The sequence below is a fragment of the Vombatus ursinus genome, unplaced genomic scaffold (assembly GCF_900497805.2).
Source record: "Vombatus ursinus unplaced genomic scaffold, bare-nosed wombat genome assembly UNPS02014179.1, whole genome shotgun sequence".
Taxonomy (NCBI): domain Eukaryota; kingdom Metazoa; phylum Chordata; class Mammalia; order Diprotodontia; family Vombatidae; genus Vombatus; species Vombatus ursinus.
In genome coordinates, this window is record NW_020953957.1 from 727,133 (window position 1) to 788,080 (window position 60,948).

The 60,948-nt window shown below is 42.0% G+C and overlaps 2 protein-coding genes across 3 annotated transcripts; both read right to left on the reverse strand.

The window, feature by feature from the left end:
• Positions 1-1,659: 1,659 nt before the first annotated feature.
• Positions 1,660-4,493, reverse strand: OLFML3 (olfactomedin like 3). Its single transcript, XM_027860389.1, has 3 exons — positions 4,305-4,493; positions 3,333-3,618; positions 1,660-3,028 (listed from the first exon to the last, which is right to left on the reverse strand). The coding sequence occupies exons 1-3, from the start codon at positions 4,416-4,418 to the stop codon at positions 2,208-2,210; spliced, it is 1,221 nt and encodes a 406-aa protein (XP_027716190.1). The 5' UTR covers positions 4,419-4,493; the 3' UTR covers positions 1,660-2,207.
• A 5,293-nt stretch (positions 4,494-9,786) lies between these two features.
• Positions 9,787-60,630, reverse strand: HIPK1 (homeodomain interacting protein kinase 1). 2 transcript variants are annotated; one of them, XM_027860354.1, is made up of 16 exons: positions 60,530-60,630; positions 48,410-49,487; positions 41,503-41,626; positions 31,551-31,670; positions 30,635-30,721; positions 29,842-30,026; positions 29,241-29,403; positions 28,186-28,411; positions 24,173-24,294; positions 23,096-23,230; positions 20,260-20,399; positions 19,552-19,728; positions 18,827-19,039; positions 16,993-17,234; positions 15,650-15,780; positions 9,787-14,723 (listed from the first exon to the last, which is right to left on the reverse strand). In XM_027860354.1, the coding sequence occupies exons 2-16, from the start codon at positions 49,483-49,485 to the stop codon at positions 14,259-14,261; spliced, it is 3,606 nt and encodes a 1,201-aa protein (XP_027716155.1). In that variant the 5' UTR covers positions 49,486-49,487; positions 60,530-60,630; the 3' UTR covers positions 9,787-14,258. The 2 variants fall into 2 exon arrangements, with proteins under 2 accessions (XP_027716155.1, XP_027716154.1); XM_027860353.1 differs by having other exon boundaries at positions 20,260-20,402.
• Between the last annotated feature and the right edge of the window lie 318 nt (positions 60,631-60,948).

Consider the following 60,948-nt stretch of genomic DNA (forward strand, 5'->3'; position numbering starts at 1 on the left):
CCCCACCGCGGTCCCACACCAAAGCCATACTAGGCAAATTTAGTGAGGATGGGGTGGAGGGAGAAGAGCGGTTTGGATCACGGGCCAGGGGACCATTTCCCAATATACCAATTGCCCTAGGGCTGCCCAGGTGCTGTGATACCCCTCTTCCTTATCTGAACATGGTTTGGAGCAAAGTAGCCCCTGTCCCCAAAAGGCTCCCAACTCTAGCCCCTTCTCAGGAGGAACATGCTGAAAGGTCCTGGCATTTGAGGCCCAAAAGTGATCGAGGTCCTTGGAAGAACTCTAGGTGAAGAGCAAGAGCAGAATAGTAAATAGAAAGAGAGCTATACATGTAGTGGGGGGGGGGGGGGAACAACAGAGGACAAGGGGGAAGAAATCTGGGATCTCCTCCTCCACCTGTTTTTCCTATCCAAGCTGCCCAAGAGCTATGCTTCCTCTCCACCCAGGGCTGCCCATGGTCTAGAGAAGTAAGATCTCTCCTATCAACAATGTGCAAACCTGCCCCTTATCCCAGAACTGACCAAGTGAAATGTGGAGTCTCTCCTCCCCGCCCCTTTGGCAAAAGGAAGCACTGGGGGTGGGGGATGAGGTGAGGGAGCATTCGGGTGTTTGACTAGGACCTTGTCCTCTGTGAAAGGGGAGTAGGAACTCTAGAAGACTCCAGACCTGAAAGACAGGGCTTATCTCCCTCCTTTCGCACAGATTGCAATCCACCTCCTCCAGATTCCCTAGTGAGTATCAGAGAGGTGGGTCAGCCAGTTGATATCACTGTCTGACAAATCAGAGCCAGACACCAGACTCCTGAGCGGCAGAGGGTTAAAGCCTCAGGCCCTCCAGACCAGTCTCAGTGCTGGGCACCAAGCTCTAGTAGGGGAGGGGGCGAGAAAAGCAATGGGAAGCAGGGAGGGGTATTGTTGGGGGGCTTTGCAGCTTCACCATCCAGGATGTGGCTGTTGCCCCGCCCCCTCAGCTGAGCCGCAGAGACGCTGCGGCAACAGGGAAACCAGATCAGTTTAGACCAGAAACAATTGTGCAACCAGGAGATTGGGAAGAGCCAGGGCCTGGGCAGGGATGAGGGGTCAAGGGCTTCAGCCACTGGTGTGGGATCCTTGGGGTTCTGCTTTGTTTGAATTTCATCCTTTTTGCTAAGTGCACAAGCATTCAGGTCTCTGGCTTTTTCATGACCCTTCCCGGGCCACTGATAGTTCTATGCAGTGTGCCTTAAGGATGAGAATCGTGGTTCGAAGGCATTTGAGAATTCAAACCAGGTAGCTTTAGTCAATTCTCTCTGTCACCAGGATTCAGACGGTAACTCCGCGATGTTCTGAGAGGGTGGAGGTGGGGACATAGCTGACCGAATGCCTAAGCCACAGTCCTTGAAAAATCAGACCGAAGAGACAAGAAGCTACACCCACCCCAGGAGCCTCAGGGGGCAGAGCTATGGGGAGATGGACCCAAGGGCAGGGAGGGCGGGCCAAGTCAGCCCTTGCCAAACAAATCCAGCTGAGGTTCTAGTAAGAATTCTGGGGCTGAATGGCAAGAATCTAATGGTAGAGAGTGGGGCGTGGGGAGTAGGAATGAAAGATAAGGGAGGAAATCTGGCTCAGGCAGCCCCCTCCCCCATCCTCTCCTGTACAGAGACATAGAAGACCAAGCCATGTTTTGATTTTTTTCCCATTTAATGCAAAATACTGCAATATAAAACAATGTTAAGAGAATTTCGGTTCTCCTAGGGTAGAGGTGAGGTGAGGGTGGCAAGGAGAAAGAAAGGGATGGTGACATAATAGAACTATGGGGTTTTGCACCTCGCACCTCCCCACTCCCAAGAGCATGAAGCCCTGTGCTTGCTTCTCAATACTATGGTCTCAGCCCTGTCCCGCCCTCTCTACCCCTCCCCTACTCCCACCATTCAGGGCCCAGAGTTCTCTGGACCCAGTTCTTTCTGGATTGGTATGAAATTTGAAGATATGGGGCAGGGGACCTAAGTTAGGATGACCACCAGCTTTGGGATTTTTGTCCTGGCTATGATTGGAACATTGAAGGCTTTGGAGCCTGTGTTCCATATTAAACCAAAGGCTGTGAGTGTTTTGGCCCCCAAGCAGTATAAAATATGAGAATTCAACTACAATTTACCCAAATTTGAAGAATCTGGAGATTGAGGAATGGAAAACTGAGTGACGAAGTTTGATGGGAGGCAGGGTCTCTCATACTTCTTCTTCCTTCCTCTTCATGTCTAGTTTGTAGACAATCTGGTAGCCGTCATCCCAAGCATAAAGTTGGCGCTCTCGAGGGTTATATCGGAGGCTGGCATGGGCTCCGTAACGACGGGGGAAGTAAGGGTGTGCTGCTTGCTCCGGAGTTAGCGCACCACTGGCATCAAAGGAACACTGGACACGGGCACGGCTGGCGGGGCGGGTGTTATAGACCACATAAAGCGCCCCACAAATGACAAAGGCAGCCTCTGCATTTTCCCGTGGGCAGGTGGTGTCCCACTGTTGCTCCGTGTCCAGTGTCTGGGGGTCCAGCTTGGCCAGGCACAAGTGCCTGTCATCATCCTGGGTGGCGTAGACAGCCCACAGCCCCTCCTCATCTGCCGCCAAGTCAATGTACGTGTCCTTGGAGAGCCCATAGGGAGGAATCAGCCCTTCAGCGGGGAACACAGAACTGTCCACCACAGTCCGGTTTGCCAAATGGAATTTGATGAGCTGCAACATGTCCCCTCGATCCTCACCTCCACCCGGCCCCCCCGGGGGCCTTCGGGCATAATAGAGAAATCCTCCATATACCAGTTGCCCAGTGCCCACCCAAGGGAAAGGCAGTCGGACACGAGAGGCTTTGCGGGCAGCTGTTGAGAGGGTGAAGTCACGCAGGCGTGGGAAGACATAGGCTGTGTCATTTTGAGTTCCATCAAGCACAAAGATCTTCTCTGATGGACCCAGTGGGTCCTTGGTCCACATCCCTGCTGAGCTCCCAAAACGCTTCAAGATCTTCATGGATTTCACCTGGGAGATCGTGTGACTACATTCTGGGGAAGAAAAAGAAGGGTTATGAGCCTGTACCTCACATCTCTCAAGATGGGCCACTCTGTGACAGCTGTCATCGATCTGGCCAGTGGCCTGTGCAATGAGCTATACTTTTCCAGTATGGGGAAGAGAAGGGACCCACAGTGCCCTGAGTCCCTAGAAGCCCTAGGTATGCATCATGAGCATTTACCCTGCTAGCGTTGAGGAGCTGAGCCACCCTAGACGGAGGGAATGAAGTAAGGAAGCCCTGGAGAGAAGAGGGGATTCTGCAAGGAGTAAGGGTCGGTCTGCTTTTTTATCACTCACCTGTCACCAGATCATACTTCTCATTCCTTCTGCCTTTGGCCTTGGTCCCAGGTCCTCCTGCTGCCTTCTCATCCACCTCTATACAAGGTGGTACAGGGTTCTGGGTTTCTAGATAGTCAACCTCCCGCTCCAGCCGATCTACCCTGCCCGCGATGCTGTCCGCCTCAGACCTGAGGGTCTCCCGTTCCTTTTCTGCTGCCTCCAGGAGGGGTAACATTTTGTTCTTGAAGTCCCGAAGCTCAGCAGCATGTCGGCTGCTCTGGTCCTGACACTGGGCCAGTCGCTCCTGAGATAAGGGGTGAAGGGTAGGAAGGAGCAAAGGGAAGAGGCAGACGAAGGAACAGGTACACAGTCTCAACTGAATCTCACTAAGCCCTTCAGATCCCCATGGCATAGGAACCAGGTGACCCCAAGGTGCCAACCACTGGGAACCTAAAGGGTTGGAAGCTGTGAGCCAGATCATACAGTCATAGGATCCTAATGCTAGAAGGGGCCTTATAACGTGGAGTCCAGTGTTATTTCCACCCTGGTTCCCACACCCGTGGAAGTTCTAGTTTCAGCAGAAGCAGCAGCAGCAGCAGCATCTGGGATCACTTGCATCTCACATTTCTTGGCCCCACCACCTATCTTTTTCCCTTCCTAAGCCCAGGTCAATTAAAACAAAGTGTGATAGAGAAATACCGATCATTAGGGAGGCTTAGGGCTCATCTTAGAATTTCACAATAAAGAAGGGGCCTTAGAAATCATTTGGTTCAACTTTCTTATTTTACAGATGAGAAAACAGAAACCCAGAGCTGGAGTACCCAGAGCATCTTAATGGCAGAGTCCAAAGAAAGCCTCTTAGGAAGGAGATTCCTTCCTTGTCTCTCACCCCTCACAGCTGGACGCCTCTGGAGTGAAGGCTGTATAAAGATCCTGAGCTGGGGAGGGGGGTTGCTAGTAGAAAAGGGGATGGGAATCGGGGACCCTCACCTCTAGGGCAGCCAACCGGCGCTCCATGTACTCCACAAGGTGGTGCTGCTGTCCCTGAAGGGACTTGGGAAGGGACAGGAGAAACAGGACAAGGAGAGGAGTGTGGGGCCCCATGGCAGTCCGACTTCAGTGTGGGGCTGGAAGGGGAAGGAAGGAGTGTACAGCTTGTGTCTTAGGCTCAACCCCTGGGTTAGCCTGGTAGGCGGGGGGAGTCTGGAGCCGGGGGGCGGTGCTGTGTCTTTTCTGGGTCTCTGGGTCTCTCTCACCACTCTGGAATGCTTTCACTGCCTTCCTCCCCCCTAATCCCCCACCTCCTTCTCAAGCTGATCAAATACAGATGGTCTCATTACAGGGTGGCCAGAAGCCTGAACTACCTCCCTCCTAGGCTGAAGGCTCCCCAAGAATGAGGAGGGGAAAGGGCAAGCTAGCCCTTATGTCCAGCAGAGGCCAGGGGGAGTAAGATGGGGAAGGCAGGCTGGAGGTATGTTTAGGTCCCTGGGAAAATCCTGCAAAGCCCTATCCCTGTGGTTTGAACTTGTGGTTCGAAAACTGATTCCTTTAAGAAATTCTGACTCCCCTTCAATCCTGCTCCTTCTCCCTACAATAGGAGGGAGGGTTTCTTGGCCCAGCTCAGAAGAGTAGGCTGGCGGAGCTATGGGTGGGGGAGGAGAAGGGACAAAACTGGTTGGTTGACGGGGAGGAAGATGGGGGGAGGGTGGTAGACAGGTTCGTTCCAGACTTGTCTTCTGCAGCTCATTGGCGCCACCTTGTGCCAAATACCTAGTCTTGCTCCCACACTTGGCTGATTGGGAAATAGAATCATAGAGGGGACCCCAAAGAGCATACAATCATAGAACCATGGAACTAGAAAAGAATACTGAGGCTATCTAATTCCCTCATTTCACTGATATGGAAACTGAGTCCCAGAGAGGTAAAGTAAGGTATGGTGAGCTCCTTGAGAGCAGACACTGCCCTCTTTTTTGTATCCCCAGCACTTAACATAGTGCCTGGCACATAGTAGGCACTTAGTGTTTATTAAATTATTGAACTTGTCCAAGATGACAGGCCATTTAAGTGTCAGAAGAAGGATTTGAATCCTGGTCCTATAACCAAGCCGGTGTTATTTCCATAATACCATGCCAGTGGCTGAAGAGAATACCCTTCTATAACCAGACAGTTCCTTCATCTACACTAGTTTCAATGTAACTTTCAAAGCTCTACGTAGATGGCTATGGAGATAGATATATTGTAAATATATATAAATGGATATTGCATACTTCTAAAAGATATAGACATTTTAGGCAGCTAGCTGGTACAGTGGATAGAGTGCTGGACCCAGAAGCAGGAAAACACGTCCAACCACCTTAGACACTAGTTGTGTGACCCTTGTTCACGGTCCTGGTCCTGTCCTTGGGGACCAAGAAGAATAGCCTAATTTCCCTTTCTACCTAACAATCCCGTAAGTACTTGAAGACAATTATCATATATGCCACCCCTTGCCCAGGTGAAAGGGAAAGGAACCAGGCATTTATTTATTAAGTGCCTCCTATGTGCTAAGTACTTTACAATTATTATCTCATTTGATCCTCTCAACAACCCTGGGAAGTAGAAGCTATTATCCCCATTTTACAGGTGAAGAAACTGAGGCAGATAGAGGTAAGTGACTTGCCCAGTCACACAGCTAATAAGTGTCTGAGATGGGATTTGAACTCATGTTCTTCCTGATTCCAAGGTACTCACCCTCCCTCCACCCAGCACTCTGTGCACCATGGCACCACCCAGCTGTTTTCTGGGATCTTAACAACCTGCTTCCCCTGATTTGGCACATAGTAGGCACTTAATAAATGCTTGGAAAAAATAAAAATGCTTGGTCCCTTCCCCTTTCTTCTGGGCAAAGGGTGGGAGAACATAGCTGACTGTTTTCAAGTATTTGATAGGCTGTTTAATAGGAAGATTACTTGGGAAGCCCAAGGAGGAACCCCATAAATACCTAGAGGTGAAACCAAGTCACTAGAAAGTTAGTACAATTCCACATGAGAGAGAAGGGCAGCCCTAAAGAGGGCTTTCCCAATTACCAGGCTATAGTGCTCTTCTGATTCACAAAGTATGATTCTTCTCTCTCCAAAGTGGGCATTTCTTGATTCCCTGTACCCTTTCCCCAAGGGCTTTAAAAATACCATTTTTCCCTTTCACCAGGGTATGTCTTCAAGGAATTCAAATTAATTTTAATATTTATCTAAGCAAAGCATAATTAGAAAAGAAAGGGGGGAGGTATATATTCATAGGGATAGAGGAGCTTGAAAAAAGGGGCTGGCCTGTGAGGCAGGACCACCTGGTTTCAGTATGTGTCCCCTTGGACACCATATCGGCTTCTCTTTGCTGGACAAGTCTCTTATGGCCATAGGAGAATCTAAGGCTTTAAGCTACAGAAGAACCGTGAATCCGCTTTGGTATAGTTTCTCCCTGGGAGTTCTCTACACCAATGAAATCACAGGTACTGCACCAAAACATAGTGGACTGAATGCTGGACGTGATTTTATCTCCCATTAGACTGTAAGCTTCTTGAGGGCAAGGACTGTCTGTTGTCTTTCTTTATATCCCCAGGGCTTAGCACAGTTCCTGACATATGGTAGGTGATTAAAAAATGTTTATTGATTGGCTGATTAACTTGAAATCAGGAAGGCCTGGGATCACATCCCACTCCTGATTCTCCAATGGCTATGTGGACCTAGTCAAGTTGTCACTTAATCACTTGGCCTCAGGAAACGGCCCAAGACTCAAAGTTCAGATTTGTACCTGTGTGGGCTGAGTTCCCACACTAACAAAATCACACATATTTGATATATTGATGTATATGTAGATATATGTGCAAACATGGTAGATGAACATAAACAGCAGATTCATGATCTCATTGGTTGCGAGTACTGCCGCCAATGGGTCAGATCACAAATCATCTTACAAATTCTTGGCTCTGACACATACTACTTCTCAGTATTCTCACAAATTCCCAAACTGTAAAATTCGGGAATTGGTTCCTTCCAGTTAAGGTCATAGGATCTCCATCCTTTGTGCCTCATTCTTTCAATAAACCTTCCAAAGATATTCTACCCAAAGTGATGGAGGGTTCAAGCTTTTTTTAAAAAAATTATTTAAAAATTCCGGGTAGGCATCAGTGTAGCACTCAGGTTGTCCATCTGTTACCATCCTTTGTTCACAACTTGCCCACCTTCTGTCTGTAGGTACATTGTCTTTGACAATATCTGTTATTTCACATCTTGTACCCACCCAAATCTCCCTGTCCTCACCCCACCCACCCCCTCTCATAGACAGGCACCCCAAATCGGAGTTAGTTATTTTTGGATTTGCCTAGGATTATCTAATTACTTGCCTAAGATAATCAGATAATCAAGGATTTAACATAGTTATAATCTACCTTGGGTACTTTCAGGTCCAGAGGAATCAATTCAATCAATTCAGGAGTTAGAATCATAGAATTTAAAGCTGAAAGGGACCTTAAATCATGAAGTCCTATTCATTCAGTTTATAGATATGGGGAAAAAAAGTGACCTGTCCAAAGTCCTATAAGCAGAGCTGAGATTTGAACCTAGGTCCTGACTCCAAATAGAATGCTTTTCTTCCACACCACTGCACTGCCTCCTTGTGCTGTCAGGCTTCCAACCTCATCATTTGCCTATAACAGCTCTCTCCAAAGGTACCAATGATAACCAAATCTAATGGCCCTTTTCCAATTTTCATCCTTTTTGATCTCTCTGTGGCCTCTGCCATTGTTAAGCTCTCTCTCCTCCTTGATACCCTCTTCTCTCTAGGTTTCTATAACACTCTTCTATCCTGGTTTTCCTACCCATCTGACCTCTCCTTCTGTTTCCTTTGTTGGATCTCCTATCCACATCATGCCCGGCACCAGGCACACAGAGCTCCACCTAAGCCTTCTTTTCTTCTCCCTCTGTAATACTGTGCTTGGAGGTCTCATCAGTTTCCACGGTTTCAATTATCATCTCTATGCTGATGATTCTTAGATCTACTTACCCAGCCCTAACCTCGAACTTCCAACTGCCTATTAGATCTCAAACTGTCTTGAACTCAACATGTCCAAGACTGAATTCCATGTCTTTCCCCCCAAACCCTCTCCGCTTCCAAACTTCCCCATCATTGTCAGGGGCACCACCATCCTCTCAGTTGCCCAAGGTCACAACCTAGGTGTCATCTTCAACTTCCTCAGTCTTTCTCATGCCCCATGCCCAGGTGTTGCCAAGGCCTACTTATTTCAGCCTTCGTAGCTTCTCTCCTTTCTCTTCTGACCTCATCACTACCCTGATGTATCACCTCACCCTGGGTTTCTGGTTGGCTCTCTCCCAAGTCTCTCCTCATTGCACTCAGATCTGACCTGGTCACCCACCCTCCCCATTCAATTAACTCCAGCCACTCCCTATCACCTCCAGGATCAAATAGAAAATCCAGTTTTTCAAAGCCCTTTGCAACCTGGCCTCCTTTCTGGTCTTCTTACTCCCCAGGCCCACCACATAATTTGTGACCCAGTGATGGCTGACCTCCTTGCTCTTCCTAAAAGACATTTTCTCTGACCCTCCTCCATGCCTGCAATGACCCTCCTCATGTCAGCCTCCTGGTTTCTCTTGCCTCCTGCAAATCCCAGCTAAAAATCCCACTTTCTACAAGATGCCTTTCCGAATCCCCCTAAGTTCTAGTGCTTTCCCATCACAGTCTCCAATTTATCCTGTATTTGTATATTGTTGCTTTGTGTTGTCTCATCCATTAGACCATGAGCTCCTTGAGAGGAGAATGTCTTTTGTCTTTCTATCCTCAGCACTTAGCAGAGCCTAAAACATATTAGGTGCCTAATAAACACTCACTGTTTCTATAGCCCAACTCCAGAAGCCCCAGAGTATAAAAATTCCAGTGCACACTTGTGTCCAAGACACATTCATCTGAAAAGGTCAGACAGATGGAGCTTATGTTTAGGAGCAGCAGTAACATGCTCTGGAAACTCTATCTCCTTGGCAAATTCTCCATGGCTCAGACATCCATGCACGTCATTGGAGAAATGGGGTTCAGCTTGGAAACTAGAGAGCGCCAGTGGAGGTGCCACTTCTCCCATGCAAGGCCGAAGCCTCCAGAATGCAGCAACCAGTGCGGGGGAGAAGCATCTTCCTGGGGTAATTCCTCTTTCTTCTGCTGCAGTGGATGTTTATTGACAACAGTGGGAAAATAAAGCTTAATTAGCCTGCTGCTGCCAGGCCTGCTTCTAGGTCCTAGTCCAGATGGGCCCAAGAGGGCTTTGGGAGCCCCATTAGTTGCAAGTGCTCCTCACAGAGATGCACATCTAGAGCTCGTCAGTAGTGCTCTTCTTTGGATCCACAGGGAAGAATGCTGCCATCCCGAAATGGATCATTCCTTGATGCCCCGCCCCATTCACCCTCTTCCCAAGATGAGTCACAGTCATATGGATCAGAAAATTAACCCATTTTATTTGATGCATTGTAATTGCTCTACATTTTACCATATTATGTAGAAAATACTGAAAATACAAGCTACTTTGTAAAACCAAAGACAAACATTGAATCCAAAGATAAACTATGTTTTACACAATGGACCCTTTTCCCATAGTTAGTATTAAATTTTAAATATCTATATTTCTTTTGTTAAAATGATTATTTTACATATCCCCTAAGTACATCTGCAATACAAACATAGATCAGTAATTCTCAGAAACTACCTGTTTCTAGAGGTTTGTAAAAGGAAGAGCACAACCAGAAAAACGGGGAAAGCAAGTTTAAATCGCACACAATAACTAGCATATCAAATACATTTAATAAAGTAGGAATTTCATTGCAATATCAAGGATTCAAAGCAGAAATACTAACATTACATATAATGTACATATAATGTACTGCTACATGTAGTGAGATTATTTTTCAAGCTGAATCTGAAATCACACATTATATAAAGTTTAGCAACAAACAACCATGTAGACATGCTGCACCATCCATCAGTTTAAAAAAAAAAATCAAAAAGGAAGCAGGCTCAGGCCATTCCTGTCACTGAGAGGCAATTTCATTTCATGCCTTGTCCCCAAACAAACCATCCTAACCAATGGATTCTGCATAACAGTGATGAAATGAGATGTGTAAATTAATCACTCTGAGTGGCCGGCTGAGGACAGCCCTGACTGCTCTGACTAGAGATGAGCAGACAGACAGATGCCACTTCAGAATTGGCAGGACTGGCCCAAAATGCAGTTCTCTGTCCAGGATTCCCAGCCCAGGACTGACGGTCACTCTGTTACCCCATGAGGGTTCCTGAAGAGCCTGCAGTAGCCTCTGCCTCTACATAACACACACCACAGACAGAGGACAGCAGTTTCAACAGGACTCCCTGCTTCCTCTTGCCTTGTAGTAAGAGATGGGAGAAATGCACCTTCTGAGGGAGGGCCTGAGGCTTGGCAAGATTTCTTTAAGCTGATTTGATTTCAGGTCATTCTGACCCAGCCCAACTACTCACTAAGCTCAGTAGGTTTCCCTCATCTGGTCAAAGCTACAAGGACAGTCTAAAGCCATTTCTCAAGATAACACCCTACTCAGCAAGCACATGCAATGTAATCTTGGTCAATCTAAAATGCCAATTTGCAGCCTCAGACCGAGAATTGCTAATATGCTTAAAGCCACAACTCTAGAAACGTAATTAATATAACTGCACACGATATTGGTCATTTCTTCCTCAGTGGAGTCAGGCTTATATTTTAAATGAGATCCACTTGTTGGCTTTGAGAGGGTAGATTTTTCTGCATCTCGTCGTTTTTATGGAAAAAAACAAACACACACACACCACACACACACACACACACACACACACACACCACACGCACACACACGAATCCTGTTCCCTGGAGAACAAGGTTACAAGAACAGGAATTTCATTGAAAACAACTTGTGTACTGGGTAAGAAAATCAGCATGTGCTTGGCAATAAATAGACATGAAGTTCACACATGTTGACCAAAAAAAAAAAACAAAAATAAAAACCCCTTTTCAATACCAGGGACTGCTTAGCTATTGTGACACAGACAGTGCCAAAAAGACACCTTAATGAAATGACTAAAAAATACACACAAGCCAGACCAGCTCCTGTCAGGCCACACAAATGACCGCCTACCTGTCCCATCTCGGAAGCCCCGACTTCTCACAACGAAGAGACTCCACACACCTCCACAACTCCTCAGTGTTCACCCCGGCTCAGAGCTCACTGCCCGGGGCCCAGTGAAATCTCCTGTCTCCATCCAGCACCTCCCTGACACCATCTCTACACAGAACCAGTCCTCCCACCTCCAAATACTCTGAGGACCTGACTGTTCCTCTCCTCAATACCCTCAACTCACTTGGGCAAGGAGCTCAGGACACAAGGACAATCCCACAGCTCGAAGGTCCCCAAGAATAAACAGGCTGCTAACTGAAATCACACATTCCCTCATGACCCATGGGGCTTCAGCTCCCTCTTGATACTATTATTACTCCTACTAAGAAACCTCTTGTGAGTTCCCTGTCACCAGTGGGATCACAAAGCTCCTCCTCATGAAACGGGGACACAATGAGCTACACAACAGGCTCTTTGGTATAAACACATCAATTTTTAAGGTTTGATTCCCCCCAAACAAGCAAATATTTTACAAGGAATGTCAACTATTAGCAGGAGAGTGAGTGCCACACTGGAAAAAAAAATTCATCCTAAAAGTGATTGCACATGCTTTTAGAAAAAAATTTTTTTTAAATTTCTAATATTGCTTGGTTCTTAATCACCTGCTTCCTGAACTCTCTCACAGGAGCAAGGCAGCAAATACACAGCATGAGAGCCACATGAAAAGCAAAGTTTCTGAGGAAATTAGCTGAGGCTCAAAATCAAGCAGAGTTGCTTTTAATTCTTTTTTAATGCTGACAGGGAAACTGAGAACAATGCATTTACACAACACGCTAGCTACGGATCCTGCTCACATAAAGCTCAGTGGACTGTGGAGGGTCCACGGGGCTGAAACACTACAGTTATCATATAAGGCACTACAATAAAAGGGGGGGGGGGGTTGGGCGCGCACGGGGGGGGGGGGGGGGGGGAGGGAAGAGACACACACCAAACAGCTTCTCACCACACACACCTGTGCAAAACAATCCAAAGGTCTCCACTCCTTGCGGGTGCCTCCCTCCGCTGCTCTCTCACTCAGTGCTACGGTGATGTGCTCTAAAACTGCAATTTGTTCACAGACATTCTGACACAGATCAGTTCATTTTGGTTTAAATACAATGGAGACATCAATTCCATCCCTGGGGAACATTGGAGGGTCAGACACACACACTAAGTACAGAGTTCAAGTGTAGTCACTACACATTTTGATTACAAAGAACATTTGGGGTTAGCAGGAAAATTGTTATAGTTTTTCTAATCGATATGTACATATTTAATTATGCAAAATATTAAAACACCACCATTACAAAACTTCTAAAATATTTTTAAATTCAGTAATAAATTTTTAAAATCTGTTTTTTCTTTTTTCTTTTTTTTTCTTTCCACAATTCCAACATGCACATATTGTATAAGTCTTAATGAGAGAGCATTCCGTTCACTGCTGACATACCAAGGAAGCTACTCTTTCTGAAGTATAAAAAGCTGTCCACAACATGTCCTTTAACTTCCTCTTCAAGCAAATCACATAAAATAAAAGGCAAGGTGAGGGGGAAAAAAAATAGAGTGGGGAAAAAAACGCCCTGTGCTTCTTAGTAAAGAAATCCTGTCCTGGGAGAGATCCGGTGTCAAATGAAAATTTCAAACAAACCCCTTAAGCGCTGCTCCCCCTCCCTTACAGTCTGTGAGGCCGGGCCCACCTCCGCCAGTATCACATAATACAATTAGATCTTGGAGAGAATTCAGACAGGAAGGGTAAAACCACACAACAGCAAAGACAATAACATTAACAACAACAACAACAATAATAATAATAATAATAATCACCTTAATTTAATGGCTTTTGCAATGATAAAAGTTAAGCTGAATCACAGACTTTTAAAAAATAATTTAAAAATACACGGAACCTTTCACAATGGGTGTGGCTTTTCCCCACACTCAGTTACCAGCCAATGGCGAGCTGCCTGATCACGCGGCTTTATATCAAGCACAGAAGTAACTGAGAGCACCCCAAGAGCAACACTAAGTGATATGGAACGAGTTCTGCAGAAACAGCCACTGCCTAGTGAGGACAATCCAAGTCACCAAGACAAAACTAAAACATCAAGAGTTTAAAAACGTCCATAAAGCTAAAACGTGTACTCTATTTTAAGGGAGAATGCCTGATACAAACATACAAGTAACGTGCAAGCTGCTGCTAAAACCTACAAGGCAGACAAGCCTTTGTTCAAACAAATTTAAAATGAGAGTTTCCTCTTTCCTCACTTGTGATCAAAATTTAGTCTCCTTATATCAGCATCTTCCTCTGATCAGCAGTTACAACAATATGGCGTTAAATAAAGAGGGATCTGTCTTTAAAAGCATTTCTATAAAGCATCTAAGTCAGAGTTAAAGTATTTTCCAGGGGACAACCTTCAAACGGTCCCTCTCCCTTGGTAACAGAAGGGTTTGGCCCCCTATGCAGAAGGTGGAGAGCTGAACTCTTCAATCAGCAGAAACACTGTCAGAAAACAAAGAATTTAAAAAATAAAATAGCACAGCCTTTGGGAGACAACAACAATGCCATCAACACAGAGACAGATTCCCAGGGGATAAAAACCCAACAACCTTCCTTCTGCTTTGGCTGGCTCCCCGGACAGGGCTAGCAGGGGGCTTTAAAGTGGGGTTAAGGGAAGGGCTTGATATTCCCCACTTCCAAGACCTCTATGTCAGAAACAGAGGATAACCATGCCCTTGCCCCCATGCCCACTGACTACAAGTAAGAATACTGGCTGATCTTTGTAGGACTGAGTGGATATCCAGTATAAATTGTTGAGCCTCGAGAGGACCCAATGTAGGACTGGGTGGCAAACTGTTGCTGGTACTGGGCAGGAGCCACACTGGCCGAGGCGAGAAGGCTCGGCCCAACACTGACGGGGACCTGGTGGACCAGGGTGCTAGGATGGGTGGTATAGGCTGCAGTGTGCCTCGAGGATCCCTGGGGGGAGAAGAGATGTGCAATGGAGCTGGTGGAGCCCAGGGCCGCTGCAGAGCTGGGTGCAGCATAAGTGTACAGGTGAGGCTGGGGTGGCAGGTGCGGGTGGCCCGTGGAGTGCAGCGGACTGCCATGCTGAAAGGTGTAGGGGGCCTGGGACAGCGGGGCCACAAGCGCCTGCTGCCGTCGGGGGGCAGGGTTACTGCTTCTCTCCTGCAGGGATGGAGCTGATGACTGCTGGTTCTGGAAGGAGGAAGAAGGGTAATGAGCGATCATGCGGTCACTGTGGCTCGGGACCATCAAGGCGGCGGCAGCAAAGGCTCCTGGGAGAGCCGGCAAAGCCTTTCTGGTTCCCAAACCATCCAGCCTTCTCGGCTGAAGGCAAGCTCTTCTTTCCCCCACAGCAAACAGTCCTCCTCCTGGGATCTAACCATTACCACTGCCCCTCCCCTTCTTCTGCTCACTGCCTGCTCATCCATCATCCTGCACACTGATGAATTCGACCTGAGCACCCCTTTGCTAGCTTTTCCTTCCAGGGTCTTCTTTTCTAAATTTTCCTCTTGCTCTGTTTTCCTCTTAGACTCCTCCAATGCCTCCTCTCTGCCTGACACACACTGCCTGCTCATGCCCTCCTGTGTACTTCCTGGTTTCCTGGAGATGTCATGAACCTCCCAGCCTCCCCACTCCCCTCCACCACATATCAGCCAAGGAAGAGAACAATGAAACTATCAAACAATGAAACTATCATTTCTTGCCAACCAGAGGGTTAGATGGAAGAGGGAAGCACAGTTTTAGCATCCAGCAATAAGCAGGATGGAGGGCAGTTGCTTGGACAGCCAGAGAATTGGGTCCCTTTTTCCTTGGACCCATGTAGAGATGAAGTTAACTGTGAGCTAGAAGGAGAAGGAAAAGATCCTGGGGTGGAGCCTAGAAGCAGAAAAGCATCGGAGAACACAGAACCAGGCATTGGCCTGGACTCTACGCTCTCAAACATTATTCCTCTGGGGCAAGCAGGGGAACCTGGAGTGCAAGGCTGATCGGACGGCTGAACAGAAGAGACATGACATATGCAGATACGGCAAAGGACAAAGCAGGCCAAAGGGGACAGAGTCTGGCGGGACCTGGGATTCTCCAGGAGATAGCCTGAAGAAGAGGCCCTTAATGCTCACCTGGCTAAGATTGAGCGGCTGTGCTACATTTGCTCCCCCACGTTGTGCCCGGTACCCTGTGGGGGTGATGCAGCAGCCGGATGGCTGACCGCTCACTGAGGCAACTGGCTTGGTCTTATTGGTCAGGAGGCCTGGAAAAGGATCATGAAGGAGTTAGTCCTGGGTGGATGGCTGTTGAGGAGAGCTAATCTAATTTCATTATTACTCTCACTCCATATGCCCATAACACCAATGTATGGAGTGGGCACTATATTCAATCGAATGCTGCTTTGTAGGTTTCCTATTTCATCAAATTAACACCTGAAGGTCAAAGCCTATGTATAACTTTAATGTGCTAGGAAAAAAAGCCTTATTCCATCATAAATGCTAGAGCATCAGTTGACTGCCCTCAAAACAAGTTCTCAACACATCAGTTTTTCAATCTTTTTATCATTTTGCTTTCAAAATAAGACAACAGGCTTCTATGATCCACTTCTCATCAGTATAAAAGGATATGTGGGGCATTGGTTCAGTGAACTCTTGGCTTCCCTAAAGCTCTTGTACTTTTCCAGTGAGAATGGAATAGCACTGGCCTATAAGCCTGAAAATTTCGTCCCTTGGCTTGATATGCTGAGGCCTCACCTGCCTGCACTGGAAAGGTTTTCTGTTCCTGGATTCCAGGTCTCAAATGCCAGACAGAAATACCACAACTGATGTACTATGTAAGCTATGCTGGAAAAAGTCATATTCCATGTGGCTCTGAATCCATCACCCACCAACAGGACAGTCTACAGTAATCACTAATCATGTAACTGAGCTGGAGGCCCATACTCTCAGATACAAAGGAAATGACTACACAGAAAAAAAGTGAAATCTGTGACATAATCCTGATCGTGTCCTTTCTACACTGCTACTAAAAGCATTATCTTAAGATCTGAAGGAATCTTGGCCGATTGTAATTGTTTTTTAAAATTTCTCTATCAACTCTCTACTTCACGACTGTCCAGCTTTGGGTTCTCTGGTATAAATTTGTAATTCCAAGCCACTTTCTCCCTGTCATCCATACATCTAAGCCACCTCTCCATTGGAAGTAAGTGGATACTTCAGGGAATGCCACTCATTTTAAATATCAGTTGAAACAAAATGCTGTCAAAAACAATTCTATATATAGTGTGCTGCAAAGCCAAACATAACTGATTTTTTTTGAGGGGCTGATTTTTAGGAAAAGCTATGCTACTGCTCTACAACATTAGCACGGATAAGTGGGAGAGGCCTGTAAGGTTACTTCCAAGTAAACATAACCTAGATGGTCAGAAAGACTTTCATAGCTAGGCATTGTCCCTCTGCATCGGTCAGACACCCACCTGAGGCCTGGGTTGCCACTGTACAATCACCAAGTTGAGCTTTCAGGGGTGGCACAATGATGGTTCGTGCCCCGGGACCATCTGTCACAGCCCGGCCAGGTCCTTCTAGGAGGGGCCCTGGATTGCCCCGGATGGTAGCCAGAGTGTCTGTAGAATACGGACTGCTCAGAGATGAGTCGGAATCGGGAGAATCATTGACAGTGACATAGCTGATGACATTGGACCTTGGCTTCAGGCTGGAGCTGCAGAGGAGAGAGTTCATGAAAACTCAACTGTTCTTTCGGCAAAGCCTCCTAGCTGGTGAGCCTGCTTCAGGTCTCTAGCACTTTACAGACATCCCAAGCAAAACTAGTAATCTTCTCAAATACCACTTTTAAGTCACTCTTGAGAAGTCAAGAGTCTGTGGTGGCTGACACCCCACGGCCTGAAATCTCTACTTCCCATCACATGCAGTAAAGATCATCTCCCCGGCCTCGCTCCTCATTATTTCCCAACAGATTCTGTTCTGTGTTGGTTAAGCAATACTGTTCCACATAGCCTACGTGTTCTGTGCTCCTCTTCTCTGCTGGGCTGCTGCACAATCCACTTCTCCCCACTTGAAATGTTCTTCTCTTTTAGTCTCCCCCAATCCAAGTCAACATCTTCAAAACCCAGTTTTATCAACTGTCCCTAGCCCCACACTTCTTTTTAAGGAAGCTTTCCAGTTAAGCCCACCTGGCCGAGAGCACTCCTGTGATCTGCGTGGGGTTCTCAGTACACTAATTCATCTGAGTTTATTTATATATTAACTAAATATTGTTATTTTGTTATTGTTACCTGTTGTTATTTTCCATACATACACGCTACCTCCCCTCATTAAACTATTGGCTCTCCAAAGGCATCCTTTTCATTCTTCCCTCCACCCCCATCATGTCCAGTTGGGGTTCTAAACAAAGCAGAGGGTCAATAAATATTGGTGCTTCTTAACTTAAATATTTGGAGGTGATCCCATTTCATAGAACCCTGCCAAACTTTCTAACCAAGGTTTCCTTTTGCAAACTGGCCAGTGGAAGAAGAAAATCAGACTGGTGCTTGGTTCAGTCTCAGGTTGTCCTTGTGGAGGCTTCTCAGATTACGTCAGCCCCCGCGGCAATCCATCCATCCTTCCACTGTCTCTGACCTGCCCTACTTGTGTTCATTCTAGGAAGCAGCACAGTGTAGTGACAAGAATACCAAACTACATCTCAGAAACTAGAATCCTAGCACTGCTTCTGCTGCTTATTAGCTGTCCGACCTCAGGCAAGTCATAACACAGGCTAGTTCTTCTAACATGGAGATAAACACGCCCATCTTGCTTACCTCACAGGGCTGCTGTGAGGACTGCATAAGGTAATACATGTGAACGTGCTCATGAGACACATCAAATACTCTACAAAAGTGAAGTATTACATGTTTTGGCTCCTTCACCTCTCCTGTTTAAACTATAAAGTTCCTCATGGTGGGAACAATCCTGGCCCACCCCAGGCACTTAGGACATGGCCAGTGCACCCTGTGAGCTCAAGAAAAACTTGCTGATTTGACTTCTCTGCAAAACTGATTTAGTTGGCTGAAATGTACAATGGGACAGGAGCACTGCACAGCTGAGTCTGTTCCCAGGGCTCAGGGAGGGATCTCAGGAGCAGACTGAGCCTCAAGCGCGGTCACACTCCCCAAATGACTTTCCTCTGAGTCCTTTCTTCCCGTCACAACGCCTGCTTTCCACAGAGGCTCAGCTGAGTCACCAGTGGGGTGGGAGTCCACAGTCCGAAGCCAAGGGCAGGGACCACGTGGCCAGACAGCCTTCCACCTGCTTTACCTGCTGGGCTTATACTTGCTGTCCTCCTCCTCGTCGGTGTCACTGCGGATGGTGATGACACTCACAGGAGGGCTGGGGGTGTCTGGGATAACGATGGGCTGGGGCTGATCCTGCACAGGGACCAGGGGATTATAGGAAGAGTTGGTACGGAGTGGGCTGCTCCCAATCAGTGAATAGACTTGGGTAGGTAAGACATCCAATGTGGAGACAGTTCTGCAAGAAAAGGTCACAGGGAAAGAAAGGCCAATACTTAACCCTACAAATGAGGAATATTTTCACCAGCTTCCCTACTTTATTTTTTTCCCATTTAGAGCTGTCGTTTTTTCTTTTCTTTTATAATTAAAATGACAGATTTAACAATAAGAAAATAATTATAATGAAAACAAATACACTATTATAAACAGTTCCTAAGCAAAGGGCAATAGGTACAAGGGGAAACTCTGTTCTTTTATGAGACCTCCCAGTCAAATGGACAGATGTGAAAATAATCTCACACATTAAGAAAAAGCTGAGCCCAGAAAGAAAGAATGACAGTGACTAGGAAGCAGACACTTAAGTCATCCTGCTCTGACAGAAAGATGAACCATCCAAAATTCCCCTGACAACGTAACTACGAAACCTGACCTGCCATTAGGCAAAATACTTCACTGCAACTCCCTGAGTACTAGGCAACAAAATCCTGCCAAGCAGGCACATGGTTCTAGACATCCATGGAAACAACTTACTTGGCTGGGGCTGGCTGCTTGTTCTTCTTGGAGGGGAGGGAACCAGACTGCTGCTGCCTGACGACATGAGCAACACCAACATTGAGAGGCTGAGCTGTGGCCAGAGTCACGTGGTTCGTCAGCAGGGAGGGCTGCTGCATGAGGGTACTGTACTGGCTGCCATGTGAGTGGGCATTCCTGGGTTAACAGAAGGAAGCAAAAGAGACTGAATTCTTCAGACTTGAGGAAGACAGAATCAAAAGAAGCTAAGAGGCAAAGAAGCAGCCAAACAATGGAGGGACGGAAGGAGGGAAAGGGGTGGCGGGGGGAAGGGGGGGGGGAAGGGGGGAGGAAAAGGGGTTGCAGGGGATGGGGTGGGGACACAGAGATTGGTTTTCTCTTAAAATCTGGCCCATGGATTATTATTAGGCTTACATTCCTACTATGTCATCTTACATTTTCTGAAATTGCTGGCCAAGAAATTATTTAAAACCAACCTAGATGTTTCTTGACCCTAGGGGTCAATCTTTCCCTTATTAGCAGCTTTTTCAATGACCTTATGTCTCTACTTGATTTGAATAATATACTGTCAGGGATTTTAAAAGAAGGCTAAGTCTCTCCCTTCTCCCTTTATTCTCCCACATGCCCTATGCCACCAAAGTCCCCCACACTCTAGCGGCTCTTCTCATCCTTGAACAGTCACTCTCAAAGCAATAGCAAGACACTTGCCTCCAGTCTCCCAGCTGCTGGCTACTCCCCATGGTCTCTGGAATAACTGCTGTGGGCTGGACAGAATTGTGTAGAGCTACCCCAGGCAACTGCTGCCAAGTTGAAGGCAAGAGTATCTGCTGGGTCCCTCCAGGCCAAGCCTGCTGTAAGGAAGCACACATACAGAGATCCAAACTTGACTTATCATTGGCCCCCTCGAGAAAAATTAAATGCAAAGTTTGTTTTAAACAAAAAGTTATTTGTAGATTGTTAACTTGCAAAAATTACAAAGAAGAAAGAAGGGTCAGAGGGGCTCATGGTTTTAATTCTTATCATGAGGAAAAAGTGAAGTACTACTATCTTTTGGCCACCTATCCCAGAAGCTCTCCCCCTGGGAATTGGAGGGAAAAAAATACCTCTATGGTAAGAGTTTTGATTGTACTGCAGAGAAAAACAATCAGAGTTCATAGACACAATTCCATTGAATGCTGGGGGGTGTTATTTCTACAAAGTACCTAGGACTACATTCCTAAAAAAAGAATAGAAAAATGCTGAATCACAATGAAATTAAAAAGAATTATCAAACCTAAGTGTAAGCAGATAACATGCATCAGACCAATTCAATCCACAAAAAAAAAAAAGAGTAGGTCTATCACATCTTTTTGATTAAAAGAAAGACTTAAAAAAATGGAGATATGACATGTGAATGACCAAAGGTCAAACTATTTGGCAGAAATCCAGGCTTATGCTATCAAGCACAACCTAACTAAACACAGATATGTATAGTTGCATGATTATAGAATATGAAAATAAAAAACTGAAAAAAAAAGATATCTGTTCATAATACCAACAAGTATGCTATTTCTGCAAAAATTTTTGTCTTGACTTTTTTTTTAAAGTTCCATAAAAACTTATCACTATAGTATGTATTACTTCTGCTTTGCTAAATGCCATATTATTAATAATACACATAGCAGCAAACATGTTTACTGCATCTGCTGCTCCCAAGATTCTAGTATTTCCCGGAAAAAATGGAAGCAGATTTACACACTTCCTTTTTCAACTGATATTCTGCAGTACAATACACCTACAATGCTTGGGGGGGACAGATGGGTCTGTTTCTTGAATTTAAAACTACAAGACCATCAACACACATAGTGTTTTTAAAATATTTCTGCAAGTAACAGATCCACTTATTACAAATACTGGTTCCAAACAAGAAGCCTTCAAAGCAGAGAAACTGCAAACACGTCTGCTACCATAAGCAGAATAATGAAAAAAAAGAGAAATATGTTAAGTCACACCATGCGTCTTTCCAAAAGCCAACACCTGCACAAGACAAAGCATGTAGTTTAATACAGAGCAAGAAATAACATCCCAACGTGAGGCAGAAATCTGGCGTTCCAAGCGACGAACTGTTTTGACAGAGGAAAGACAAAAATATGCAAAGCTTAGCAAATGGCTAGTGCGAACTGAGTCAAAGCAGCAAAGAAGGAGTGTCAGCTAACACTCCAGACTTCTAAACTCCAGGTAAGCAAGTTAGAACCAGGGGCTTGAGTCAAGAAAGTTTTAAAAATTTCTGACTACCTTGCTATGTGGGCTTTATGTCACTGACGTGATTAATTTAGAGACTAGGGTTATGTTCCTTCACCAATGCTTCGAAATACTATCTAACCAAGTTGTGCACTAGTGAAAGGACAGTCCTCCCAAGAACTAATGAGTGTTTCAGGGAAGAAGAGTAGCTGACATGAGTCACAAAGAACAAATTCAAATTTGCTCTGAGCCCCAAGTGCATCATGAGGAGTTCAAAAGCCTTTCTCATCTAATTTAGGAGCTTTCCAAATAAGAGAAATGCTAGATCTCCATTAGTCAATTCCAATGCAAAAAATAAAAGTCAAGCACAAGCACAATCACTCTTTAAATGGTGATCGATCCTAAAATGTACCTTTAAGGCCCACTTTTTTCTATCATTCCCCTAATGCTACAGTTGCTACTACTCTAGACTTCCCCCCAATTCAATTTTTTTTAATTCAAATACTAGCCTAGCACATAAGTGTAAGATGCATTTTTATCTCTAGATAAAAAAAAATATCTTTACAGCCTAGCATAGATGAGGTACTTACATTTACCGTAAAATAGAGGGCATCTCATACCCTAAAAATTAGCTCACCTTTAATTTCAGCCAAAACTGAAATATGATCTAAAAGCATCTGAAGGGAACAACACCTTGAACTAGATAAGGAAGTTGTCATTGATTGATTATGGATAATTAAAGGCTAGACACTCTTTCCATGTGTTCAAAGAAGGTTAATACCAATGACTAAAGCAATAGACTAAAAAGCACTGCTGGTGTGAGTTGTAACCACAGCTTAAGCATCACCTTCCACATTTCTATGTACAGAGATGATTCAAAGAGCAAAACAAAGAGGAAAGCTAATGACTTGCCAAGAAATTCACATGCTGGCCATCCAGGGGTGCCTTGTAGCCAAGCCAAACTCAAGCCCACTTCCTTTATTCTCAAGGGTCGAAGGGCAAAGCTAGGACAGTAAACACAAGCTAGCAGAAGCTCTTCAGGGGCTTATCCCATTAGGCTGGTAAAGAACAGAAGCCAAGGGTTCTGGAATCTTTACAGAGCCACACTGAACATCAGTCAGACAGTGCTTCAGCAAGTATCAGGGAGGAAAACAATGAGACATTAAAGATGGAGCAAGAACACAGCCACAAGATGGCACATGCTTCCATGCCCTCTGCAAGGTCTAAGTTAAAAAAAAAATGAGAAAACAGAACAAAAAACAAACAGAAAAAAAAAGAAACCAAAGAAACTCCGTTAGTAACACAATCAAGTGAGGGGAATTACCAGTACAGCGGCAGTCTGTTCAACCAGCGCCGGCCGGCCGGCTGCGCAGCTCAGAGTAAAGGGCACCGCATACTGCGGTGTGATGGTGGCTACTTGAGGATGGAGAGTTGCTACCATTAGTGGTGTACAGCTTCCCTGAAACGTAGATCAGGCAGGTGAGTGAAACAAACATATGGAGGCAGGTTAACTGGGTTCAGAAAGTACTTGCCCCACCCCAGAATCATTACTGACACATATCAGCAATCTCAAATCACATAAACACATGTACCAGGCACAATCTTCCCCTTCAGTTCTCCACAGAGGTCACCCATTAGGCCAAATACCAATGGACCAAGGGGAAAAGTCTAGGAATCTTTCCTGGGATGGATTCAGAGGACTAGTTCTTTGAAACTCAGTCAATTAAGAAATCACTTAAAAAATTGTTTATTCCCTCTCTCAAAACAAGGTTTTAAGATTTTAGAATTCATGACATAGCCAAGGACCAAAATTGTATACATTTGAATCATAACAAGTTAGCTATTTATATACACATACCATAGGCCATCCTGAATTCTCAGTTGCATGTTCTATAAAAAGTATCAAGTATTTATTCTTCTTATGACCTAATGAAATCAACACACTAGGATCAGGGGAAACAGAAGGATTCTTTCTTTAAAGGAATATGAGGTTGTGATCCAGCTTCCCAGACTCAGATGACCAGGAGAACCACCTGGATATCATGTATTTTAGAATCAAAATAGCAAGTGTGTGTACTATATGCGTATCAACTATCAATCAAAAGGAAGATTCCAATTCCAGCACCAGGAGCTGGAAAAGTCCCACTCAGGTGAATTCCTACTTTCCTGGTGCCTGGTTTCTACTCTTGCAAATCTAAAAAACACACTAACAGAACCAAGCATCTCAACTACTGTCATTCACCAGAGAGGTTTGGTTTTACGTCCACTGAATTATGACCAAGAAAGACCTGCTAGTCAGAACAAAGACCATTACAAGGGACAGTTGTCAGAGGCCAGTGAAAGCCAACTCGAACTATTATTTCAGAGTTACTGGGTCTCCAGTGTGTCCTGGCTGTTTTACCTGGGTGAGAACTCCTGACTGGATCTGTAGTGGTTGAGCAGCAGGCGCCTGGGGCACAATTGGCACAGCATTATCCATCCTCACAGGGAATCCAGAATGCTTCGCAGGTGCCTGGAGTCCAGCTGCCAGGAACAATAATATGGTGAGATTGCTTTACTGAAGAGCCAGATGCTGTCCCCTCAAGCCCTAGCCCCTGCCACTTGAAGCAAAGGACTTTGAGAAAGGACCAAATTTTTAGGAGTCAAGGAAAAAAAATGGCTCTCTCCAGAACCGATTGCTGGAAGAGGTTTGCTCAAGGATCACCTGGTTTCAGTGAGCTCTAGGTCCTCCTCTAATAAAAAATAGAATGATACTTCTTCATGACATAAGAAGTATCACTGAACTCATTTCTCCATCCTCTCCCTATCAGTACAGACTAAAAATTACTCTGCAAATTATATGACCTAACCATACAATTGTGATCTAAGGATAATTAGTTCTAATAAATGTTTCTTATTCATATCTCTATCTTCTCACATCCATTTTGGTCCATCAAGGTAAAAATTTAAACTTCTTTTTCAAAATGGGACCATTTTGTTTAAACATGATTTCAATGTAAAGCAACAACATAAATATGTTTATGTTCTTTATAAATGTGTTTTACATTTACAGGAATATAAAGATGCTGCAGTTCTCTTGGCTTAGCAGCTAAGATGGCACTATTCAAAACAACAGAAAGCATATTCACCTAAGATTCAACTTCTAGGCTTTGAAGGGGGTCTTCCCTCTTATTCCAACAACAACAACAACAACAAAATCCTAGTTCAGAAATGACTCATTTTCTTTTAAAAATATCAGTACCAAAATTCAAGGGACTAATACTTGAACTTATTAGAAACACAATAAAGTTAGTTCTGTTTAAGATTTTTTTTTTCTATTTATTTTAGAAATTTAACCAGATGCCTTTGAGTCACTGCTGCAAAAGCTTTATCAACAACAGCTTGTCTAACAAGCATGCCCAACCTCTCTTGTAGGTATCACGTTGCTACGAAGAAAAGGCGGCTTTCCTTGCTTCCCAAAGCCATAGCAGCAAAACCATTTTAACCAAGGTTTCTAGGAAAGGCCTGTGGTCACATCAAGACTTCACGGACCTTTCCTACAAATGAAAATATTTCACCTGGGGAGAAGGGAAGATGAGAAAAAGGGAAAAGACTCTAGAGAGTTTTCCTTTTTTATTAGAATTAAGAAGAAGAGCAAAAAATTATCAGGAAAACATCCCTCTAACTTACCAACAACCAACCAAATGATAAAATCAAAACGAAGAGAATGTCAGCTTTGTCTACAGGTAATCATCATTTTCCTCCACTCGAGCCTCCCAGTTTTCTTTGATCAGAACGTGAGCCATTCCAATCAGAGGACTCCTCCAGTGACATTTTCTAAGTTATCAACATCTCCCAAACTCTCCTACTATTGCTACGCTGGTATGAGAGAAGAACAATCCCCAAACTTAACAGTCTTTGCTGTCTGCAGCAAATTGGTCTACCAAAATTTTCCACTTCAGCTACACCCTAATATGTTAAACTAAAGGGAGAGGCCAATCCAAAACTGTCTAAAACAAACTAAAGAAAATAAGATGGGATTAAAATGATCTTCTCAGAAATAACTTTAATACAATCTAAGATTAGAATAAAAAAAGTGCCAACCCTCCTCCCTTCTTGGGTTGCACAACCTCACCAGGCAATTAAACAATCTTCTCGTCCGTATGCCTCAAGCATATGGCTACCTGCAAATCTAGATTAATGTGGCAGCTTCCTCTAAATTGCTGACACTAGGGATATAAAATTTCAGAAAGAAAAATTCATTGAAGAAGCTCTAGCTCAGTTGTCACTTCCAGGGTAATGCTCTAAAATAAAACTGTGAGATTTTGATAGTCACCTTTGAACAAAAGCCACATCTATCTGTCCAATCTCAATAGTGCAGAAAACAGTACCCTAAAAGTCATGGGCTTCTAAATCTGACTGTGGTCACTAGAAAGGACCCTGGTTCTAAGTTAACTTATTCAGAGTTCCCAACTGCATGTAAGTTGCAAGTTGGACACCAATCAAGTACAATGATTAAATATTAGAAATCAATATGAAATTACAAGATAAGAATATTGAGATATAGCAGTACAAAAATAGTCAATCTTAAGCTCAAAAAAGACCATGAGTTACCTTCATGTGAATGAATTACTTTCATTTTTGACACTGTCTCCTACAGGAGACTGCAAGCACCAAACATGCAGGTATGACTGCTTAAGCTGACCTCTCACCAGACAACTCTTCAAACACCTGCTTTTATACTCCCTTATAAGGGGCTATACTGTATACCTATACTTCTCCATTTTCGGTTTTCCACTTCCTTTCTTATCTAGTTCTAGACACCAGAATAATCACAAGGACAGGAGAAGAGTTTGTCCAGGGGTTTATGCTCCATATACACCCCCTGAGCTTAGATGTAAGAAGCCTCTGATACAGAACAATTGTTTCTCAAGCTCCATCCACCACAGCTCAGACATTTAATAAGACCAAAACAAGACTTTTTCCTGAGTCTTCAGAAGTTATTTTTCCCTCAAGCTCCCCTATACCCTCAAAAGCTCCAACTGAGAAGCAACAGCCAATTCATGGGGCCACAGGTGTGAAAACTGTCTGAGAAGCAAAGTTTAAGATGTGGAGATAGAGAGGTGGGATGGTCGGGTAGGAAGGAAAGGAAGCAGTCCAGCAAGGCCAGTACAGGTATTATTCAATACCCAATTACTTTCATTAGGCATTACAACCCAATACATAGGGTATTTTTCTGGTATAAACCTTATACATCTGGGAAATTAGAATAGATTAGGTTAGATTTGCATTTATGGAAATTCAAATCTGCTCCTCAGCTCTTCCTCAGGCTTCTCAGTGGTATACATGGCTATTGCTCTCCTGCCATTCCAGTAATCTGTCCCACCTAGCCCTTCCTTCCTTCCTTCCCACTTCCTCTGACTGTCAGAAACCAGACAAACAAAAGAGTGACGGTCAATCAGCAACCAATATAAGGCAACAGTCAACCTTGCTTTTAAAGGGCTAGGAAGCATCTGAAAGTACTCTAAATTCTGGTCTGCTGCCTTGGAGATCTAGCCCCAGCATCCCTCTACTGAGGAACCAGGGATCGTGTTCAGAAGGTTTGTTTAAAAAAGACTTGTCAGACCACTAAACATTTGTTTTCCCTCCTTATAGAAAGAAGAGCCAGACAGGGAAGAGTTAAGGGGCTTTTCCTCAAGATTATAATACAATCACGGAAGAGGAGGAATAGAGGAGAAACAAAAATGCTTTTTTGAGACACCCTCAGACAAAGCTTCCCCCTTGCCAGCTGCCTTACTCTTCTGTTAATAATGCAGCCAGAAGCAGAAAAACGATTCACAAAGTAAGAAAATCCTAACGCCTTCTCTTGTTCCACCTCTGCATGTGGCAAGGCTTTGGGTATTTTCCTTACAGAATGCTTTTATTTTGTAATTTAAATACTGTGATTAACATTTTATCAGATAATTCTAATTTTTTTTATCTAAACATGTTTTTTCTCAACCCTGCCTCAGTTTCCTCATCTTTAAAATGAGGAGGCTAGACAAAATGTGTCTAAGGTAACTTCCAGCTCTAAACATCTATTTTAAGTTGGATTTTATTATGTTTCAGTACTTTTTACAATTTTGTAATAAAAATGAAATTTAATATATAATTCCATTTACAGTCAACTTCTTGAGGATGTGTTCTAGATCCAAAGCACCATCAGACCTTGAATGTAAGAGGAGGAGCATCTGACCAGTAGGAAGGGAGGAGGAAACAGCAGGGAACAAGACTGACTGGTGCCATGACCTGATCTCTAATCACTCTGACTGTAAGAATCGAGAATAACTAAGCTTCTAGAGGGAAGGACTAACACAAATACAAAGTGCAATAAGTTGCCTGAAGTAGGCACGGCAGAGTCCCAATCGAGTGAGACAGGGTTTTTTCCCCACATACTTTGAAAAGCAGGTGGACACACGATGAATGTCTGCTGGAATGGATCTGTCTGAGTGCAAATCTGAGTAGTTCCAGGCTGCAAGGAAACACTCTGCTGGGCAACTCCTGCAACAGGTGCTGCCGACGATGGGTACAGAGCAGACTGGTAGTTTAGCAGGGAGACATCCGAATTAGCCAGAGAGAGAGTGGCAGCTGCTGCAGTGGAACTGGATGCTAAAACACTGGCCTAAAAACACAAAGAGAAGAACTGTACAATGGAGGATGGGCCAGAGGGCACTACATCCACACACAACATTTATCCAACAGCTAAAATTTTGAAACTACAGAACTAGGATAATGATTGTCTTTGAATAACCTTTTGCCTTAAGACAAATTCTCAGTCTCAAAAATGTAGTTAAATGGTCATTCCCCCTTAAAATATATACCTCTTCTTTGGTTCCCAAACCAATCAAAAGTGGCTGTCCCAGCATCATTCCATGTAAAAAGGGGCAGGATTTGAAATGCCACAATGCTCCGTTTCATCTAAACCCCACTATCACACACAAAAATCTTCAATCAACCTTTTACTTTTAAAAATGAGTCCAATTTAAACATTAAACCTAGGCTTTCAAAAGCCCAGACTTAAACACGATTGTTTTCTTTGAATAACAAATTAAAATTATAAACTGTTAAAGTTAACTAGTAGAAACTCAATATGATCAGCTCAAAGTGAGGTTATCCTAACAAGTCATACTAACAGCCATGAGCCTAAGGCCCAGGACTACAACTAACAGTCAGCAAAAAGTTCAAGAGTTTGGTTCCATTTTCTTGATCTTTTTGTAAACTGAAAGCTCTCACAGGGCAGGGATCAGATCTGTGTAATTCTCTTTTTGAGTAGGTGCTTTACTTTTGATACAATCATGGTACCACCACAATGGAGAATTAATTCCTGATGCCATAACAAAGCTTCATCAACAAGACTACTCTACCTACCCCTGCTGCTACATCCGACCACCTTCATTTCGTCCCACTTTGCTTTACGTTTCCAAAATGATTTTGTCCAGCTCCTGGCATACCTGATTGTGCCCGGTATTGAGCTGGTTGCTAAAGGTCATAGTTAGATTTGTGCTTGTGTTGGGGGCAACATGAGTGGTGAATGGGCTCTTGATCTGTTTCACCGTATCATACATATGACCCCTCCTTTTGCAGATCTCCATATTCTGAAAGCATGACTTAACACTGCAACACAAAGATTGAAGATTCAGGACTCATCCGGAAAAACAACATATCATGCAAACACACAATGCTCACTCCTCGGTATTAATACAAAGAATGTGTTTTTTATTTATTTTTTTTTTATCATTGTGTGGGTATAAAGGGGCTTAATATACCTTTAAAAAGACATTTCTTGATTAAAAACAAAGAAAAATCAGCACCTGAACTGTAACCTCATAATTTGTAAATTAAAAGAAAAAATACACCAAAGATCCAAACCTCATGATTTGGAAATTAAAAGAAAAAATACACCAAAGATACAAATATATAAGAACTAAAGTGGTACTCAAGTCAAGAGTTTTCTTTAACTATTAGAAGGGAATGAAGTAGGCAGTACAAATTTTAACACAAACTGAAAACTATGGCTAAAATTCCCCAATGCCAAGATTACCCCAAACTCACTGATTGCTGTGTGGGAAATCCAAAAGATGAGTCATTGTCACAAATGGGTGGTTGAGGGTTTTCAGTGGAGTAATTCTCTTATCTGCATCAATTGTCAACATCTTTTTTAACAAATCAATGTACTCTCTTCGATCCGCCTTTTCTGCCAACATATCAGTTCCCTCTAAGTCTGTAGACATATTCACCTTTCCAAGAAAAATTTGGAAATGTCATTTTCAATTACATAAAACACTAATTACAGACATCAGTCACTTGCTTTTTCCCCAAAATATGGATTCCCCAATGGAGGAATATTGGAAAAATTTCTTTTACTAATGGATTCCCTAAGTATCCAAACTAAAAGAAGGTCTCCTTACTTTGTGTGAACAAAAACCTACCCCAAATTTGTCAAACAGCCAAGAAATTCTAAATGTTTAAAAACATAAAGTGTTTTTTCACTCTATTTTTCACAAAATTTAAAGACACACAAATAAGCATTCCAGATCTCCAAAACTTACTTTATTGTTTAGAAGAATCAGAATGCAGAAGAAACCTGCTCCTAAACACATTTCACAAAATATCTGAGCCCAACTAGAACAGATAATTGGAAATGATTGAGAAACAAGTATTTCTAAATATTTCTAATCTTTTGGCAAGATTTAAATGCCCTTTAATCACATATTTGAATTCATATGCAAATTTCTTTCTGCAAGCAATGAGTATATATCATGCTGCTTAAATAATACAGTCATTTCTTCTTTAGGTCTATTTATTTAGAAAGGCAACATTTAATGAGACCTGCACAATAACTCACCTGGGCCATGTCATCTAAACAGTTGAATATGTACTTCCGGGCTTCTTTTGATTTTATTCCTGTTTCTAATTCATGTTCCTCTGGTGTCTGTAAAACATGATTTGTAGAGGGGGATAAAATCCATCTGGTTGCAATGTTCACATTTTGTTTTAAATAAAGGTCAGAAAGCAAAGAAATAAGTGTGGCCACCCTGCCAATTACAGACAACAAACAAAAATGTGCAATACACAAACAGAGAAGTGAACTCAGTATCTAGCTATCCTTATAGAGATGGTTTTAAAAAAAAACAAAAACCACAAGCACACAACCCGGTGGCATAACACAGTTCCTGGCAGATGACAACATCCAGTCTTTTCTGCAGGCTGCTTGAATATAATTTATGAGACAACACCAATGGTAGAAACTAAAGGTGTTTGGTATCTAGTAAGCCAAGAAGGCAAAGCACCAGGGGTTAATCAAATCACTTCAAGGAGAGATCAAGAGAAAGAGAGAGAAAGAGAGAGAGAGAGAGAGAGAGAGAGAGAGAGAGAGAGAGAGGTAGGCCCAAGAAAAAAAAGGCGGAGATTTACTTTGAGGAAACACATAAGGCCTCAATGCTTAGTACTACCAGAAAAATACGTTGAGTTTTTGACAAGCAGAATAAACATTCCCTGATAGATGGTCATTACATAAATTATTTTAGTTCTTCATATCACCTAAGTCTTTCACAACTACTGATCCTAAACAAGCAAAATAACTTCAAATATCTGACATTTTAAAATAAATCTTTACCAATGGGCTATGGCCAAATGGACATAATATAAAATCACTTTTAAAAAGCAGTTATCAAACACTTATGTTCATTTTAACTTGCACAAGGATTTTATGCTAAAATAATGAATTCTTAGGATTTAGTGAAAGAAAATAAAAAACAGACCTTTAGTCTCCACAGGGGGTAACCCAAATTAGGATCTCTGTTGAAAAACCTGCTTGTTTTTGTTCCTGCACTCAAAAGATATTCTGCTGGCAGACCTTGTGTTTGTGAAATGTAACGAATCTGAAAACATTAAAAAAAAAAAAACCATCAAAACACTGAGGAGAATGTTTCAGGCAAAAAAAAAATTATATATATATATATATATATGTAGATTGAGAGAGAGAGAGAGAGAGAGAGAGAGAAAGTTCACATTAAAACCCTAAATTGCTAACAAATTGATGAGAAAAGGGAAAGGTATTGTAAACAAATCCTGTTCAATTTTTAAATACACAAAAACTGAGATTTACATATACATATCAACTCACACACAAGCATCATCATCCTTGTAATTCCTAAATGTTTATTTAGCATTTCCTTGTTACTGCACCTGTTAATTATCTGAAAAGACATGGGACCTAGCAATCTTGAACATAGTCTATTTATGAAGTTTTATGAACTCCCTTTTTTTCACTTACAGTCAATATTCATTTTTGTATGATTTTGAGTTCCAAATTTTTCTCCCTTCCTCCCTTCCCTCACCAAGACAGCAATCAGATATAGATTATACATGTACAATCATGTTAAACATATTTCCATATTAATAGTATGAAATAAGAATCAGAACAAAAGGGAAAAACCATGAGAAAGAAAAAAACAAAAAGCAAAAAAAGAGTGAAAATAGTATGCTTCAATCTGCATTCAGACTCCATGTTCTTTCTCTGGATGTGGATAGCATTTTCCACCATGAGTCTTTTGGATCATTATATTGCCGAGAAGAGCTAAGTCTATTATAGCTGATCATCACATAATGTGGTTGTTACTGCATATAATGGTCTCTTGGCTCTGCTCACTTCACTCAGCATCAGTCCATACCAGTCTTTCCAGGTTTTTCTGAAGTCTACCTGCTCATCATTTCTTATGGAACAATAGTATTCCATTACATTCATATACCACAACTTGTTCAGTCATTCCCCAATTGATGGGCATCCTCTCAATTTCCAATTCTTTGCCACCACCAAAAGAGCTGCTATAAATATTTTTGTACATGTGGGTTCTTTTCCTTTGTCTATGCTCTCTTTGGGAGACAGACCTAGTAGTGGTATTGCTAGATCAAAGGGTATGCACAGTTTTAGAGCCCTTTGGGCATAGTTCCCCCGGGCTCTCCAGTTGTGGACTCTCTTTGGGCATAGTTCCCCCGGGCTCTCCAGTCCACAACTCCACCAACAATGCACAAGTGTTCCAATTTTCCCACATCTCCAACATTTATCATTTTCCTTTTCTGTCATATTAGCCAATCATCTGATAGATGTGAGGTGGTACCTCAGAGTTGCTTTGATTTGCATTTCTCTAATCAATAGTGATTTAGAGCATTTTTTCATATGATTATAGATAGTTTCAATTTCTTCATCTAAAAATTGCGTGTTCATATCCTCTGACCATTTATCAATTGAGGAATGACTTGTATTCCTATAAATGACTCAGTTCTCTATATATTTGAGAAATGAGGCCTTTATCAGATATTGGCTGTAAAAATTGTTTCTCAGCTTTCTGCTTTCCTTTTAATCTTGGTTGCATTGGTTTTGTTGTGCAAAACCTTTTTATTTAATGCAATCAAAATTATCCATTTTGCATTTCATAATGTTCTCTATCTCCTGTTCGGTCATAAACTCTTCTCTATAGCTCTGACAGGTAAACTATTCCTTGCTCTCCTAAGTTGCTTATAGTATCACCCTTTATGTGTAAATTATGTACCCATTTCAATCTTATCTTGGTATAGGGTGTGAAATGTTGGTCTATGCCTAGTTTCTACCATACTATTTTCCAGTTTTCCCAGCAGTTTTTGTGAAATAGTGAGTTCTTATCCCAGAAGCTGAAGTCTTTGAGTTCATCAAACTATTAGATTACTATATTCACTGATTACTGTGTCCTGTGTACCTAACCTATTCCACTGATCCACCACTCTATTTCTTAGCCAGTACCAAATAGTTTCAATGATTGCCACTTTCTAGTTTTAGATCTGGCATGGCTAGGCCACCTTCCTTTGCATTTTATTTTTCATTAATTCCCTTGATATTCTGACCTTTGTTCTTCTAGATAAATTTTGATATTTCTTCTAGCTCCACAAAATAAGTTTTTGGTAGTTTGGTAAGGTACTCAGCCTACCCATGAGCAATTGATATTTTTCAATTGTTTAGATCTTACTTTATTTGTGTGAAAAGTGTTTTGTAATTGTGTTCATATAGTTCCTGGGTTTGTTTTGGCAGGTAGATTCCCAAGTATTTTATGTTGTCTACAGGTATTTTAGATAGAATTTCTCTATCTCTTACTGCTGGGCTTTGTTGGTAATATAGAAATGCTGATGATTTGTGTTTATTTTATATCGTGCAACTCTGCTAAAGTTGCTGATTGTTTCAAGAAGCTTTTCAGTTGATTCTCTAGAATTCTCTAAATATATCATTATATCATCTGCAAAAAGTGAATAGTTTTGTTTCCTTGTGGCCTATTCTAATTTCTTCAATTTCTTTTTCTTCTATTATTGCTAAAGCTAACATTTCTAATACAATACTGAATAATAGTGGTGATAATTAGACATCCTTGTTTCACCCCCGATCTTAACAGATAAGCTTCTAGCTTATCCCTAGTACATAAAATGCTTGCTGATAGTTTTAGATACACTGCTTATCATTTTAAGGAAAACTCCATTTATTCCTATGCTCTCTAGTGTTTTTAATAGGAATGGGTGCTATATTTTGTCAAAAGCTTTTTCTGCACCTATTGAGATAATCATATGATTTCTGTTAGTTTTGTTATTGGTATGGTCAATTATGCTGATAGTTTTCCTAAAATTGAACCAGCCCTGAATTCATAGTATAAATCCCACCTGGTCATACTGTATTGTCCTGATGATAAATTGCTGTAATCTCTTTGCTAATGTTTTATTTAAAATTTTTGCATCAATACTCATTAGGGAAATTGGTCTATAATTTTCTTTCTCTGTTTTGGTTCTTCCTGGTTTAAGTATCAGCACCACATTTGTGTCATAAAAGGAATTTGGCAGTACTCCACCTATTTTTCCAAACAGTTTATATAGTATTGGAATTAATTGTTCTTTAAATGTGAGGGAGATTCACTTAAATGCATCTCGCCCTAGAAATTTTTTCTTAGGGAATTCGCTGATGGCTTGTTCAATTTCTTTTTCTAAAATGGGATTAAGTATTTTATTTCTTCTTTTGTTAATCTCAGCAATTTAATTATTGTAAATATTCATCCATTCCATTTAGATTGTCAAATTTATTGGCATACAGTTGGGCAAAATAGCTCCTAATTATTGCTTTCATTTCCTCTTCACTAGTGGTGAATTCACCCTTTTCATTTTTTGATACTGACAATTTGGTTTTCTTTTTTTTTTTTAATCAAATTAACCAAATATTTAACTATTTTATCGGGTTTTTCAAAAAACTAGCTCTTGGTTTTATTTATTAGTTCAATAGTTTTCTTACTTTCAATTTTATTAATCTCTCCTTTGATTTTCAGAATTTCTAATTTGGTATTTGAAGGTTTTTGTTTCTTCCTAGCTTTTTTAGTTGCATTGATCTCTTTCTATATTTTATTGATGTAATCATTTAGACATATAAAATTTCCCCTAAGAACTGCTTTGGCTATATCTCATGAGTTTTGTTATGTTGTCTCATTACTATCATTCTCTTTGATGAAGTTAATGTTTTCATGATTTGTTGTTTGACCCACTCATTGTTCAGGATTAGATTATTTTGTTTCTAATTAATTTTTACTCTTTTGGGGCAGCTAGGTGGCGCAGTGGATAGAGCTCTGGCCTTGGAGTCAGGAGGACTCGAGTTCAAATCTGGCCTCACACACTTGACACTTACTAGCTGTGTGACGGTGGGCAAGTCACTTAACCCCGAATGTCCCACCAAAAAGCAAAAACAAAAAAAAAAAATTTTTAATCTTTTTTTCATGGCTCTTTATTACATGTAATTTTTATTGCATAATGATCTGGAAAGGATGCATTTAATATTTTGCCTTTCTGCATTTGATTGTGAGGGTTTTATGCCCTAACACATGGTCAATTTGTGTGTAGGTGCCACGTACCAAGGAGAAAAAAGTATATTCCTTTCTTTCCCCACTCAATTTTCTCCAGAGGTCTATCATATCTAACTTTTCCAAATTCTACTCACCTCCTTAAGTTATTTCTTGTTTATTTTGTGGTTAGATTTATCTAGTTCTGAGAGGGAGAGACTGAGGTCCCCCACTAGTACAGTTTTGCTATTTCTTACTGTACCCCACTTCTCCTCTAAAAATTTGTATGCTATACCACTTGGTGCATGTGTTTAGTATTGATATTACTTCATTACACCACCTTTTAGCAAGATGTAGTTTCCTTTCTTATCTCTTTTAATTAGATCTATTTTTGCTTTTGCTTTGTCTGAGGATCAGGATTGCTACCTCTGCTTTTTTCACTTCAGCTGAAGCATAATATATTCTGCTCCAGCCTTTTACCTTTACTCTTTGTGTATCTCTTTGCTTCAGATGTGTTTCTTGTAAACAACATATTACAGGATTCTGGTTTTTAATCCACTTGCTATCCACTTTTGTTTTATGGCAGAGTTCATCCCATTCACGATCTCAGTTATGATTACTAACTATGTATTTCCCTCTATCCTATTTTCCCCTCTTTATATTTTTCTCTCTCCTTTCATCCTGTCTCTCCTCACCAGTGTTTCGCTTCTGACCACCGCCTCCCTCAATCTGCCCTCCCTTCTATCAGCACCCCCTTTCCCTTTTCTTTCCCCTTTCCCCTCCTACTTCTCTATGGGGTAAGATAAATTTCTATACCAAACTGAGTGTGTATGTTATTCCCTCTTTGTGCTAAAACAGATGAGAATAAGGTTCAAACAATGCTCACCACCCCCTTTCTTTCCTTACTGTAAAAGGTCTTTTGCACCTCTTCATGTGATGTAATTTACTCTATTCTGCCTCCCCCTTTTCTCTTCTCCCAATACAATCCTTTTCTTTTTACACCTTAATTTTTTTTTATATCATCACATCAAAGCCAACTTATACCCACACCCTCTTTCTATATATACTCCTTCTAACTGCTCTAATAGAGATACAGTTCTCAAGAGTTACAAGTATCATCTTCCCGTGTAGGGATGTAAACAGTTTAATCTTATTGAATAACATGGGGTTTTTTTTTTCTTTCTTTCCTGTTTACCTTTTCATGTGTCTCTTGAGTTTTGTATTTGAAGATCAAATTTTCTGTTCAGCTCTAGTCTTTTCATCAGCAAAGTTTGAAAGTCCCTATTTCACTGACTGTCCATCTTTTCCCCTGAAAGATTATGCTCAATTTTGCTGGGTAGCTGATTCTTGGTTATAATCTAAGCTCCTCTGCCTTCTAGAATATCCTATTCCAAGCCCCCTGATCCTTTAATATAGAAACTGCTAAGTGCTATGTAATTCTGACTGTAACTCCTTGATATTTCAATTGTTTCTTTCTGGCTGCTTGCAGTATTTTCTCCTTGATCTGATAATTCTGGAATTTGGCTACAATATTCCTTGGAGTTTTCATTTTGGGATCTCTTTAAGGAGGTGGTCAGTGGATTCTTTCAATGACTATTTTACTTTCTGGTTCTAGGATATCAGGGCAGTTTCCCTTGATAATTTCTTGAAAGATGCTGTCCAGGCTCTTTTTTTGATCATGTCTTTCAAGCAGTCCAATAATTCTTAAATTACCTCTCCTGGCTCTATTTTCCAGGTCAGTTATTTTTCCAATGAGGTATTTTACATTTTCTTCTATTTTTTCATTCTTTTGATTTTGTTTGACTGATTCTTGATGTCTCAATAGAGTCATTAGCTCCCACTTGCCCAATTCTAATTTTTAAGGAATTATTTTCTTCAGTTAGCTTTCGTACCTCATTTTCCATTTGGCCAATTCTACTTTTAAAGGAGTTGTTTTCTTTAGTCAATTTTTGTGCTTCCTTTTCCAAGTTATTGACTCTTTTTTTCATAATTCTCCTGCATAACTCTCATTTCTTTTCCCCATTTTTCTTCTACCTCTCTTACGTGATTTTTAAAATCCTTTTTGAGTTCTTCCAAGAGGACTTTGGGGGCTTGAGACCAATTCATATTCCCCTTTCAGTCTTCACATCTAGGCATTTTGCCATTGTTGTCCTCTTCTGAGTTTGTGTTTTTATCTTCCCTATCTTCACAGTAGCTTTCTATGGTCAGGACTCTTTTTTGGGTTTGTTGCTCATTTTTAAAAGTTGAACTCTGCTTCTGGGGCACAGGGGGAACTCTCCCAAGCTTCTTGTTCTGGGGGCCAGGGGCCTGGTCACTGGCTTTCCATGCCAGAGCCCCAGGTGCTTGTGGCTTGCCCATTGCATTGGGGTGACCTGGCCTAGTCCTGCTTTTTCTGCCAAGGTTCTGGGGCTGGCAATTTGCCTTCTGCACTGGGGCTGGAGACTTCACAGCTGGTCTGCTAAGCTAGGATCGAGGCGCCTCAGTTATTGATGTATGCTGTTGGCTAAGAGACTCCCACTGGCTTGCCTGTACACTGCGCTGGGCTGAGGTCCCCTTTTACCCAAGTGAGGCAGACCTTTCCTGAAGTCCTTCTAAGTTATCTTAAGCTAGAAAAATTGTTTCACTCTATCTCTATTGTTTCACTCTATTGTGGGTTCTGTCACTCCAGAATCCCTTTAGAGGCTTGACTTAATGTTTCTGAGGGAAACTGGGGAGAGCTCAGGAAACTTACTGGCTTCTCTTTGCCATCTATGAACTTTCTTTTGATAGAAGTTTAAAAAACTTGAAGAAAAAACCCTCAGTAGTGAACTATGAAGAATCCCATAGAAGAGCTTTTCATGACCCTCCAGGTTAGCTTTGATACTTGTATCTGAAGGCAGGGAAACCTTGGCTTTCCTCAAGACCTATTTTCTTCATGAAGTCTCCTCTAATAACTCCGAGCTCTCACTAAAGTTTCTCCCCTTTCTCTGAATTGCTCTCATCTGTATCACTCAACTGAATTCTTGTTTATACAATGTTTGCTAATTGCTTCTACAGCAAAAGGATCAATCTAAAAAACGAGAGGGAGCTTCGAAATCATTCAGTCTAACCTCCAGCTCCTCTTCCATCACCATTTTACAGACAGGAAAATGAGTTTGAGAGAGGTGAAGGGACTTGCCCCACATTACTTCCCACAACTAACAAGTAGCAGAGCTAGGATTCAAACTCATGTCTGAAAACTGCAAAATCCAATGCTTTTGCCACTACACCAATACATGCAACTCCACAGATGCTATCATCACCCTCTAAATTCAGTTACAGCACAAGCACCTTCAGGACAGAGACCAGGTTTTTCCTTCTTTGCCTCTCCTCTCCACCCCTACCCCCATGCCCCAAAAACAATCCTGAGCTCAAAGATGAGAAATAAATACTTGATTGGTTTCCATGTGAAGTATAAATTTTGTTTAAGCTCCAAAACAGTAATATGCTATTCTCTTCAAAAAAAAAGAACTCTTCTGCCTCCAACTATACTATTAAATTATAAAAATATCTGAAAAAAAATAAATAAAAATTATGAACACAAAGGCAGTAAAACCAAAGGCCAATTTTAGACATCAGCGGCACGTTCTTCAAAACTGGAATGATGCTACATAATTTTGAAAACTATTCAAATAAAATACCCTACAAGACATGGGAAAAGCTCCATGGCTTAGTGTGAACAGAGGGCTTGACTTGGAGTTAGGAACACTTGGGTTCAAATACTTATGACTTAATACTTGGGCTCAGATACTTACTAGCAATACAGCCCTGGGCAAGTCCTTTAACCTTTCTGGGACTCAGTTCTTCATCTATAAGATGGGGTTAACACTGATATCTAGTCCCACGGAGTTGTTGCGGACCAAGACAAGTCAACAAGCATTTGTTAGGTACCTTCTATGTGCCAGGCACTGTGTGCTAAGCACTGAGAGTACAAAGAAAGGCAAAATAAAGCCACAGTTCCCAAGACCCTCCCAGTCTGATGAGAGAGACAACATGCAAACAGCTTTGTGCAAACAAGCTATATGCGGGATAAACTGGAGGCAATCTCTGAAGGCAGGTGCTCGCTCGGGTTACGGTAGACTGGGAAAGCCTCCTTGCAAAAGGCTGAACTTTAGCTGAGACTTAAAGGAAGCCAGAGATGCCAGGATAAAGCTTCAGAGGCATGTTGGTCAGGCAATGAAAATGCCTGGAGATGAATGTCATCAAATGAGATCAAACATCGAAAGCACTATATACATGTCAGCTATGATAATTATTCAGTCCTGTTTGCTTCAAAATTTAAATAGTCCTTTGTGATAAAAGAATAGGAAACCACACCAGTCTGTTCTTCGCAACTAACGAGATGCTCTCAGACAGCTGCAGAAGATGATATCACAAAGAAACACTTGGTGTTAATGACAGCAACAATGTTTCTATGCGATTGTACTTGGGTCCAACACATGGCCTCTAATACTTCCCCACAACTGTAACATTCTCATGACTGAGTCCTGGAAAAACCACCTTCCTAAATCCACCACCTCCAGGCCGTCTTGCCCTCTCCAGCGCCATACTCAAACCATGAGAAGGTTCTCAGAACTATCAGATCTTTTTTCCCCCTATAAACATCAAAACCACCCATCTAAACTTTCAGTTTCTTCTTCACAAGGCTCTGCCTCCCAGGAAAAGGTGTGATAGCAATCTTTCACTGGGAGAGAGGGTACTGGTACTTGACATATGAAGGAGGTGGATCTAGCTAACAGGCTGGTTAAACAGTTGTGGCCAATCTCGTCAGTGCAAACTTTCACAAGAAGGACTGAATGGAATTACACAAATCACAGTACAAAATAGGAACATTGACAATACAAGAAACCTAGGCTTCACTTACAGCCCTGGTCCAAAAGTCAGCTTCTAGAAATAGGTAGATGTCACCTTTCCTCCAATGCACAACAATATCACTGAACTCATATGAATAGGAAATAAACATAAGCTCATCTTTTTTCTTTTAATCACTCTGTACCACAGAACCATTTCACAAGAGGGACAGTCAGGACACAATCATTTAAGAGTAATTTCCATAACCCAATGCTACAACCCCTCCCCAATTTCTCAAACTCAAGGGCCACTTTCAAAACAGCCTAACAGAGGATATTGCAGGAGAGTTCTTCTACTGTTGCAGGTTCCTCTCTTAACCATCAGACTCATACTCATAACACGTTAGCACAGCAAAGGGAAAGGGACTTTTACAGATGAGAAAACACTCAAGTATGGTTTCCATCATAGATTATTTCCTTCAAAAATTCTCTTCCACAGGGGCACTGTAAAAACATTTCAGTTTGAAGAGTATTTTATTCTGAACTTTTCACAAAGTTCAGGTTCATTCAAACTTCACTGTGAAGCTCATGGAACTCCATAATGAAAATTCTCATTTTTCATCTATATCTTTCTTTTGTGTCTTAATTCACAAGACAAAATAGTACCCTGAAGCTAAGCCTCTGGAACTATATATCCATGACTAATCATTCCAAAGGGGGAGAAAAGAAGTAGAATATCACAGGATTGCTGCCTCCATCGTTTTCTGGAAATGCCGAACATTAAAAATTGCTATCAAAGGCCATGAATTATATTGCAGTCTTAAGGAGCAGAAGTTGGAGGGAAAGCATTAAAATATGTCACTACTCTTTTTCTAAAATCCACAAATTTTCACTGGGATTGGACTTTCACCACAACTGCTTTTCCCCTAATATCTAACCACTCCACTAGAAATCACTTGTCTGACCTGTTCCTGCCCAAATCCAATTCTTTTTTTTTAAAGGCAACTGGGGTTAAGTGACTTGCCCAGAGTCACACAGCTAGTAAGAGTCCCAAATCCACTTCTTACCTGATCATATTCTGAAGCACCAGGATAGAGAGGCCACCCCAGGAACAGCTCAGCTATCACACAGCCCAAGGACCACATATCAATAGCTTCACAAAATGGCAGTCCAAGAATGATTTCAGGAGCTCTACAAAACAAAAACATCAGACCAAAAGATGGATTATGAGCAATTAACACATTAAACTAAAATGCCAAATGAGTCCTGCTTTTGTATAGAAAGTGAAGCACATTTTGTTAATGAAACTGAAAATTATCTCTGATACATTAACCAAAGGGTTCTGTACCTTTTTCCTCTCATGAAAATATGAAGTGAATAAATTGGTTCTCTTTGCTGCGTTACTAAAATGAAGCTAATTCTAGAGCAAAAGTATTTATCATAGGACCATAGGTTTAGAGCTGGAAGCCACTGAATCCAAACCCCACATTTTTCAGATGAAGGAACAGAGGCACAAAGAGACTAGTGACTTGCCCAGGGTCACACAGCTATTAAGTGTCTAGGGATGAACTTGGGCCCCCTCCACTACACCAGGTTACCCTCTGGAAGACCTTTGTGCTCTTCCGTATATAGCTACAACTCCTGCAATATGAAAAATATTTCTAAGAAACTGCTGAAGCAAAGTGCTTGGAAGAAGAGCATAATCAAGAAATAAGTTCTGGAAGTAAATAAGCCTGGAGTTCCATGGAGTAATGATAAAATTTTCAAAATATCTAGAAAGTCCCTTGCATACATGGCTAATATGGAAATAAGTTTTGCATGAATGTACATGTATAAAGTAAATCTAACTGCCTGATGTCCCAGGGAGGGGACAAGGGGGAAAGGTAGGGAGAGAATTTGGAAAAAATTTTTTAAAACTTAAAGTTAAAAAAAAATTTCTTGTACTCAGTAGACTTTTAATAAATAAAATGTGCTTGCTGATTTCAGTCATCGTGTTTGTATAACAGAACCAAGTACATAATGCTTCAGAATTTCTTGACCAATTCTAATACCACCAAAACAAAAAATATTAAAGGTATAGATAAAATGACTCAGGCAGAGAAGAAGAAATGAAGGAAAGAGATTCCCCCCTCCCAAATATCTCTTTTAACCTATAATTGCATCTCTGCTCCCATGGTAACCATGCTTTGAAAAGATCTAGGGAAACCAAGGCCTGACTATAAACTTTCATGTGTCCTGTATCAGCTTCAGTGTCAAGTGCTTGGAAATTCAGAAAGTTACTTGTGGGCTGATTTCTCTCTTGCTTAATTTACTGTATCACACAAAGATAACGTGAATACTAGTTTTCTGCAAGAGACTTTCTTTACCCCTTTACAGATCATTCAGAAAAGCCCATGATAATATGAAATTTCCATTACTCACGCCCTTTTTTAAAAATGTAGATACAATCAACCCTTTCCACTGGGTAGCCTTCAACCTTCACCTTAGAAAAAGGTCTCTCTGCTTTCAATTCCCAAAAATATGAGTAATGTTTTATGCTAACAATAAACTCCAAAGGATGTGACAGAAAAACCAAAGCCCACAACATGTGTCCTATTATGTTCTCCACTGATTCCACTGCAGAAGAAATAAAGCAGTCCTCTGTCATGCAAGTAAAACAAGACAGCATCAAGACACCCCAGGAAGAAAAGCCCCTTTTCACCTGAGAAATATCAGAAAAGAAAGCGAGGCGCTGAGAATGAGCTAACGGTAGGGATGCCTCTGGTTTGCTGGAAAAGGAAGCAGTACAAAAAGGACCAAGCTTCCACAGCCAAGCCCAGGAATAAACAGCACCAAATTCAGACAGCTCAGACCAGACTGGCCCATCGGCCAAGTCTCAAGTTCCTCTAGTTTTAAACTCTTCAAGCGTAATTATCCCAATTAAGCTCCTATACTATATCAGAGGAAACAGGAGCCTACATTCAGTTAAGAAGTTACAATCCCAGAAATCTAAATTGGTTTTAACAGACAACCTAAGCAATTAAAAAAAGGATTAGAATACGTCTTGTCCTAAGGATTTCCTCTATTTGTTCCAAGTACAGATCTTTCCAGGAAGGAAACTTTCCTATTATATTCCATCAATACCTAGCCTTCAGAAAGCTCATTTGAGGCATTATTAACCTCTCAGAATAGTATATGATTTTTAAAGAGGTTTTCACCAATGAAAACCTTAAAGAAGAGACAACTGAAACACATCCTCCCCCTCCTCCTCCTCCTAGCAGAGAGGTGGGGGCTACTAGGGAAGCCTGCAACAAATACTGACAAATGCCATCTTCTGGCACATGATGCTTTGCTTTAGTTGTTGTTATTTGTCACAAAAGAGATTTTTTTCCCCCATAACTGTAAAGACTAAATGGATTTTAAGTGGTTTTACTGAGTAGTAGTCCAAATAAAAATAATTAACAAATATTTTATGGCACTTGCAAATTTAGGAAAAAACTTTCCTCGTGATAATCTCATGAGGTACAGAGTGCAAGTACAACATCCATTTTACAAATAAGCAAACTGACAGTGGATAGAGTGTGGGCCCTGGAGTCAGGAGGACCTGAGTTCAAGTCTGGCCTCAGACACATAACACTCACTAGCTATGTGACTCTGGGCAAGTCACTTAACCCCAATTGCCTCATATAAAAACAAACAAACAAACAAACAAAAAAAAAAAAAAACAATGAGCAAACTGAGACTGAGAGGTTAATTTACGCAAAGTGGTATGGATACTGTTTGTGAGGGGCAGGGCAGGTGTTTTTTCCACTACACCTACAACACAATGTTTCCTAACGAGATGTCAGTTACCATTCCTCAAGTACAACAGAGTTTATAAATCATATATAATCTCATTTGATCCTCACAATTATGTGCACAAGTAGTGCAAGTATTATCACTAACATTTTACAGATAAAGAAATTGAAGATGAAAGGATAAATCCCCAAGAACACCTAGCTAGCAAGTAATCAGGCCCCTTAATTTCCAAAGCAATGCTCCTGACAAGACATCACACCACTGCCTTTTCCCAAACCTAAAAGTCAGAGTCCTTGAGAAACAAGGCCTCATGAATTGTACTAGAAAGTTACTGGTCCTATACAGACCAGCAAGTTGGAAGCTTACAGCCAGCTCCTGGTTTTCAACAGCTAGTGGCTGTGGCTTGTTGCCACCTCTTACAGGACTATTTGACTTGGATTGTGGAATTATTAATCAAAGAAGCAACTTTCAAAAGCTCAAATACTTGAATTGTGGGCAGAGGCCCAGCTCCGGGCACCATTCCTGCTGCAGGTGGTTGTAACTGCACAGAACTGATGGAATTTCAGTTTAATGACATGCCAATGGCATATGTTTTTCCAACACAGAGGTGATAGGAGCTCTTTCATCAACTAGAGAGCTAACAAGTCCAGAAACAACATAAAAGCGCCGCAAAGGTAAGGGACCTGAAATTTCAACTTTCATCTAGCAAAAGCAATCATTTTCAAGCTCAGGGCAGTGCTAAAACCAACGGGCAGGTAGAACTCAAATATGGTTCTCTGTCAAAGCCAAGATTTCAGCTTAGAACACTGTCAGTCATCCACAGAGGAGGGGCTGACTAATTCTGCCACCCCCGCCTTACAAGAAAGACATGTTACATCCCCAAAAGATAAAGTTACAGGAAGTGGCCTGGCCATCCAATGACTCATTTATGAACAGGTAATAAACATACTTTATATGTTTCTCAGGCTCAAAGTTTTGGTCATTGAAGGAAAATACTCCCTCTGCCAACTTGTGGTAAAAATGAAAAAATATACCAAAAAAAAAGAAAAAAGAAAAAATATTAGCTAGAGAAGACATAATTTTCCCACATTAGCTTCCTTCTGTTTCTGAGGCAGCAAAAGCAGCTGGAGAAATCTATAGATGTGCACTCAGAACAGCAACCCCATGGTAAAATCAAAGGCAATAAACAAGAGAAAGCACAAGGTAGCTCAAAAAATGAGACTTGCTCAGCTTACTGTAGCCTTCTCCTTATACTGATAGCCTAGAAATGTTCAACTCACATATGTATATAAAAAAAATAAGAAATACAAACTAGTTCCCTTTATGTAGAACAGAAAACAATCCTAGAAGAATTCATGGAGGAACAGGAATAAGATAAGCCACCCTTGTATTCAGTTTATATTTCTTAGATAATTTTTTTCATTATTGTATCTTCTTTCACTAAACCTACCCCACATAACCTCTCAATCTCTCAAAAACCTACAAAATGAACATCACTTGGGAAGTGTCACTTGCCAGGTATTCACTGCTTCAATTGAAGCAGAAAATATGACAAATGTTTGTGGACCCACCTGGATGGAGAGATGATTTTAACTGCTGTCAATGAAAAAATCCCATGGTCTAGGTCTTAATTATTTTTTTTTTTTTGCACCTTTAACAATACAACTCACTTTGGACAGAACGCTAAAAAGGGTCTAATTATGGAAGCCAGCAGTGGGAACAGAAGTTCCTCCCTTGTGATTTCTCAACTTCAAACTTACTTTAAGTTGAAAAACTCCTCTAGGCACTAAAACTTACTTTCACTGAGGTCCAGACAGTAGAGTTTAGAAAGCCTTGACAACAGGACCATTTAGCACAAATCATCCTTTTCACAACTCTTGTTTCCCTTTCTCATCTCAAAGGCGTTAAGTCCAGTCACCAGATCAGATGTTACATCAAAAGTGCCTTTTTACAATCGTGAATAAAGTTAGAATGTATAGCTTCACTGTAACTAGTTGAAGATTTTTTGTTTTTTCTTTAAATGATAAAATGGTGGGGAAAATGCTTTTTCTTACTAGATTCTGTCCTACTACTACATATCAAATAATAGAATCTCAGCTGGAAATATGAGCCACTGGTCTGCTGAAGACTAGAAAACCACCCACATGGAAATTGGTGATGCTAGTTATACAAGGGTTCACACATTAGAGCAAAACCTTTGTCCCTAAGAACTTAAGACTCAAAGACAACAATCTGTCTGAAGCAAGTCACCATTTATGTGGGCCAAGCACAAAGCTCATTGACTTTAGTCCTATCCACTGTCTGAGTAGGTCCATGCTATCTATTGCAAAAAGACTGGAAAAAAAAAAGGTACAATAGGTGCTAATATTCTAGTATGTAGTATCATCATGAAATGTTTTAAAATAAAGAAGATGAAAGATTATCTTTGAAGTTTTGATGTCTCAGTGACCAGAAAGATTTTCTTCTTTCCTAAAAGGGGCAAGTGTTTGATGCATTTTTTAAAAAAGAGGGTAAAACAGCATGAAAGAAGCTTAAGCCCCCCACTGTGGATAAAAGCCAGTGATAAAGCTAGAAAACCTCAGCCCTGCTGCTACCACAGAGAAGGAGCACAGATAATGTCAGATTCAAAAAGTCCTGAATCACAAACCTCAGAGACTACACAGAATGTGCCTCTATTTCTGGGTGAGACCCTTGCTTAGCTTGAGTTAAGATTTCATAGCCATAGTTGAGGGGCAAAGTGTTGCAGGCGGTTAAAGAGCTTTGTTGAAGAATTATCAAGGGATGGATTCAAAGCATTTGAAAATCCTATGTCCTTTTCTAGAAAAAGGAAATCAATAAATACAGCTTCATCACCTCAAGGTAAACTCAGGATCACAATTACTCAAGTGACAACTTCCTATGAACGGGCAGAAGAGATCACAGTTCTCAGCTCTCTACAGCCACTGAAATCTAGTTAACCACCCTCCCTTCAGAGGCTACCCATTGTGAAATGAAAATCCACTAAAATGTTTTCTGTAAGTAATTCTACAATATACTCTGAGATTCCAACAATTTCATCTTTGAAATTATCAGCAATAGCTAATAAAGGCCAACTCCTAAAAGTGGAATCCACTGTGCCCAACCTGGGGTAAAGAGTTGTTGCTCAACATGGGAGAAAGTGGGGGCACAGAGAAGAAAAAAGATCAGAGAGGGAAAGAAAAGCTGAAAAGCACTCAATCTTTTATTATGGAATATTTTCCCATTACCTCCATAGGTAAGTGCCTAGGCAGTCGGCCCGTCAAAATACATGCAATCTGTGATGGGGGAACAGCTAAAGAAAACTAAAGTCAAGTTAATTTTGCCTAGAACTGCTGTATAATTCTAAGTAAGTCACTAATATTTTTTAGTAAATGAGGATCAGAATCTGAAAGGCTAAAGGTAGGCTACCTGGCGCAGCAGGTGACCAAACCCCAGAAGCTCTCATAATTCCCTACTTCCTTCTAGAGTTAATATAACAGGAGAGAGACTTGGGGAGAGGGGAGGTCGGGAAGGGGTCAGAGAGAGGGATCCAAGAGAGTAGTACGCAACTAATTCTGGTATGTGTTATTATCTAGGAAATAAAAGCTCTTAAGTGAGCAAAAAGCAGTTAAGAATTTTTTATCAGGGTCAAGGGCTTGCATTATTTATTTAAATAGCTGCATTTTTCTTCAATTCTTTGTTTCTCTATACCAGTGGTAATAACCATATCTTTGCCAAAGATAATGTTGTCTTTCAATAACTATGGTATTATACATTAGTTAGGATAACTGATTAACTTATCAATCTAAGAATATAACTGAACAGATTACGTGACTCTCGGGTTAAGGGCTAAGCCAGTTACAATCTTTTGGCCATGATCAGAAGGAAAACATGGGGCAGGTAGGTGGCGCAGTGGCTAGAGCACTGGCCCTGAAGTCAGGAAGACCTAAGTTCAAATCCGGCCTCAGACCAAACACTTGACACTTACTAGGTATGTGACCCTGGGTAAGTCACTTAACCCCAATTGCCTAAAAAAAACTGTTTATGTCAGAAATAAGCTTCTATAGAAGAGCACACCTCCGTCTCTGTGAGGTACAACCTACCACCATGGGCCTATGCTGTACTGATGGAAATGATTCTAGTACTCCCTGTAGTGCATGTTTTAAGAATGGCTCTCTTCCAGAGGGGACAGACACTTGCCTGTAGTACCGTGACTGTAAATAGGTGGAGCACACAGCTTTGGATACGTGACTGGCAGAGCCAAAGTCAATGACCTTCACACGGTATGGCTGGCGCACGGGATCCACCAGCATGATGTTTTCTGGCTTTAGGTCAGCATGGATCAAGCCAAGGCTCTTGAGCTTCATCAGAGCAGTGGCCACCTGCTGCAGGATTGGCCGGATGTACTTCAGCGGCAGTGGACTAAACTTGTTCTGCTTGAGGAAATCATATAAGTTCTGCTCCAGCATCTCGAACACAAGGCAGGTGTGATTCTTGTGCTGGAAGCACTCATAAGAACGGACAAAGTTGTACTCGTCAGCATTCTCACTGCTCAGGCGGGAGAGGATGCTCACTTCGATCTGGCCCTGTCGGGCATAGGAAGGGTGGTTTTTCAAGATCTTGATCGCGACAATTTCCTTGGTACTCCGCTTCCAGCACTTTGCCACCTGCCCGAATGTCCCCCGGCCCAAGAACTCTAGGACTTCGTAGCTGTTGGTCATGGAGCAAAGGATCTCATGCTGGACCAGCTGGTAATCCCCTTCTCCGCTGGCATTGCTGTTCTTGGTGGTCACGGTGGTGGTCGTGGCAGCAGCGCCCACCACAGTCCTGTTCTGCAGCATGAGAGGGGGATGTTCTTCTATGATCTGCACGCTGCCGTTGCTGTCCACCTCCTCACTTTTTCTTTTCAATCCACATTTTTGATAGGGCTCCAGCAAAGAAACGTTGCCTCTGTGAGGAAGGGTCTGGCTGCTCTGGAAGGAGGTGGTGGCAGCACCACCTGTGCTGTCAGCGGCGGTGACCACTATGTGCTCCACCGTGGGAGCTGGCAGGAGGAGGCTCTGGTCGTAAGGAGGGAGGTTGAAACTTGTCACCTGGTGAGAGGAGCTGGCTTGCCCCTGTGCGGCCGAGAGGTTCTTGCTGTGGGGATAATACTTTTCGTTGCTGCTCTGTCCTGAAACATCCCAGCCAGAAGGCTCTATTTTCAGTTTCTTTGCACTGCAGAAGGCACTCGACGAGACTGTCGGGGGGGAGAACACCTGCAGCTGTGATGCCATACCTAAAAAGACAACCGAGAGACACAAAAGGAGTTAGGGACATTCCTGAGTTAGCGCAGAAGCAAACATTTTCTTTTAGAAAAATCTGAAAGTACACACCTTTCTGCTCTGTAGAAATACACATCTTTCTGATCTGATTTTTTAGCATCTACTTTCTTTCTAAATAAAATGTTAGGTTTGTTTTTTTTTTTTAGGCAATTGGGGTTAAGTGACTTGCCCAGGGTGACACAGCTAGTAAGTGTCTGAGGCCAGATTTGAACTCAGGTCCTCCTGACTCCAGGGCTGGTGCTCTATCCATCGTGCCACCTAGCTGCCCCTAATTCTTGTTTTTTATGTCATCTATATTTCTCTATTTCCCAATATAAGCTTCTCCCCTTCCCCAAAGCCATCCCTAAAAGTTCAACAAAACTAACTGACACATCAGCAAAGTCTGATATTATAATGTTCTACATACTTAGTGCTTCTACCTCTGCAAAGAGATGGGAAGAGATGACTTCTCCTGTCTCTTCTTTGGGGCTAAGCTTGATTAAAACATATATTCTCAGCAAATATTTTTCCTACTGTAGAATGATAAAACTCTTCACTTAACTAGATATCTGACAATTCATCCTACACACACACACACACACACACACACACACAATATGCCAAAACAAATATTCCTGAATGAACATGTTATTATTTGTACTAGTATCTTATCCCCTCTTCACTATTTACTAAACTCTATGAAGATAGGAACTTTATCTAAACTTCATATCTCCCCAAGTACCTAGCTTTGTCCTACATACACAGCAGGTATTTAATAAGTATTTACTGAATGGATAAATGGTACATGTATCAAATCTCAAGAGCTGAGGTAACTAAGTAGCACTATAAAAGAAGATGCAAATAGCTGTATAAGGAGATTAGTAATAGGAGAGTGGATTAAATTATTTCTACGGTACCACACAACAGAGGTCTCAGAAACAGGTCTGCAATACCTGCCAGTGCAGCCTGAACCAGAATAAAACATAATTGGAAAATATTTATCAAAATAAATAAAAATACAGTAAAATAGAGGTAATGTTGACATGTTTTCTAAGTACATATGCAGCCCTTAGGGACCCTAAAGTATGGTTTAGTGGTCTTATTTTTGAGTGTAACAACACTGCCTCATAACACTATGAATTCAGAAAATATCATCTTCCTTCTCACCTTGACTACTGTATTAATTTCCTGATTGATCAGTAAATTCGCCTTGCTAATCCACACCTCACACAGCTGACAGGCATTCCTGAAGTGTAGCTCTGCCTATGTCCCTCTTCCTCCAGGAGCTGCCCACTGCCTGGCTAGCACTGGAAACCCTTCAGGCTCTAGTCCCAATCTATCTCTACAGGTCAACTGTGGACCACTCCCCTCACACACTCTTAGCCAAACTGGCCTCCTTGCTCTTCCCCACCACAAAACCTTCCATGTTCTGAACCTGTGCCCTGGAAGGATGTTCTCCCTCCATCTCTCCACCTCTTGGAGCCACCATAAATTCAAGTACTACCTCCTGCAAAAGGGCTCTCCTAATTCTCCCAGTAGGCAGCTTAGTGGTACAGTGGATGGAACACCAGGCCAGAAACACCTGAGTTCAAATCTGGCCTCAGACACTGGCAAACCACTCCAGTATCTTTGCCAGAAGACCCCAAATAGAGTCACAAAGAGTCAGACATTACTGAAACGACTCAACAACAAATTATCCCAGTAATTACTGCCCCCCATAAACCACTGTGCATTTACTCTGCATACATCCTGCTTATAAATATCTATGAATCCAATGAATCCCTTTAGTAGAATACAAGCTCACTGAGGGCAGTAGTCTCATTTTATATGTGTACGTATCCCCAAAGCCCAGCACACAGATGCTTAATGAAGGCTAACTTGAGTCTCCAGGACACACAGAGATTATTACTCTGCCCATGACAACACCCTCACATTTAAATACACACATTCCCAGGAAGTCCTAGAACATTTTTGTTTAAGGGAAACTAGCACCCAGGAAAAGAGTTGTAAGCAAAATACTTCAGGGGAAAGAAATTGATATATCTGCAAAATGATAACGTGTCCTTGACCTACTTGAACACCCAAGATGCAGACTTTGATCAGAAACTATAGTACTTGGGAGGCTAGTGGAGCCTAGAATAAGCATTTCTGTAATTCAGTTAACCAAGGAAAAGTATTTAAAAGTCTAAGGTTTAGAGAAAAGTGTCCATTTATATTATATATAAATATAAAATAGTTTTACTAGTCACAGAACAACCAAAAAGGAAGGAAGCATGACAAAGGATGTTACAGAACATCAGAAAGCAATTGTGTACATTTCTCTGGGCCTGAATACAACTGAAAACCATCTGTATTGGGCCAAAGCTACAAGAATGACAAACAACCCTCAGCTTTCAGTTTCTAAAACTGTATCTTTTTTTTCACATAAGAGGGAAAAAATGTTTTACATAGTCCACAGGACATGCCTATAACTGAACAAATTATACAGCATTCTACTTAAAGGCAGTCCAGGTTGGCCAGTCACTACTTTTATAATACTAAAAAGCTAAACTCCCTGTAATGCTTTCCCACTATTTATAACTTACGAGTCATCTTACTTCATGCCTACCAGTGAAACCAATTAAATCATATGCAAAAGATGTACTTTTGAAAGCATTTACAAAAGCATTCCTAATCTAAGCCAAACTGGTGTTGAACAACGAAATGGGGGGAGGGAGATTTCAAAATGGTCTTTTCATATTTGATGATCTGCTCATCTTATCAAAACTTAACCCCAAACTTTCAAAAATAAGTAAGCATTTGCCTAAATAATATGAATATAAATATCCAGTTTACAGCTATGCCTAGATATGTGGTCAGCATAATAACTAGCAATTCACACTTCTATAGTGTTTTAAGGTTTACAAAAGTGCCTTCCTCACAACAATACTAAGGTATAAGCAATATTTTCATCTCTGTTTTACAGATTAGGAAATTGAGGCTCGGAAAAATTAATAGTGACTTACCCACAGTCACAAAGCTAGTGGTAGATCTGTAAATACTAGTACTGAAATTAACTTTCCAGAAATGGAAGCCTAATTCAAGTAATGTGTAAACTAATACACATTTTTTTAAAATGGCAACCACAGATTAGCAAACTTTACAACACGAAAAGACCTCTACCCAAGAGAAAAAAAAGGTACTTAAGGATTACAAAATCTCTATGTTGAGTATTACCAGCTAATTCAAGTTCTTGGAAATAATTTCAAAGTTCTAGGTTAGTATATGAAAATAGTTCTAATTCAATGAAATAAATGGATAATTCCACCCACAATGCGGGAACTAGTAATCCTGCTGCAGAAGGTTTTGGTAAAAGGCAACTCCAAACAGTAGATGACCCCACACCTCTGTGTAAGTTTGTCAAGATTTCCAACTAAAAGTGTTTCATTAGCTTTCACAACAGCAACCATATGCTTTAGTTATTTAGTATCAAAATACCAGAACCCCCTTGTGCTTGTACCTTTTACACTTTCGAAAGCTGAGTTTCCCCTTCCCCCTACCATCATCTACAATTAAAAGCACAGCAGGGTGGAACAGAGAAAAAACACAATCATAACTGCCCAGGAAAAAAAAAAAGCATCATCACATTCCTTTAAGACCACTCAAATTCTGCTAGGACCAACAGATTCCAGAGACAGGCTTAAAAAAAAAAAAAGCCAGGCTCCCTCAACTTGGGGGAAAAAAATAAAGGCCCTCAACTACATATGGAAGATAACCCTCCAATTTAGGTTACAGGCACCAAAACTAAAGAAAAAAAGTCTTAAAATGCTAAATTTGCATGAAAAATGCTTAAAATAATTCTTACTTGTGGAAAACTTTGATTCCTGAAACAAGTATCTCACTTCAAACCTTAACAATCACCTTTCAACATTTTATCAAGACATAGGAAGACCTACAACAAAGTTGCTCTTGAGTCAATTACCAACTAGAGTTCAGAGGCTGAGAAGAGTTTCACTGCCACTGATGCAGTGGAAATCTGAAAAAGCAGTATTTAAGGGCATCCTTTACAAAGATTCTCATAGTAGATCCACATGAGTGATCTCTCCAAATACCAGCGATTACAAGCCATCCCTGCCTGACCATGCTATACTACTTTCATCCTAGTCCTCCAATAAAGTGGCTTTCAAGAATGTATGCTGTGGGGGCAGCTAGGTGGCACAGTGGATAGAGAACCAGTCCTGGAATCTGGAGGACCTGAGTTCAAATCCAATCTCAGACACATAACGCAAGTCACTTAACCCCAATTGCCTCACCAAAAAAAAAAAAAATGTATGCTGTGGCCAGGGCCCATTCCTCACTCAAACACCCAAATACAGACACAGTGATCACAAACTGATTTATTTTTTGACAATAATAATTATTTTTATTTTACAAACAAGAATCAAGAAGTCAAATAATCCTGAGTTGGAAGAGTGATATTCAAAGCAACTGTTTTATAATAAATCCTGTTATAATGTAATCCTTAGCAACGTACATCTTGTTAGAAACAAACATGTTAAATCTGTTTCTACTCAAAGTGCCGCCTTTCCCAAAACTGGCAAGATGGTGACCTGAAATATCTATAATAAATTTTTTTGGGTTTGTTTCCTTATTACTCACTTGGCTGATAATATACATATATGCAAACATGTAGATACACATATATTTATATATACTCTACATTCCACTAGCACCTGGGGATAAACAAGAGTGAGCATTTACAGTAATAAAACAGGAACGCCAAGGACAGGTGTACTATGCAGACAAAGCAAAGCTTTAGAAAACCACTATAATTCTTTTCACTAAAAAGTGACCATTTTTACTATACACTACAGAGATATCTATACATATCCTTAAATTACACGGGAGTATTCACAAGAAGTGAAGCATGGATCTCTATATATGCCTATTGATGGATTTCTGGGAAATGAAGCTTGGGAGCTCCCTGCAGACATTCAACATTCTCATGGTGGGGAGATGTGCCAGATGGCAGGTGAAATTTCTCCCAATTTAAAGCCTAGGACATTAAGGAATTTTGGCTAAATGAGTCACTTCTAAGTGACTGATCCCAGAGTCTCCAAGGGAGTCAAAAGAAGTACTAGAAATAAAATCAAAGTCTCAGGACTTTTACCTAAGAGGCCACATTCCCTCTCTCTCTAAATACTAAAAGGCATCTCAGAAGTATTTCCAAATAAACTAAAGAAATGCTGTTATCCTAGCCAAGCCCACCAAAAAATTATCATATGGAAAGGGAGAAATTATGATATGGAGAAGGGTGAGAAATGAGGAAATATGCATACACAGGTTTGAATGTAGAAATGCAAAAAGGAGGTTTGAAAACCTATGACCTTAATAATTTGAATAAAACAAACTCCCCACACCCCTTTCCTTTCAGAATTACCCCACAAATGGAACCATCTAGAAAAAAAAAAAAACACTTCCCCAGTGGACATGTGAACTAGAGTTCAAGGCGGTCAGAAATCCCTGTAAATAAATTAGCTCTAGAGTCCTATGCGTTTCTAGTGTTTTATGGGGCGTTCTTACACAAAGCTATTCTTCATTATCTGGATAAGAACTGCTTTCCTCCCAGGCAGGTTCTTTCTTTCTGAAATAATTTCAGTAACTCTTCAAAGATGACATGAAATAAAAAATTTATATCCACAGAACAGCACATTCTAAAATAATTCCCCAAAGTAATTAGGTGTGATTTATACACATACAAAAAGACTAGAGATAGCAGGAAATGGACAAGCAGGACAGCTTTGAAAATAACATGCTGAATCTGTTGCATAGTTGGAGGCAGAAGAGAGCTGTATGTGGCCCTGGTGTATGTACAATCCTCTTTTTCTGTTCTGCTTTACACACAGAAATGCTCATCTTTTTGGTATGTTTAAGACCAATTTTTTTTAAGTTTAAAAAAAAAAAAGGCCAGGGACACTCATCTTAGTATTTGTATCATTATTAACAAATGAGAAGGCCAAACTGTGTAGAGACCTTGTCCAGATCAATCTAGAAAGGCCTAAGGAAGAGAGAATTTAAGTAATGTTCCAACAGTTTGGCAGAGGAAGAAGGAGGCAGTTTTGAAAGCATGAACTAAGCAGAGATATGTAAACTGAAATGGAAGGAGGGAAAATAAAGAACAGCAAGAGATTTACTTGGCTGGATCAGAGAATGCTGGCAGAAGAATAGTGGGATAAGAGATGCATGAGGTAAAAAACTCACAGATTCATAGAATTCTTAGAGCAGAAAGAAAGTTTGAGAGACCTAGTCCTGGGGTCCATGAATTTTTCAAAAATATTTTAACAACTGTATTTTAATTGGCTTCCTTTGTAATCATATATATTTGATGCATTTAAAAACATTCTGAGAAAAGGTGCATAAGCTTTACCAGACTGCCAGGGAGGCCCATGACACAAAAAGGGTTAAGAACTCCTATCTAGTCCAGTCCCTTCATCCTCCAGATGAAGAAACCTCAGCAGAGGTTACTAAACCAAAGGTAAACAGTTGGTGGCAGGCCCTGGTTCTCACTGATCACACTAGGTTCTAGCAAGGTGTGCTGGTTTCTAGACTCTATCCTTTCAGAGTCCCTCTAGACCCCTGTTCTATTGCTAACAAATTGCCCTTCTCCTCAGACTTGTACCCTCCCCTGGAAATTACTTTGCATGTATTTCCCAACATGCATGTCTAACCACGTCACTGCCCTACTCCCATTCAATGAGCTCTAGCACCTCCCTATATGACCTCACCTCCAAAATCAACTATCAAATCCTCCATCTGGCATTCCAAGCCCTTCACAACCTGTCCCCTTACTGCCTTCTTCCCAGCCTTCTTCCATTTGATTCTCTCCATTCATTCTATGATTCAGCTACACTGTCTCCTTTGCACTTCCTCACACAGGACACTCTAATACCTGATCTGGTACCTTTTCACTGACTATCTGAGCCCACCAACTCCTCTGGTACCTGGGATGCTCTGCTTCCTCACCTCTTTCTTGGCTTCTTTGAAGACTTTGTTCAAATCCCATCTCCTGCAGAAAGCTTTTCCTGGTACCCCGCCCCCCAACACACATCTAGGGCCTTCCTCTGATTTAAACTATGTGGATCTTGTAAGGTAGGTATGTTACCTGTTGTCTTTGCTACTAAAAAGTGAGCTCCTTGAAGGCAGGAACTACATCTTTGCCCTTCTGTGTAGCCCCAGCAATAACAATGGCAAAGGGCAGGTAAGGCTTAACACACACTTGTTGACCACATTTTGGGATTTCCCTAAATGTGTACATATTGTTTGCTTTCAATAGATCCTAAGATCCTTGAGAATAGGAACTGTTTATTTTGTCTCTGTATCATCAGGCCTAGCACAAAATGGTCACTTAATAAATACTTCCAGTGATTACAAAAGCAGTACAACTTTGTTAAGGAGACACCTAGACACATGAAACAATCAGAAAACACACAACTAAGTATACTGAATTAAGACACAAAATGAGGAGTGCAGGATCACCAGCTGATGGAAACCTCAGACTCAGGAAATGACTGAGCAGTACCTGAGTAAAATTACCCCAGATGTTGCGACAGGAAAAGATTAAAGGAGAAGGTGGAGGACAGAGAAAGGGAGAGATACACGACAGCAGTCCAATCCAAAAGATGACCATAGACAGGACAGGTATATGACCAACAAAAGAAGCTTAAAATCCCAAAGATCCTAATACCATTGTTTGCAAATATTTACTTAGCACCTGCTATATGCACTGGACAGTATCTCTGAGGCACATAAGATAGTATGTAACTATGATACAAATTAACATAAATGTAAGAGGACTGATAGCATGGTAGAAGAAAAACTGGATTTAAGTCAGGAAAAAAGAAAGAGTCTGAAACCTGGACCTGACATTTATTCTATATGTGACTTTGGGCAGTAAGTGATTTTTTAAGTATCTACTATGTACAAGGCCATATGCATGAAGCAGGTGGTGGTATAGTGAACAGAGCTCTGGGCCTAAAGTCAGAAAGACCTGAGTTCAAATCTGACTTCAGACACTTATGAATTATGTGACCCTAGGCAAACCACTTAACCTGTTTGCCTCAGTTTCTTCAACTGTAAAACAGAGATAATAACTGCATCTTCCTTGCAGGGTTGTTTCAAGGATAGCACTTAATGCCTGGCACATCATAGGAGCTATATAAATACTTACTCCCTCCCAGGAGGGAACAATCCCAAGAGGATGGAAAGAAAATTTAAAAGGCCTTCTTCACAAGAAGCTCAAATGGGGGGAAAGGAGGGAGTGGAAGAGATACAGGTACCTAATTAAAAACAAAGAGTAATTTGAGAAAAAGTACTAATAACTGGTGGGAAATCAGGGAAGGCTTCCCCAGGTGACATACCTGAGCTGAGCCTAGAAGGAAGATAAGAATTCTGAGGGGTAGAGATGAGCAGGGCATATATTCCAGGCATGAAGACAGCTCATGAAAAGGCAGGCAGAAGATGGGCTGCCTGGCAGACCAGTTCTGCTAGAACGTAGAATGTATAAAGGGGAGTAATTATAAGGGAAGGCTGGAAAGTAGGCTAGAGCCAGTCTGTGGAGGGTCCTAAATGCCAGGTTGAGGTGTTTGCATTTTAGCTGAGTGTCAGTAAGAAACCACTGAAGGCTTTGGGGCAGAAAAATGACACTGTCAGACCTGTGACTTGGGATAATTATTTTGGTAGCCATATGTGAGATGGGTTGGAAATACAAGGACTTTAAACAGGGAGGCCATTTAGGAGACTATTAAAATAATGTAAGCAAAAGGGGATGAGGGCCTGGAATAAGATGGTAGCTCTATGTGAGTGGAGAGAAGGGGGCAAATGAAAATGTGGTCAGACTCTTTCAAGTGTCTCCCAATTTAACAGGCCTGGACATCAGTGAATGGTTGCTTTAAAAATCATCCTTGGATAAGAAAGAACTTGTGTTCTGCTTTAATATAAAGAGCTATGAACTCTATCTAAATGAGTCAATTCAACATATATTCAAGTGCCTATGTGCAAAGCACTGGGGCTAGAGAAAAAAGCAACATCACAACTGGCTGGGAGGAAATCAGGAAACAGCTTCATGGGGAGAGAGATGTGTGGCATTACAAGTAGGCCTTTAAGGCTAGGTAGGACATCATGGATGGGGGAGGGAGAGAGAAGAAAGCAGCTCTTGCTGTACATGCAGAGGGCAGGTAGGTCACAGAGAGTAGGACATGTGCAAGGCAACAGACTATATAGAGAGAAGGATGAAAAGGTATGTTGCAACCCGACTCAAGAGGTCACAATACCACAAGGGCCCTGCAACAATGTATAACATTTACCAAAAGTTACACAAATACTAATTATGAGACATTTAAACAGGCTGGTCTGGTTCACTGTTTATACTTACGCACCATTAGACTAGATGTGCTCAAAAAAACACAAAATCATAGGATAAAAGGTTCTGGGTTCTAGTGTTATGTGAACTTTAAAGTTATCTTTAAAGGGAAGGGGAATGGGGAATTCTGGTTTGATTTTGAGTTCATGTTACAAATCAACTTGTCCTAAAATCAATAAAACCAGTTAGCCCAGAGAATGATAAGAGCTATACCATCATTAAGGTATGTGTATGTGTGTTTGTGTATATATATATATATATATATGTATATACACACACATATACACACAAGAATACTCTGCCATTAAAAGCCTGTTTGTTTATGAGGCATTAAGTTCTCAATTTTACCAATAAAATCTTTTATTAACCTGCAGACCCCTGCTTCCAAAAGCCATCCTAGCAAAAGTTCTTCAAAACCAAATCTCATCATTATCTCTCAAAAATCAATAACAATCTGCATCATACTTTTTTTGGTAGGATGTAATTTCAGCCTTTGTATAGGGAACTCCCGGGGAAGGAAGCTCCCTCTAGCAAATGCAAACTGTTCAGTGACTTAAAGAATTTTACAGAGCTTTGGTCATAGATCAGCTCAAGTGACTAGATGTCAGGCTGAAAAAGTAACTGTGAAAGACAATGTTAAGTTGATTTCAAAACATTTTCCTCAAAGCTTTGGTCTGGTATAGACCTGAGAGCAATCAACAAGCAGGTAAAGTCGTCCTTGGTTATCCTCAGCAATCTTGGGGGGGGACGGGGACTGAAGGCAGTCAGGAATCAAAAATAACTTTTACGTAAACAAGGGCAAAATTGTAGGTCTTACGCTGGCCAAGAAAGCAGCAGTCACATAATTTAACTGCACTAGGTTGAGGGGAGGAAATTTGGAGGGTTCTATCTCCTCATGCCATTCTCTCCGGCTAGCAAGAAGCCTCTATTTCTGACACGGTCCTCAGAAAGATAACAGATGGGTTGGTTTTCTGTTGTTGTTTTTTCTTTAAGAGGGGAGATGGAGGCTGGGAGTGGGGGTGAGGGGAAGGCCTCGGTACTTCGGTCGCTCTAATTGATGCTTCCCAAGGTGGCTCCAGTCCATGAGATCATCTGGGATGGAAAACGTGATGCTGCTCTGCCCCCAGATGAGTGACATGGGACTCAGTGGCCCGAGTCGGGGAAGGACCCCGGGGGGGGGTGGGTGATTTGCTCTCCTTCCCGGCCTCCGCCCCTACCCTCACCCACTCGGGGGAACCCCACGAGCGCCAGGGCCAGCCCAGGCCGGCAGCTGGGTCTGTTACCACAACAAACCGGAGGGAGGCGAGGGCTCGTTGCCAGGCACAGGGGCCTCCCCTCCCCTCCCCGCCCTCGCCCGGAGCGCGAGCCGGAGCCAGGAGTTGGGGAAGGGGGACCAGGGGGACCAGGCAGCCCCGAGCGCGCCCCCGCCGCCCGCCAGCCCCCCGGCCGCCCACGGGCAGGGACGCGGGGCCGCCCCACGGGTGGATGGGGGGCCCCGGCGCTCGAGGGAGGGTCAGCACCTCGCCCAGGGCTCCCCGGCGCCCCGCACCCCCGCGAGATGAGCGAGTCCCAACAGAGCCGGGCCCGGGCGCCCCCCGCCAGCCCCCCGCCCGCACTCACCGCCGGTGGGTCTGGGTCTCAGCCGCGGGCTGGGGCTGCCAGGAGGAGCAGGAGGCGGAGGCGGAGGCCGAGAGATCCGGGGCCCCGCCGCCGGGTCATGATCCCCCCCGCCCGAGCCGGCCCGGGCCCCGGGCCCCCGCCCCCCGGAGCCGCCCCAGCGCCCGCCCGTCCCGTCCCGTCCCGGGGGGAGGCGGGGAGCCGCCGCCGCCTCAGCCGCCGCTGCCGCTCCCGACCCCGACCCCGGCCCCGGCCCCGGCTCCGGCTCCGGCTCCGGCTTCTTCCCGCCGCCGCCGCCGCCGCGGCCTCAGCCCCGCGCTCCCGCCTCGACCTCCCGCTCCGCCCGTCCGGGGCCACAGCCGGGCCCCTCGTTCTGCAGGCACCGCCGCCAGGCCCAGCCAGCCGAATGCCGAGCGGCCGCC

Coding starts and splice junctions, on each gene's coding strand:
- HIPK1 (XM_027860353.1), bottom strand. CDS start 49,485: ATGGCATCACAGCTGCAGGTGTTCTCCCCCCCGACAGTCTCGTCGAGT. Junction 31,671..41,502: donor GTGCTTCAGAATATGATCAG/GTAAGAAGTGGA, acceptor TAATGTTTTCAG/ATTCGTTACATTTCACAAAC. Junction 30,722..31,550: donor ACCCCCTGTGGAGACTAAAG/GTCTGTTTTTTA, acceptor CATGTTTTACAG/ACACCAGAGGAACATGAATT.
- OLFML3 (XM_027860389.1), bottom strand. CDS start 4,418: ATGGGGCCCCACACTCCTCTCCTTGTCCTGTTTCTCCTGTCCCTTCCC. Junction 3,619..4,304: donor GCCGGTTGGCTGCCCTAGAG/GTGAGGGTCCCC, acceptor CCCTTATCTCAG/GAGCGACTGGCCCAGTGTCA. Junction 3,029..3,332: donor GAAGTATGATCTGGTGACAG/GTGAGTGATAAA, acceptor TTTCTTCCCCAG/AATGTAGTCACACGATCTCC.